The sequence below is a fragment of the Musa acuminata genome, chromosome BXJ1-5 (assembly GCF_036884655.1).
Source record: "Musa acuminata AAA Group cultivar baxijiao chromosome BXJ1-5, Cavendish_Baxijiao_AAA, whole genome shotgun sequence".
Taxonomy (NCBI): Eukaryota; Viridiplantae; Streptophyta; class Magnoliopsida; order Zingiberales; family Musaceae; genus Musa; species Musa acuminata.
Genome location: NC_088331.1, coordinates 2331533 through 2399500, shown reverse-complemented (window position 1 = coordinate 2399500; position 67968 = coordinate 2331533). Strand labels below are relative to the sequence as shown.

Below are 67968 nucleotides of genomic sequence, written 5' to 3'. Positions count from 1 at the left end.
AACCTTCTTTTTAAAATATCTTTCCTAGTCTACTTTTTAGATATTTTAGCATAATCATCATGATTGTATGAATTACTAATTTTTATTTTTTGAAGCTGCTGAATCTATAAACAGGTATGGTATGAAGCTACAAGGAACTATATTCATGTCCTTGTTTCATGAGACTGTTGACAATAGTGTTGGGAAGGTTCAAGTAAGGCTATATCTGTGACTCGAATCCTGATTGTCCAAGTCTTAGAGGATCGATATCCTGTCTTTTTACCTTCCATAAGTTATACTAATTATTTTAAACTCAATGATAGTTATGGAGATACAAGAGCCCACTTTACGAGGGACACCAATTATAGAACCCTTGGGGAGAACTAGAGGGATGAGAATTACCTGGAAGTGTTCCAAATGTTTCATACAGGGATAAAACTGATTGATGGGGTCAAGCCACAAGGGAAACTTATATATTTTTTAAGGCATGTTTAATCATTCTAGTAATATAAATTAAATTCATAGTACTAGAGCTTAATATACAAGAGGCACCAAAAATCCAGGCCCCCAAGGCGAGATTTAAAGTATGTAGAACCCTTCCAAATGGTTTGAAGAAAAAATCAAGTCTATGGGTGATGTAATCCGGCTATCTTTGGACCTTTCCATGAATATTCTAAATGATCATCACTGTTAGATATATGTTCTATGAATATCATACTTTGTCTACAAATTACTAATGATACAAATGGCTGCAATCTACACTCATCACAATGTCGTTGACTACATAAATCACTACAAATTTTGATAGAAATGACAATAATAATAACAACAACAATAATAATAACTTTAACTTTCAAGCATTATGTAAATTCTTGTTCTTCAAAGCATTACGAATAAAATAGATAAGATAGTCTATAAATTACCTAAACCTAAGATAGATGGCTTTTGGACGATGAATCGACCAACTTTTGATCTCTTCACATTTTTCAAAGCTTGCATGTCATGTTGATATCCCTTGAACCTAAGGAACTCACCAAGAATATTTCTGTTGCTTTTAAGTTCTAAGCTGCAAAAGAATTTGCATAAGAAACAATTAGATTTCTTTTAACGTTTCAAGCATCAATGTTATACATGTAAACAAATGCATTAGAGTTCAAATAGGAGGCAACGTTACAACAAAGGATAAGTGCTTGGCAGAAACAGAGCTGGCTATGACAAATACACTGGACTTCAAATAAGCTGTAGCATGTTGAGCAGATATATTAAATGTGGTAGATAAATACGAAAGAACCATCTGATGACCATCTAATGATTTGGGTTATATTTTAACTAAAAAATTAAAAAATCAGTAAAGTGAACCGAGAATGCAAAATGCAGTCCAAAAATATAAACTTATTGTACAAATATGCTCGTGATAAAGCAAAGGATCAAACATATGAAACTTGATCAAGTTGTTAAACAGATGTGCTTCAATTCAATTATACCTCTTGATACCGTGGGCCAAGTTTAGTAGGCATATGTGACATGAACAATCAAAATCAGGCAAGCCATCAAATTTTCTATACCAACATGCTGTAAGGTTGCAACTATACTTTTTATTAAAAACATTCTTCTTTTTCTCAGAGATTATGAACTGTTTGGTTTTGAGTCAAGCATGGAGTCTCAGTTTCAGCAGTCTCTACAGTTTTGGATCTGTCACTCCTAGTTTAGTGCTTTACTTTGTCTTTGAAATACTAAAACCTCCACCACATTGAATTGTCCAATTTCTGTCGTCTGTACCAGTGCCCTGTACGTCATATATTCTATCAACTAGGTAGTAGAAAGAGCATCCTGACAATGATGATGACAGTTGGGCATAGATGTTGGCACTTGGTGATTAGCAGTAGAAGAGAGGCAAGGGACAGGGTGTAGATGCTGACAGTTGGAGGCCTCAATTTGGTGCATGGAGGCAAATACAACAACAGTTATACGAGGTGCAAGATAAAGGAGATGTATCGAGGCATATTTGAGGCATGTATGTCTTTCCTTGATTTAAAGACAGAACTCTAACAACTTTGCATTATTTTGAATAATCATTTCTTTCTTTCTAAGGATTCCTTTTCCTTTGAAGAACAGATGCTCAACAGTCACTCCACAAATCGCTTATGCAGCAACAAACCTTTTGACTCACACAAAGTGGAGCAGGTTAGAAAGTCCAGTGGTCCAAAACGTATACATAACAGATTAAGCAGCTATTTTACTAATTAAATTGATCAAATGGTCTAGATCTGAGAAAATTGTTGACAAAAGGATGATTATGGGTGGTTTCTTTTCTCAAAATGTTAATTTATACAATCATTCTCATGGGTTTCACATATATTCTCCTTATCTTCTGAATCTTTCTCTTATGCTAATTTCATCTTCTCCGAAATAAAATATCATGATTTCAATGTACTCTCTTTTCTACTTTCTCTTTACCTACTTGAATACAAGCTTCCATGAAAAAAAGTATCACTAAAGTTTTTCTTTCTTAAAAAAAAAAAAAAAGATAATACAGAATGATCTGAGAATGTACCGGTCCCACATTGGTGATGTACTCAGGATAAAGTGAAGCTTCTGATAGAAACCATCTTGCATATCATTCTTGCCAACTGCTCTTTTAATCCAGTTAGAAAATCCACCTCTTGATTCTGGCTTGAGCTCTTTCCATTCATGAGAAGAAATCACTTCTGGGTGGGAATAAATAGAGGAGGCAGGCCTAAAAGTTATACAAGCTATGCATAAGATGAGATAATGCAAACAATGTGACATATAGAAACTCAGTATATCTGTTTCCCATTCTTTTACTTTTAAGCAAGGATTGAAATTTTGTTCTGTACTAAAGTTTCGAGTTTTGCTCGGTATGGTACAGTACGGTGTATTGAGCAGTACGTCAGGACATACCGAGCGATATGTCTAATTTAGGCATAAAATCTTCTAAAAACATCTGAAAAATAGAAAAAAAAAGTTAGGATAGGATTTTTAAGTTAGAAATAAATATACTAATAGTATATTTTTCTTTTTTCTATCAATTACAAACCGACCTTGACATTCGCTCCATTGTCGGTTACTATTTGGACAATATACTGTGGTTCAATTTCCTCTACTGCGGTGTCTATCAAGATCTTAATATAGTCTATATCTTGGATCTTTCAGAAGCATTAACTGATTTATGAAATACCACCCTTCTGTTGCAATAAACAAGAAAGTTGATAATACTCATTCTTGTTGTTCCTATCCAACTGTCACATATCAGTGTCACCCTATATTCGTCTCATTGCCTCTTGAAGGATTTGATCCAATCCTTCAGTTCTGTCACCTCCTCATTTAAGTACACGCCATGAATCTCCCTTGATGTTCGAGGTTGGATTCTCATGCCAAAATTTTGAATAGACGAGACCAAGGATTGAAATATCATACTGTACCAAGTTTCGACATTCTCTTGGTATGGTATTGTATACCGAGCGATATACCGTTCGGTATATATATATATATATATATATAATACCGCCCGGTAACGAGCGATCCGCTTACCGATACATATTGCCCGTACCGAGCGGTATCATTCAAAACCGTATACCTTGGATGAGACTATGCTATGATAATATGGACCTTGGGCCATGTTAGCTCAAATCATGTGGAAGTTGAACTATTTTGAAATTGCCTTCCCAATATCTCGCTTTTTTTTATATATGCATCGTCAATCCATGTTTGTTTCGTTATTTGTGGGGGATGGGCTTACGAATCAATATTAATAATATTTGGTGTAGACCTCCTGCCAAGACTTATCATAAAACCACGAAGTCCACCATGTCTTATACTACTAGTTCAGCATAACTAAAAAGGAGTAGTTGACTGCCTCATGCCAGCCGACCTCTGGATTCCACTACCATTGCCATACTCCAATTGTGAGTTAAGACATCGATGCCTGATTGCTTTATTGATCATATACTGATGCTCCAATGATGCACGACAGCTATGAGATCCGGGTAGACTTCATCGTCGCGACCGTCATACTAATCAAAAACTGGTTTCTGCGTAGCCCTATAGAATTCTTCCTCAACTCTTATCTTCTTTTTTAATGTATCTTCATTTGCTTGTTATAGCCTACTTTGAAATAATTTATGGATCTCCGTCGGAACCTTCTTACATTTTGCAACATCGGGATACCTGCTAACCAAATACATCTTCACTTAAGTTATTCTTTCCATCTTTTCAGTATAGTCACAATAAATATATTACTAATAATAACGGTTCCCATCTATCTTTTGGGCATGAACCCATGCACCATCATATGGTTGTTCCTTTGGTGTCATGATCCTACCAAATTTAAATCAAATAAAACTATAAACATATTGAATTAACCTAATATTGATAAAAAATCATAAATTATAATATTAAATCATCATTAAATACATTAATCACACGATTAACATAGTTAATTACCTATTAATTACTTCTCTTTCAATACTATAAACATGTCAAACACTCTAATAGGTATTAAAAACATTGAATTGACCTAAAATCGATCAAATTTTAATTAAATCATCATTAAAATGACTAATAACAATATTAAATAACTTTAATAAAACCTAATTAAACCTATTTTACCATTATAAATATGTGAAACATATAAAACAAACATTAAATACGTAATTTTGATCCAATATACATCAAATTATGATGAAATCATCATTAAATACACTAATCACATGATTAACATAGTTAATTACCCATTAAGTACTTCTCTTTCAACACTATAAACATGTCAAACACTTTAATGGGTATTAAAAACATTGAATTGATCCAAAATCGATCAAATTTTGATTAAATCATCATTAAAATAACTAATTATAATATTAAATAACTTTAATAAAATCAAATTAAACATATTTTACCATCATAAATATCTTTCAATATTTAATATGCATGAAATATAAACATTTGACTTATCATGTGTCTAATTTCAAATTAATTGATATTAAACACACTAATCATAATATTAAAGATCTTAATTACTCTCTAATTAAAGAAAAAGAATGCATACCTCTTGATCAAAAAGTATTTTCTCTTAATACTTCTAAATTAGTCTCGATTCAATTCACAAATCGTTGCTTTGTAAAGTTTAGTAGAGTGCAAATGTGAGAATAAGAGAATATGAGAAAAAATAAGTTTTAGTTTAAGAGTGTGTGAGAGTGAAATGAAATGAAATAGGGGGGAGGATATGTTTAAAAACCCATGAGAAAAGACTCCAACGATCAATTTGACTATTGGAACACTATTACAGATCGGTAACGATAAAAATTTCGATCGTTACCATCTGATATAGCCCCATATCGTCCGATACGAGGCTATATCAAGCGCTCCGCCCGATAGCAAACTGTCCGCGTATTGGTCTGCTGGCGGACTGGTACGTATTGCCCGATATAGGCGGTATCATTTAAAATTTCAATCCGTGCTTTTAAGATATAAAAGCACATTGAATTTGTTATCCACCTAAACTTGAATAGCCAATTTAATGGCACATGCATTTCAAATTTTAAGAAAGTAAATGCTTACTTGATCAGTGAATAGCCTATTACCATACGATTCCTTCTTATATCTAACGTCCTTGTGTGTACCAATTTAGCATAATATTAACCATATCAGCAATAATCAAATCATCTCCTATTTCCCAAGACCAAGTGCTAGAGTAAGCCTTATATCAATATCTATGCCAAAGTAAACAGATATTGGATATAAGATATAGAAAAGAAATAAACAATCTCAAGAAAAGTAGGGATCAATCCATAGATGATGGAGAATGTGACAAGATAATAGAGTCCAACAATCTCTAATAGGCCTTAACTAATTCAAAAATGAAATTGAGGAAGAGCGGTGATTGCTTTCACCAGCATTTAGCTGCAAATTGCTTTGCCTCAAATATTTGGACATCAGCCAGTCTAGCATTTTTGTGATATAAGATGATCATAAAAAGACAAATCCACAATATAAGGTATATACTCTAACTGCAGAATTAGCACATATCATACTGTAAGTCTCGAAAAATTCATTTTATCAACACCTGCAATTTGAATCTGGAAGTATGACTCGACCAATTACATGTCCTTTGGGCAATAGCAACCCTCTTTGTTCCAAGTATGATTCAAGAACTGCTACTTGTCTGCTAACTTCAATCACCTGAATGACATGGTTGCTAAAATATTAAATAGTAGCAAAAGCATGGAACCATTAAGATGCCAAGTAACCATCACTAATCAGAACATTCTAATATTTGTCCAATGATGTTCACAAGTTTGTTTAATGTGCTATTAAAAGTGCACAATGTTTAGGAAGAAAACAAAACCAGAAGGCAGAGTTATATGCTTACACTGCAGCTGATTGGGGATGATCAGAGATGCACATATAGATACAGTTGATGACAGAAATATCAAAACTTAAAATACACAGAAAAATATGTACATAAATTTCGTTGAATCATTTTATTCTCAGCACAAAACTAAAGAACCCAAAAAATTAATTTAGATGGCAAAAAAGGCATACGAAGCATTGATATTGAACAAGAGAAATTTGAAGGCATCAGAAAGGATGTCTTACAGGATTTAGATGAGTCTGAGACTTGTGCTTCTTGTCAACCCAGTTCCCACCCCCATCAATCGCCACCAAACCAGAAAAGTTCCGGACTGCCACCACCATTGCTTCCCTGACATCATAGATTACTGTTATTGCTCCACTCCTTACTGTAAGTATACAAAACTAGCAACAAAAGAGTACGTCAAAAATAACATAAATGCATCATGAAGTACGAAATTCCTTCATGGCAAGGAACCGATTTAAATCAAGAAACAGCAAAGAAACCGATCGAGGACGGACCTCTTCGTAACAAGAACGACATCGATGTGCTGCCGAGTGCCGGTATCAGCGTCGGGAATCCGAAGCCCGACGAACGCCTTACCACCATAGAGCTTCTCCAATCTGCAACACCCTCAAAACCCCGCGTGATGAAAGATCAAACTCCAGCGGCCTAGATAGACACTAGTGTTAGAGTAACGAAGTTATGGAAGGGATCCGGCATACCTGGCGGCGACGGCGAAACTGGCGTCGGAATCGGAGGTATCAATGTCCGGGAAGTCGTCCTCGCCGTTGATGATTTGCCGAAAGAAATTGTAGAAGACCAGGCCGCAGAGGATCTCCAACCACATGGCGATGCGATCGTCGACGATCCGAATTCCAAGGCCTTAGAGATTCCGGCGAATAGGGGTTTCGATCGTTTCGCGGAGCGCAAGTGTGCTGCCTGCTACCTTTCGACGCGGTGCCAACATTGCCTATATAGCCCCTCACGCCGATGGCGTAGCAACTAAGCAAAGCACAAAAGCAACCATAATTTTCCGCTACGGAGCGCCCACCTCGGGAATCGGGCGGCTCCGAAGAAGGTTGGTTATGTGGCAAGTCTTGAATGGCTACATGAGTGGGGGCACGCACTTGTTTGGCAGCCCCCACCATAATTTTAGCACCGATTTTAACGCGCCCATCAAGATTATATGTGAATCTCCAGGCTCTCATCAAAATTCCTGTGTTGATCAACCACCACTATACATCTTCCAAATGCTTACAGAGAGCAATCAACAAACTGGTTACTGCAGCATCTAAGCATACTACTACACTGTTTTCTCCCATTGAACAATATCCAAAGCATGACAAGCACCACAATCCATAAAGAAGTCCCCAAAACAAATTATTCTCATTATCATAATCATGAACAGAACATGGTACTAATCCTGAAGAACAAACTGCCCCAGTGGCAAATGCATCAAAAGCTCTAATGCTTTCAGAAATGTGGAACCATGAAGAAGATGAAAAGCTGAGTATTGTAGTTAACAGTTAGTACAGCAACTGTGAGTTTCAAACACCACATATACAACATGATCACATCTCAAGTCATCATACACACCCTACTAAAACAGCACCAACAAGCTGTAAGCTCCCAACCATGTACAAGGATCTTTCTTTCTGGTTGATACAAAAGAAAGCATCCCTCAAATATAAATGCTAAGGATGGGAACTGTTTACAGCACAAACAGAAAACAAGTGTTACCATCATCCTGGTCTGGAGTCCAAATTTCTCGTTCAGATACTCAGCTTAATCTGCTCTGATTAAGAGATAACTGTTGAGCTCAACACAGTTTTAATTGAATGTGAGCATATAAATATATAGAAAAAAAAGGTAAACATAAAAAAATTTCAGGAATATTTATGCTAAACAAAGAAAAAAATATGGAACCATGAGAAACTTATAGTTGATTTAATTTTAAAGAAAAAATTGCATTATATGCTGAAATTTGCTAGGAGGACCTAATGCAGTGAATGAGCTGTAATCTGAGATATATGCAGATGATTGCTGATGCAAAATGTCACACTGGTAACTTACTTTTGTAACATTTTAGGGAATTTATTCATAGGCTTATGTTACAGCTTTATTTTGTGTTATACAATGGTGTCCAAAATTTGTGACCCACCTCATAATAATCCATTGATTCTGTTGCCAATCAGATGAAGACTTGACTTGTTTTTGCAGTCCAAACTCTATGATGAATGATTCTCAACAAGAACTTCAAATATAGATAGCTCCAAGTAAATGATACTGAATCTGCTAGCATATAATAGATTGAAATATTTTGTTGCTTCAGTATGTAACCCTCTCCCCTTTCGAGATTTATGACTAAAGAAGATTTGAGCATAACTTACAGTATTAGTTTCTAAAGGTGATCGAACGGCTATTTGTCTATTGTATTTTAATCAAATGGAGGATGGGGAAGGCTCATTAGAGAAATAATTGTTCAGTTCGACCTTGAATTATTAAAAGTTGAATGAAGATGTGGGCAAAGTAAAACAAATGGATCGTTTTCATGGTAACGGGCATATTGAAAGAAGTGAAGATTGTCTTCAAAACAATATATCTCACACCAAAGATACTTAATGTCATGAGCTATCACGATAGACCTCCAGGCACACTCACATGAAGAAAACATGATTCCAGTTGTCTAGCTCAAAATGAACCTAAATTCTACTTAAGCCCATCAAAACTTACACACCAATGCAACTTAAAGATGATTCTCAATACGCAAATTAGCCAATGTGAAAGGCCTGCATAGTTTCTCTGGTACCCGATAAATCTATCGACACAATAACTCAAACGGAACAGAATGTCAACCAGGTGTCATGATAAAAACTCAAAATTTGTTTCATGGCAGATGCAACAGAAGCTAATGTAAGATTCCACCTCCAGTTCAAAACAATTATTTTTGCATCAGAAAAAGCACTCAAATGAAAAGAAGCGAGTAGTCTGTATTGCATCAAGATATTGCAATAGTTTTTTGGTATCATTAGAAGAAACATAAAGCCCACCATAAGCAAGTGCTTATTATTTTCTTCTGTCATTACCTCAAATACAAGCATTTTTACCAGCTTATAGTAAATCAATAGATTCAGGATCAGAATTAAATACAAAAATTGAGCAAAGAGAATTTGTTAATTAGAAAGAAAATAAAATAAACTGTTCTTCACCTGCATAATTCCAGCTACATTTCCATCATCTTGTATTCCAATGCCCATACTGCCGACATGTCCATGGTAATCTCCTAAACCAATACTTGTTGTCATCTATGTTGAACACTTACATTAGACCTTTGGTCAGACCAATAAATGGATATTGAGATCGATAGGCTTGGCTATCTGTCAACAAAAGCTGGCAAGGGAACAGCAGTTCCACCTTGGAGCTACAACATATCCCTCCATCCAGGGCTCAGAATGGGCAAGAAGCCAGAGGGTGACGGAGGGAACCAGAGCCCGGGAGAGGGTGGTGGCCGCGGACCGGGCCCTGGTCCTGCCACCCACATCTCCGATTGGCCCAATGGCGACAGAGCAAAGTTGGGAGTCAGCGGCGGAGGGTATTGGAACCCCGGCGACAGCAGTGGATAAGGAGATTTCGGCGAGCGCATGTTCAAGAACGTGCTCGGAGAAGGCAACGCCGACGCTGACGGGGTAGTAGGAGGAGGAGGCAGCCTAGCGGTTGTTCTTGGAGATGGCAGGGGGAGTGGCGGCAGCAGCCCCGGGGATGGAAGGGGCGGTTGGTGCGGCTGGCGGGAGGTGTCGGAGCTGACGAGAGAGCTCTCAAGATAGCGCATGTAGGTGGAGACGGGCGACTCGGCCCAGGCAGGGCCGGCAGCACCGGCGGAGATGAAGGGGCGGGGGAAGGACGAAGGGTCCCAATTGGGATGAGGAACCGGAGCTGGGGGCAGATTGAAACTAGGGCTTTGGTAGGGGATGGGGGGATAATAGGGGGGTGGAAGGCGAGCGGCGGCGGCGGTCAGAGAAGGGGGAGGAGGCCGGGGAATTGCGGCGAGCGGCGGGGGCCGGATCTTCTGGAGGCGGGTGCTGGAGGGCCTCGGCCGGGGATGGGGATGGGGATTGGGGACGGGGCTGCTGTCGCGGGAGGGGGTGCCGGTGAGCTGCTGGACGATGCTGCGGAAGTCCTTCTTGCTGATATTGTACACCTGCGGCTGCGGCTTCTGTTGCTGCTGCGGTGGCTTTTGGTCGGAGTAGTAGCAGGTTGGGTGGTGGGGAAGGGTCTTGCGGATGTTCTTGCTCAGCTTGTTGACCCTCAGATGTTGTTGCCGTTGCTGTTCATGGTGATGGTTGTTCCCCCAGCGATCCATTCGTGTCCCTCCTCTCCCTTCTTCTTCTCGATCTACCTATGTGGACAGCAAAAGAGGAGGAGGGGACATAGCGAGAGAGGGATCGACTCATGAGACGTAGACGACCGTGGAGAAGTGCACCAGGGTTGATGGTGGAAGGGTTCGTATTTTATGAGCATGTTCACCACGACATGGCAATAAATATGTCACGCGTGATCCTTGCTTCGAGATGACACCTTCGAAGGGGAAACATGGACTGGGGAGGAATGTTACAGCCAGTAGTAGGCCTCTGTTAGCTCAAGGAAAGGTGCTGACCTAATATATGTACGTAGTGCAAGAACGACATCATTTATATTAATACGAAAAGTTCCTGCACAATATTACAGGGTAAATTGTTTGACGAAGCCGCTGCTGCTAGGCAATGGACGAATCCAGGGGAGAAGACCACAGCTGAGGATCCACCATGATCGCATGCATGACCGCTCCCGCTCCACTCAATTCGTAACATTCAGCAATCACAAAGTCACAGAGCAAACCAAATTGCTTCATAGAATGAAACAGGGGATGTTGAACTCTCTCGTGATTGCCCATCACAAGATCGCACATCCTTCAATAGAGTGATGCGCTTGACACAAGATACTCCGAACTAAAACTAGAGCAATACAAGTTCCATCTCATGGGAGGCCGAGGGAAGCGAGAGAGAGAGAGAGAGAGAGAGAGAGAGAGAGAAGAGAAAGGGAGTAGATGATCTTACGTCTGGGGCGAGGCGATGAAGATGCGGATCTGGTCAAGGAAAGTGATGTCGTGGGGCCGATCCTTGCGTCTCACATACCCCTTAGCCTCCTTCTCCGAGTACACCTTGTAACCCATCTCCCCGCACCGCCTCCACATCACCCCCGCGTAGCTCCGGTGCGCATAGTACGCCTCCACCTCCGCCTCCGCCTCCTTCTGGCCCTCGCCGTCGACGACGACGGAGATGGGGAGACGCTCGTAGTGGCCATTGCGGGTGCCCTCTAGGTCGTCCATGCGGGCGAGGGCCCGGGGGGAGACGGCGTAGAGCTCGCCGAAGACGTGCTCGCCGGCGCCGGGGAGGTCGAGGAGGAAAGGGACGCGGTAGGGTCCGCACACGAGGGGGAGGCGGCCGGCGGTGTGGGCAGTGCCCACGAATGCGGCGTCCCCGGTGCGGATCAGGTCCTGCATGAGGCCGTGGTTGGCGAAGCCTCGCTTGAGCGTACCGTAGGTGAACACCATCCGCCGCCGCCGCCGCCCTTCCTTACTCCCGTTCGCCCCCATCGATCAAGATCAATCACCTCCTCCACCACGTACGGATCCAACTCTCTTGGCTGGGCCTATTTAAGAAAGGAGACCGCTTGCCGTGAGTCGATTTCTCCAAATCTACCCGCGCGGTTATTGGACCCGTCTTGTGGGTCCAACACAGGGCCCCGCACAACAAACTTGACTCGCTCACGGCGTCGACAGTGGGAAGCATCAAATCGGAAAAAACAGATCTGGATTTGGATTCTAGTGGATTCGTTCTTCGAAAAATCTGCATCACAGATCTGGCAAATGCTGCGATGATTACTCAGTGTCAATTTCGACCCGTCCATCCATCGGATTGGTCCATCTTAACACACAGCTTTCTAAACACACCGGTCGGCCTGTGGCTGGCAAACTGAAAAGCCAACTATCATGCCAAACATTAGAGTTCTTGTCATCCCAAAGTGGTTCTCTCATGATATTACACCATTGTGTGTTCTGCTTGTTGAGGTCAGCTAAGTTCACACTCGGAGTTTAGATTCTTAGGAAGAATGAATGATATAAGATGCATGCCTTTTATCATCATGATTCTTTTTGCCAAAGGAAGCATTTTATTAACGGCTGAGAATGATTCTTTTATCATCAACTTTCAAGATGCTTCTTTTAGCACTGGAAGAACTGTGGCGGTATAAATGACGCTCATCATCATCCATGCCTCGAAGCGAGATTGATGCACGTGTTTAGCTACTGCTCGCCTCACAACTAAGGGTCCCATCCGGGTCGCCCACCCATCCATCCAATCACGAGGCAGCGAGCGGTGCCACATTTCGTCACTCTCGAGCTAAAATAGAAAACGAAGATGATGCAACAAATTACCTCCTCGTGCTCCTCCTCCGTCTTCCGAGTGCTCGGTTTTCTTTTGCCGTTTGCTTGGCTAGGGTTTCCACGGGCCTCGCCCTTGCTCCTTCTTGCTCGCCGTCAACGTTACCCCGATCAATCCGTAGGGCTTCTTCTGTTCTTGGCTGTTTCTTTAGTGGGTTTCCTCGATTAGGGCGTAGCTCTCCCTCGAAATGGCGTCTCCTCGGCACTTCCTCTGACCAGTCTTTGGTGGATTTCTTTGGCTGCTTCTTCGTGGTTCGGTTCCTTCTTTTCGGAACCTAGCTCTTGGCAACGATTCCATCCTGGTTCTTAGCTTGCGGGCTCGTTCTTCCGCTCCGTTGGTGGAAATTTGGGATCTTGGTCTCTCTGGTCCGGATTTCGCGAACATTTTCTATGGATTACGGTGGTGGAACTTCGTATCCCGTAAGCAATGCCATCGCGATCATTCCGGACGCGTCTGGGCCTCCCGGCCGCGATTCCTGGCTCCCAGGAGGGAGCGACCAGCTCCTGTGGGCGACCGATGAGGATTACCGTGCTTGGAGCGGAGACGCGTCCGCCGATGCTGGCTTCAACTCTGCCTACGACGGCCGCCAATCCCAGTCCCGGGCGGGCAGCGAGCAGCCTCCCGGCAAGAGATCTCGGAACTCCCAAGGGGACTCTCAGGGTAATAATAGGTCCACCAGCTCCAAAGCCATTGGGAAAATGTTCTTCAAGACCAAGCTGTGCTGCAAATTCCGTGCAGGGACTTGCCCATACATCACGAACTGTAATTTTGCTCATGGGATTGAGGAGCTCCGCAAGCCGCCTCCAAACTGGCAGGAGATTGTGGCAGCTCACGAGGAGGGCTCCGAGGCCAGAGAGGAGCGTCAGATACCAACGATGAGCTCGTCGATCGTGATTGGGGATTCCGAAAGATCCTATAAAGGAAGGCGGTGTAAGAAGTTCTACACGGAAGAGGGGTGCCCATATGGGGATACCTGCACTTTCATCCATGATGAGCAATCTAAGGCTCGGGAGAGCGTGGCGATCAGTCTGTCACCCACAGTTGGAGGTAGTGGATATGGGGGTGGAGCGAATGGGTCGACTCAGAAGCCTTCGAACTGGAAGACGAGGATATGTAACAAGTGGGAGATGACGGGGTATTGCCCATTTGGCAGCAAGTGCCACTTTGCTCATGGTGCAGCAGGTATGACAGACTACCTTGTTAACACTGAAATCCATCTGTAGGTGCAACAGCCGTAAGGTGTTTCATGCGTGCTTCAGATTATGATGAGCTATTATGAAAACTTAAGAGAAGATCTGCGATGTATTAGTTTTATTCTTGAATTGTACAAACGTATTGATTTACCTTCTGGCACTAGTTTCGTTGGCCATATACCATGATTAGTTGATTTCCTTGATGGCTTTACACGCTTCATTTACCAAAAAAACATGCTGAGTGGAGCTTCATGGTCTGGTATGTAGAGTATGTGTATTATTATTATTATTCTTTTTTGATGTCATTTATCTTGAATTGGGCTTCTGTCTACTGAATGAGTTTAAGGTTCGGTACTGCTTGAATTGATTTTTATCATTTGCATAGGAGCTCCTTGACCAGCCAGTTATGATCTTTACTCTCGGCATCATATTCATATTTGTATGAATATTTTTGCTGTGTTTAGTGTATACTAGGATGTGCTTGCAGTATATTATTCTCATTAATGATTAAATATTGTGGCTTCAGAACTTCACAGATACGGTGGGGGTCTTATGGAGACAGAAGGTAGAGATGTCTCCTCGGCCACTCCAGATTCAAAGCAAGCAGGGACATTGACAAAGGCTCCATCAGATGCTTCTGTTGCTTCAAGCATCTCGGTTCCTCATGCAGATATGTATCATATTGGTGTTCCTTCGCAGAGGTCTGCTGGTTCCATACAGAGGCAGGGACAGAGGTCAGTTGAGAAGTGGAAGGGCCCGGACAAAATTAGTAAGATTTATGGTGACTGGATTGATGACATTGAGTAGAACCTTGAATGCAGAAGCACCAGGTTACCTACTAATAGAATAATTAGTCGGTTATCTCCATTTTATGCTGTGCCACCTGAGATAAAGGTTCTGTTCCGAGGTTGTGGAGTACTGAAGGCAGCTAGTGATGTGCTGCCATATGCAGGAAGTGGGGTATCTATCGGCATGGTAATTATAAAACCTTGGAAATCTGAAGACTGTATTTTGAGGAAGTGTGATCACTATATGCTTCTTTTGCTGGTTTTCAAGAGTATATCTACGATTGTTCACCTTGGAGACTGTGATTTCAGTATGCTGCTTCTCAAGAAAGTTTGCAAAAATTGCGCGACTCTTTCAGCTTCAAGAATCAGCATTTCACTAACAAAGGCTTGATAGTCCTTGAACCTAAATTTTGGAGGCAAGTTGCTAACTCTCATCAGCATCAGTTGGTTCTTGGCTTGCCGCTGTGATTGATCCATATCAAGTAAACCAGTGTCAGCCAGACATGACAAAGGTTTCTGGCTGGCTGCAAGAATGCTTCTGAAGTTTATTATAGAACGGAAATATTGTACTCAATATCTCTGTGCACATTGGGAGTCTTTCCTCCTACTGTTAACGTACTAAGATGGCTAATGATGTTTGTGCCGGTCAGTTCATGAACTGAACATTAGTTTAATTTAGCATCCGTTGTTATTCTATTAGTCTTTTTTTAGTCTGTCTTTGTTATCATGTCACAAGATTTCCATTTTGACTTCCATCACAATAGACTCAAATTACTGCGGATCTTCTGTGCTATATCTCATTTTCATGCTTTGATGCCTGTTCTTGATAGCACCAGAGAAAGACGGGCGATAACTCAGAGAAGTCAAATATGTCAAGAACTCTTCTGCTTCCCGTGAGAGTACAAAGAAGTCAACATGTCAAGAACAAAGCAAATGCCCAACACCCAACAAATGGCTTTAGCCGCATTTCTCAAATAATCTTATCGATGTGGTTGGGGAGGTCACCCAAGACTGGATCTGATCATCTCATATGCCAAGAAGCAGGCGGCATTGGCTGGCACACTGCGAGCCATGGCTGGTCCAAAGCCTCTGTACAGGCCTTTGATACCTTCGGCCGCCGCAATCTTCCTCAAGGCACCGACCGAACCAGAGTACTTGGGGTTCTTGTAATCGTCCACCTGGATCACGCTCTTCACCACATCCGTGGGATAGACGGACAGCCAGAAGGAGGCGCCGCCCAGCCCTCCGGCAACCATCAGAGGCCACCTCCCTAGTTCCGAAGTGTCCTTACCCCCTGCAAAGTACTGCTTAAGGGCTTCGTAGACGCCGAACAAGACGGCGTTCCCGGGGACTTCACGCGCCAAGGTCGGCACCATGCCTTTGAAGAGGCCTCTCACACCAGCTTCTCGGACGACATGCTTTGCCACGTCCATTGGTCCTCCATTCTTCGCTGCCGCATATGAGGCTGCTGAGCCTGCCAAGGCACTCTGCGCTTGCAGCCTGTTTACAAGGCTCTGCATCAACTGTAGCTACTTGACGGCAACAGATAAAAGAGCAAAGAGGAAGAAGAAGAACCTGCACTTGATCAATTCTGTAGGACATGCGAGGATGGAAACTGCAACTCCAGCAACAGCACCACATACCATTTGCTGATTCACTGTGAGGGGAGCCCCCGGTTCTGACCTCAGCAACCCCTCCATTTGTCCCCTCACCGTGAACAACACAGCATTGAATGCTGCGACGGTTGCAAGTGGAACACCCATCCCTTTGTATAAGCCCCTCGGTCCTTCAGCAACCATTGTTTGCTTGACTGCATCCATGGCGCCAGAGTACTTCGGGGGTTGGCCAGGGAGTGGTGCTGGCTGGCTCTGGAGCTTGACCTTGATGGTGTCGAAAGGATGCCCCACGATCAGCTGTGCTGCCCCTCCAACAGTTCCAGCAGTCAGATCCTTGGCTGCATCCCCCATCTGTTACAGTCAAAAGATCAATGGCTGAACAGGATTCAAGTTCTTTGTAATGGGGAAGTCTACTGTCAAATTTCCATAACAATGCATGATACCCCAGGTTAGTATTGCATTGTTCTACAAAGAAACATACTCTTCCACTTGGCTTGAGCTACAACTTAGACAATAGTTGCAATAAAAGTAAGCATTAGTATGTCATTGTGCTAAAAGAAGCATTCTGTATTCTGGAAATACATGATTGGTTAATTTTGATAGGCATTTTCATCATTTTGTATCCAGTAGGATGTTCTATAACACCTAACCACTAATCTTTCTTTGGTTATGAAATCAAACTCAAACCATGGATATACAAGCTTGTGAAAAATCAAAAGCTAGAGAATCTGACACCTCATGCTAGTGATCAACTGGGAGACACATTAGGTAAAGCCATGTAGATTTCTTTTGAAAACAAGTTGTATCAGGTGATAAATGGTTGGACCACTAATTAGATTATATAAAGATTACCTGATCCTTGATCTGAAGGTCACACAAAGCCAGTGAAAGATGTGTTTGTTCAGTAACTATCCATCTATGTCCTTGTATCCAAAAGATCCAAAGATGACAGCAATAGAAAGAAACATCTATTTCTGCTCCGGTAAAGAGTACATGACAGACTTAATGTTTAACCAGTTACAACTTCTATTTGTCAATCCTAGGAACATTTGTTATGGTTATTAGCAAGGAACAATAAAAGAAATCTAGTTCCGTACACTAAATGTAGTTGCAGAAATAAAATAAAAAATTACTATTAGAAAGAATTTTAGTAAACTGACTTGATAACGGAGGACAAGAGAAATCAACTCCTTATCATAGAGAAAATCTTTACAATACTTAGAGATATTATTTTTTGATGATTTCATAGGCTTACTTCTGCTTGTTTTGCATTAATTTGCTCGACTTCAAAAAAAAAAAAAAAGTGATCCTTGAGTTTATATCCGAACACAATGAATTATTATTTAAAAATTAGTCGTATAAGTTTACAACATTGAATGTTTTAAGATTTCCTAATCATTCGGTAAATCAATCGTATAGGTATTGTTATTGATTTTCTTTAAATCCTTGTAGGGATCATACTTCTTTGGCTTCAATTTAAAATTTTTCTTTCTCAAGTACATGATAACCATATCTCCTTCCTTGAACATCTTCTCTCTCAGTATCTCATTTGGTGATGAATACCTCTCATGTGTGGAAGTTCATCTGGTAACTCTTTAGGGGTGATTTTTTTCAATATCGATCTTAGTTTATTTGAAATCTTTGCTTCATATGGCTCTTCGTCGTTTACAACAAGAGCATAGCATACTGTTATTTCTTTATAATTGACAATGAATTCCTTTAGAAGTGTTGGATTCATCTTTCTTTTTTGTTAGTCGGTAGAATGACAATCTTCTTCCTGTTACATCAGAATACAAAGACATTCTTTCTTCTAAGGTAGGTTGCATTCATATCGTACTGCTATAGCCTTCCAAGTAGTATATGGCACCCATCCATGTCAACTACCTCACATATAACTTCCACCTTGTAGCTTTTTCCAATTGAGAGATGAACTCTACATATCTTAGTTACAGTAATAGTTGGGTCTTCTTTAATCCACCCTAACTTATATGGTATTGGATGAGCTTTTGTCTGCAAATTTAAGTGTCTCACCAGTGATTTAGATACAATGTTGTCACAGCTTCCATTGTCTATGATCAATGCGTAGACTTTGTTATTAACACTACACTAAAAATGAAAGATTTTCTTATGTTGAGAAGGATATTCTTGCCTTGGGTGAATAGTAATCTTTTTACAACATATGTGACATATTCCCCTTCTTCCTCCACTATTTCAACATTGTCAATATCGTCAATTGCATCTCTTGGGCATGTCCTTCTTCTTTAAAATCATCTTTATGATTTGTAAGGTTGACAGTCTTACAAGCACGACACTCATTGGAGCAATGATCCAGCTTCCTACATTTGAAACACTTATCAACTAGGGGTCGAGCATATGAATTTTTTATGGTAGTCAGGATATGCTTAGCTTGCCTCCTCTAGTATTTATGCCTTAATTTGTGGGTTGTATTGACTCACAATTTACTTCTCTTTGTTAAGGGCAGATCGTGTTACCGAAGTAGAGAATTGTCGAGTAACAATTGAAGGTCGAGTCAATAATATTACAACCTTTAATACCATATTGTGAGCTTCATCTATAATCCATAATGGAGTTAAAGATATTCTATCTTTAATTATAAATTTCAGTCAATTGTGTATATTGTTATTTGTTGGTCTTCTAACTCTGATAAATTATATCTAGTTGAAAGGTATAAGAATTCATCAGTATACTTAGTTACAAATCGAGTACCTTAGATATAGTTTTGGTATTGTTAAAACAATAGTTATTTATAGTCTAAGGGCAAGAATTTTCTTTTGAGAAATTACTTCATCTTTCGCCATGTTTGTACTGGTGCTTTTCCTGTCTTCTTCTGTTATTTTATCATGTATCCTACCAACCTATTACACCTCTTTATTGTAGGGAAATCTAGGAGCGACATCACATACGCAACGAAAGAACAGAAAACAAAAATCCCAGATTTTCCAAAAAGGTGTTCGTCGTCGTGTGAAAAGATTGACGTGTGAAAACTTGCGAAACCAAAAAACACGTGTGAGATAGTTGTGTTACCTAGAGAGATCGTATACCCTTGAAATCCTACAGATCTGTGAGAGAGGATGAAGGAGGTCAAGTGTTCTCCTCTCTAGCGATGATTCACATGACAAGGGCTACAAAGACGCTCCTCAAATCGCTCAAATCTCCACACCTACTAATTAAGGAAGAGAAGGGGAGAGGAGAATAGGAGGTGACAACTAAGAAGGTTGCTACCAAGAAGGCACAACCTATGGCCATTTGGTTCTCTTCTATTTATAAATGACTCATATCAACTTAACCCTAATGGATCATGTCCTATTGGGTATTAGATCTCCATCCAACTATCTAAGCTTCTTAAATTAGTAAATCTCTATGCAATAATCTGTCATTGACTTTTATTAGATCTCATCCATAAAATTTAATAATTTGGGGGCTTATTAGATATCCAATAAGATAGGGGCTTCAACGGATATCTCACATCCGAACATCTATTCGTTGCAACACCTATAATATGTGTGACCCTCTAGGCTCAATATCGAGCTGGTCGTGAGTCATACCTATCAGAACTTTTTCTAGCTCAGTGAATTATTATCTCCATAATAATTAATTCGACTCATCGACTACGAACGTACTATGCTACTACGTCGTAGTCCTTAAACGATATAGGGTAATCCAATCTATTGGACATATTTGTCCTCGATTATCGTATATCTATAATCCATCATTCATCTAATACCCTAGAGATTGTATACCGGGCATGGTGCTATCGGGCCTATATAGTTTATACTCGAGTCTCGCTCTAATCGGATTCCCCGGGAGAACTCTTTCTCTTTCAATCCGAATGACCTTGGCTAGGGATTTGTTATAGGAAAATCTAGGGCCGACATCACATGCGTAGCGGAAGAATATAAAACAAAAATATCAAATTTCCCAAAATGTGTTCATCATCGTGTGAAGATTGGTGTGCAAAAACCCACAAAACTGAAAAATCACGTTGGAGATAGTTGTGTTACCTAGCGATGACACAACTGTCTAGTGGTGACACAACTAGTTGTGTCCACGTCTACAAATCTATGGGAGAGGATGAATGAGGTCAAGCGTCCTCCTTTATAGCGGTGACCCACACGATAAGGGCTACGAACATGTTCCTCAAATCACTACCTAAATCTCCATACATACTATCTGAGAAGAAGGGGAGAGGAGAATAGGAGGTGACAACCAAGAAATCTAGCCTATGACCATTTGGTTCTCTCCTATTTATAGAGGCCTCATATCAACTTAACCATAATGGATCTTGCCATATTGCATATTCGATCTCTATCCAATTACTCAAACCTCTTAGATTAGTGAGTCTCTACCAATTAATCTCTTATTAGCTCTTATTGAATCTGATCCAATAATTTTGGGGCTTAATGAATATCCAATGAGATAGAGGCTCTGACGAATATCTCATATCTGAACCTCTACTTATCGCAACACCTACCATATGTGTTGTGATCCTCTAGGCCCATTATTGAGCTGGTTGTGAGTCATACATATCAGAACTCTTTCTAGTTCAGTGAATTATTATTTTCATAATAATTCACTCGACTCATCGACTACGGACATACTATGCCACTACGCCGCAGTCCCTAGACGATGTAGGGGAATCTAATCCTTTGGACTTATTTGTCCTCAGTTACCATATACCTATAGTCTTTCATCCATCTAATATCCTATAGATCATATATCGGGCATGGTGTTATCAGACCCATACGGTTTCTCCTTGAGGCTCGCTCTAATCAAATTCTCCTAGAGAACTCTTTCTCTCTCAATTCGAATGATCTTGGCCAAGGATTTATCTAAGCAAGAATACATTAGATATTCCTCTCATGATATCGAGAGCGGATGATCCTCTATCAACACTCAATAGCCCTCGTAAGGTTCGCTATCACTCTCGATAATCGACTGTACTAGATCTGAAACTACCAAATATATAAGTCTGGTATCAAAGAGTAGAGTACTCATACAAGACATCCTTTGTGTCTTAAGTCTAAGGACCAGGTACACCACTAGGACGATGAAATCACTATCTGACAATGAGGTATCATCAACCATCCACCATTCCGTGAGTGGATCAATCAGTGAACTCATTCTCTAATGAGCACCTGCACTGTAGCCCTAGTGTCCCCACACGAGCAACTCTGAGACCAGCCACCTCCATTATATATATAGGTATACAATACACCAATCTGTCTGGTTATCTTGATGTTCCTCTCTAGTAACCTATCACGTGATAGGATTATTTATGGTATGCATTTAAAGGTAAATCAGTCTCATTATCGTGATATCATTACGATCTGATTCCCATTGCACAGATCCATGAACATCACAATATATTTATGCATCAAGAAATATAAAGTGAGAAAATTTCATGATAATAATAAGCAAAAAGACTACATGTCATATCACATATGTCATCACTCACGTGATTGGCTTATATGGCACCTATAACTAGCATTTGTCTAAGCAAAAACACATTGGATATTCCTCTCATGATACCAAGAGTAGATGATCCTCTATTGACACTCAATAGCTCTTGTAAGGTTTTTAGGGAAATCTAAGGGCGACATCACACGCGCACCCCAAATTTCCCATAAATTGTGTTTGTCATCGTGCGAAGATTGGTACGCAAAATCCGTAAAATAGAAAACTGTGTATATAAAAGATTTTGTTTTACCTAAGGAGATCGTATATCCTTGAATCCTTGTAGATCTGTATGAGAGGATGAAGGAGGTCAAGCATTCTCCTCTTTAGTGGTGATTCACACAACAGGGCTACAACGATGCTCCTCAAATCTTCAAGCATGTTATTTGAGAAGGAGAAGGGGAGAGGAGAATATGAGGTGGCAACCAAGAGATCTCTAGCCCCTGAGTCTTTGGTTCCCTCCTATTTGTAGAGGTTCCATATCAACTTAACTCTAATGGATCATGTCCTATTGGGTACTGGTTCTCCATCCAACTACCCAAGCCTCTTAGATTATTAGATCTCTATCCAATAATTTCTCATTGGCTCTTATTGGATCTCATCCATAGGATCTAATAATTCATGGGCTTATTGGATATCCAATAAGATAGAGGCTCCGACAGATATCTCATATCTGAACGTCTACTCGTCACAATGCCTATCATATGTGTGTGACTCTCTAGGCCCAATATCGAGCTAGCCGTGAGTTATACCTATCAGAACTCTTTCTGGCTCGGTGAATTATTTTCTTCATAATAATTCACTCGACTCATCGATTGCGGAAGTACTATGACACTACATTGTAGTCCCTCGACGATACAGGAGAATCCAATCTATTGAACATATTTGTCTTCAGTTACTATGTATATATAGTCCCTTATCTATCTAATATCCCAGATACCGTATACCGGACATGGTACTTACTATCAAGCCTATACAATTTCTACTTGGGTCTCGTTTTAATCAAATTCTCTTGCAGAACTATTTCTCTCTCAATCTGAATGACCTTGGACAGGAATTTGTCTGAGCAAGAACACATGGGATATTCCTCTCATGACACCGAGAGTGGATGATCCTCTATCGACACTCAAGAGTCCTCGTAAGGTTGACTACTACTCCCGATGATCGGTTGTACTAAATCTGAAACTTCTAAACTTATAAGTCTGGTATCAAAGAGTGGAGTACTTATACAATACATTCTTGGTGTTTCAAGTTTAAGGACTAGATATACCACTAGAACTACGAAATTGTTATCTAACAATAAGGTATCATCAATCATCCAACATTCCGTGAGCGGATCAATCAATGAATTCATTCTCTAATGAGCATTTGCACTATATCCCTAGTGTCCCTACACGAGCAGCTATGAGACCAGCCGCCTCCATCATATGTACGGTATACAGTACACCAATATGTCCGCTTATCTCGATGTCCCTCTTGAGTAATCTATGATCAGGATTATTTAGGATCTGTGTTTAAAGGCGAATTAGTCTCATTATCGTGATCCCATCACGATCCGATTCTCATTGCACAGATCCATGTACATCACAATATATATATATATATATATATATATATATATATATATATATATATATATATATATATATATATATATATAACAAGTAATATAAAGTGATAAAATATTAAATAATATAATGAGCAAAATGAATATGTATCATATCACACGTGTCATCACTCATGTGATTGGCTTGTAAGACTCATATGACTAGCAAGATTGACTGCCACTCCCAATAACCGATTGTACTAGATTTGGAACTTCTAGACCTATAAGTCCTTGTATCAAAAAGTGAAGTACTCATACAGAACATCCTTGGTGTCTCAAGTCTAAGGACCAGATACACCATTGGGACAATAGAATCATTATCTGACAATAAGGTATTATCAATCATCCAACATTTCGTAAGTGGATCAATCAATGAACTTATTCTTCAATAAGCACTTGCATTGTATCCCTAGTGTCCCCACACGAGCAATTATGAGACCAACTGCCTCCATCATATGGACGAATATATAGTACATCAATCTGTCTGGTTATCTTGATGTCCCTCTTAAGTAACCTATGTCTTGAATTATTTAGGGTCAGTATTTAAAGACGAATCAGTCTCATTATTGTGATCTCATCACAATCCGATTCATATTACACAGATCCATGGAGATCACAATTATATATATATATATATATATATATATATATATATATATATATATATATATATATATATATATATATATATATATATATATATGCAACAAGTAATATAAAGTGATAAAATATAATTATAATAATAATAAAAATAAATAAAAAGATTACATGTCATGTTACATGTGTCATCACTCACGTGTTTGGCTTGCAGGGCACCTATGACTAACACTTTTAACTTATATGCAATAAGCTTGACTTGTTTGTAATCAGAAACATCCATCACCTCCAAGAAGTTCTTTACTTCATAACTCTAGTGAAGAAAAGCTTCAATGTTGAGGTGGTTATTAAAACTAGGGAGGTCTACTTCGAGGAGATAATCTTCAAATAGTATATTTCACATGAGTGATGTTTGATATCTTATATATTATTCATTGTGATCTTTTGAATCATCATATACTATTGGATGTTGTGGACCTCTAGGTTGAGCCCCTGCACCTCTTCCTTGGTTGGTTTTATGATAATCCATAATTCCTTCTTCTTCGTCTGATACATCTTCATAGGCTGGTTGCCTGTGTTGGATTACAGGCCTGTGTTGATGATTAGGTTGGCCATAAGTATCAACTTTGGCACGATTGATCCTGCCATCATCAAGAACTCTTTTGGCGCTATAACCCAAGTTGCAAATCTTTCAAAGTTACTGGGTCATCCTCGCTTCTTGTGCTTCTAACGTGCTCATAGGGCTAGCACTCTCTAATCATTATTGTTGGGGTTATTGCGATTGCTTCCATCACAAAGGTTGTCAGTCAAAATTGCCACTACCATCGTCACTGTCATTGTTGCCACTATACCTTATCTCGATGGGTTATAGGGTTGTACTTAGTAAATTATGTTAATGATACACAAAATCTATTATTACAAGTGATGAGTGTAAAGTATACTTCTTAATTTCCTAATCACAAATCTATTATGTTAACACTAAGAGCAAGGCTCTAGTTACCAAATGCATAATGGAAACAAAATAAGAAATTACTACTTGATAAGATTATAATAAATTGATATGATAAAGAAGAACAAGAGAAATCAATTCCTCACGGAGAAAAAAACTCTTATAATACTTGAAGATATTATTTTTTGATGATTTCATAAACTTAGTGAAGATATTATTTTTTGATGATTTCATAGACTCATAGGAGGTCTTTATTTATACTAGTCTTATATCTTGAAAACTAGTTAACTTAACAATGTGAAACTATTGAAAGAAACATAAAACATAAAAATTAACAGTATGAAATAAATAAAAGTGATAAGTGAATGACCTACTCTTTAAAAATGATCTTCTTATGTTTGTTTCGCATTAAATAGACACCAAATTACATGTAAGCTGCTGCTTCAGATTCAGCAACAGCAACTTCTAATATACCATGCTATAAAATGTACCCTAAAACTATATGATGTGGCCAAATTTTCGGAAGCTTTTTAGAAATAACTTGCATAAGAATATCTTCTTTTGATAGGTGGAACAAACGTGATAGTTAAAACGACTAAGCAGTGGTGGACATTAACAAAATTAGAACTAAAGCTTCTACCTAAACCAATTTTGGCACATAATACATGGAAGATCTACACAGTATGTTTATTTTAGCTGTGAGATTGCATAGACATGCCTTTGATTAGCTGTAAGCAATACCAGCCAAAATTCCCACCCACCAACCCACAGGAGCACCACCACCACAACCACAACCACAACAATAGCAATCACAAAAACCTTCCTTCTTGAAGAAGGCCAAAAAAGAATGAATCAAAAGGATCACATGCCATTGTGTAGAATGTGAAACACAGAGAAAGACGAACAATTGAATCATCTCTATGTTTTGACAGATTTTTAGGAAGAAATTTTTGTTTCTTTGAAGAGCCAAATAAATGCACAATGAAGATTTCAATCCAGATCAAATTGAAGCAATACATCAAACACCTAGATGGACGATTCCTTTAAGCTGAGACCCATCTAACCTTCTTCCTTCTTTCCCGAAGTAACTCTTGTCTACTCTAGAAATCCCTACCTCAGAAGTTGGACAGCATTCTCTCTATCATACTTGCTCATAGTCCAGCTAGATCATACAAGGAAAAGTCACAACAATCCGGATCTGTGCCAGATTCACTAGGCTGTCCAAGCATCTGACAGCCCCTTACCCACACCTTGACTGTTTCATGTTGGAGCACCATATGGTATGGGTCACCCGCAAAAGATTTTACTTGAACAATTAGTATATGATCATTTTAACAAACAAGATGCGTTCAAGAACCTTAACACAACCCAAACAACGTTCGCGCCAACTACTCGACAATCCAAGAACAAGCAGTCTCGAATCCAAGAGGCAATCGACAAGTACCATCAATATCTTCGCAAAAGCAGGGCAACGGAAGGCGAAAGCAGAGAACTTTACCTCGTCGGACCCTCCTTTGATCTATTTCGCGTCCCAAGCTCAGCGCAGGAAAGAAGGACCGAAACGGAGGCGGCTTCTTGTAGTTCGTGAGTTGGCCTCCCCATCACAGGAGGGAAGAAGGAAATATTTTATTAGCATCCGCAAGGACGCGCCTCGCAAAGCTTAGAGGAAGGAAGATGCTGACAAAAGGCGGCAGCATGGTGCTGACTTCTGGTGGATGCTTTGAGCAGCCCCACTCGCGAACGGCGGAGATGGAAACGCGGAGAGGAGAGCCATTAGCTACACGTGGTGGTGTAGTGGAATCCCTCGTGTTGTGGGACCGGCGGTGTCCAACATGGGTGCGGCGGTTATTTGGGTTGGTCGGATTCCGTTGGCAATGACATAGACGTTCACGAAAAGAGTACATGTCTAAATTGGGCCATATTTGGGCCATAAAGCCCAATAGAACTTCTCACGACCCTGACCGAATCCGACATGGAACCCGGCCGCGGGCCCCTTAGAATCGATGGCCGCCCATGCCTTGCTCCCACGTGGAACTCCATGCTGCGATTGCGTGAGCACTCCGAATGTTTCGGTTCCCGCGTCGCGGTTGCGCTCCACGTGAAGCAGCCATGCAAACCCTCGTAATCACGTGGACATTGATCCCAGATCCTTCGATCACAGCCGTCCGTTGTGGGCTCCATTTGTCACCTGCTATGAGCCACCACTTCTTCTCCCTCCGTCTCCAATACCAGAGTCAGAGAGATGAACGATTACATTCTACAGCCATATATAACTGTTTTATTATTCCACGCAACACTGCTTTTCGATCCGTGATATGATGTTCGAGGGTCTAACAACTCCTCAAACTTAGTTTAAGGCGTTAATGGAGCCAAATGAATCACCATCAAGCACTATGTCACAACACATATCATATCATATCCCTCTCTCTCTCTCTCTTTCCACCTATTCTCGTTAGTCTACCATCTCTTCAACTCTTAAGCTAACCCTCCCAAGTCTCTCCGTCTCCTCCCTTCACAAACCCTCTGTTTCTCTGCGTTTGGTTTCTGTACTTCATCCACTTCTCCTCTCCTGTGCTCCCTTCACCTGAAAGAACTCGCTTTAAATATATTACTTTCCCCACCTTTTCTCCAATTTTTGAACTAGAAAACAGCGGGTCTGTTACTTTTCTTCGAAGGTGTGCTCCCCATAGGAAGCATCTTCCGTTGTTGCAATCCACCTCTGTCTCTTCCACTGTTAGAGAAGATAGCCCTTCTTCCTCTTCTGCTATCGGAACGGTCACCCCCTCTTCCTCATCTGTTGTTGTAGGCGGCCACCCCTCTTCCTCTTCCATTGCTGTAGACAGTAGCAACATGCTCGCCATAGGAAGCCTCTTCCCTATTATAGGCGACAGTCCCTTCTTGCTCTTTTACTGTTGTAGGTGGCAAGCATTGTATAAGATTACATCGAGAGAATATGGCTTATGGAATCATAGTTGCCTAAGGATTTAACCCTATTTGGCTCTTAAAAATGGACGTGCGTGTAGATAAGGATGCACAAGAAAGAAATGGTGCATATTCACAAATTTTTGAAGATCTTATAGAGATGTAAGTAAGATTTCCTTCATCGTGCGTCTTTTTCATATAAAACGTTTTCATAGATGAAATAACAATGCATTCAATGCATCACTTGAAATGTTGAATTTTGGATTACCATCTGGAGTTGGATTGCCGAAGTTAGCTAATGAAACTAAAAGGCTACTTCGAGAATTAGGTCTTGGGTGTAAAAAATTCATGCAAACCGTAATGATCACATATTGTATTGAAAAGATAAGATCAATAATGAAGCATGCTACAAATGTGGTACATCCAGATGAAAATTTAATGATAGACATTTAAGCAACAATTCAAATAATAAGCAGGAGGTGAAACCTGCAAAAGTCCTACATTATTTTTCATTAATTCCAAGTTTCCAAAGGTTGTTCATGAAAAATACAAAGAATGACTTCCTTGACATGAATGAAAAACTAGAACATTACTTAGAAGAGTCTATTAATAGTAATTATGTAATAGAATCAATTATATATATATATATATATATATATATATATATATATATATATATATTACTATGATGAATATTAAAAAAATTTAAAATTAGAAACAAGTAACTTGATATAATTCTTGCTAGGTAAGGTTGTGCATCAAGAAACAAATGCAATGGCTTCACGAGTATTAGCACTCATTTAAACTAACTAAGTTTATAAAATGATCTATATTGAACACTTTTACATTTTATAAAGTTAAATACAATTTTTGTATATAGTTTGGTCACTATGCCTAAATATGTTTTTTTTTTAAATATAGTCATCTTAAATTAATTTAGGTTCCTAAAGGAACCATAAGCGATTTAAAGTCAAAAGATAAGAATAATAGATCTAACCATAAGGATCCAAAATTAAATGAATACTTAAATAACCAAAAAGATGATATCTTGATGATGGATACTCAAAGACATTCAAAGCTCACTAATCGAGATAGAATATATATTATCTTTGAAGATAACAATAAAAAAATATATTATTATTGAAAATATTAGTAATAAATCAAATCTCTTAGTTGAATACTGCTTTTTGATAGATGGCTTAAAACATAACTTAATAAGTATCAACCAACTTTGTAATAAGAGATAATATTAAATTTGAATCTCATACTTACATCATACAAATACCAAGTAAGAATAAATCTATGATAACTTTAAGAAGTGATAATATTTATACTATTGATTTTGATGATTTTTTTAATATAATTTATTTTTTTTATTTTTGAATGATGATGCATTGTCTTGATATAGGAGACTAGGACATGTAGTATAAAATTAATTTCATAACTTAGAACTAAAGATCTTGTAATAGGAATAGTTAAAATTAAATTTATTAAAGATAAAATTTATAATATATGCTAATTAGAAAAACATATAAGGAGTAGTTTTAAACCTAAAAACCAAGTACCTCTACACTATTACAACTAATTTACATGAATTTATTTGGACATATTGATAAAAACAAATGTAGTAAATATGCTTTGTAATTGTTAATGACTATAATAGATATATTTGGACATATTTTTTAACTTATGAAAATGATTCTTTCAAATATTTTACTATACTTTATAAATAAGTTTATATATATATATATATATATATATATATATATATTATGATTTCTTCTATTTATGATGGTCATGAAAGTGAATTTAAAAATCATGATTTTCAAGAATTTTATGATTCAAATGGGTATGATCAAAATTTTTTCACTCCAAATAATTCGTAATAAAATAGTATTGTTGAGAGAAATAATAGAGGCTTATAAGAGATGATAAGGATTATATTTAAGAAACATAGCCTACCTAAATATTTTTGGACCGAAGTCATTAACACATCATGCTATATTTTAAATAGAGTTTTTATAAGATCTCATATATCATTAACAAAACTTGATTTTCATTTTTTCTTCCTCAACAAAATTTATAATAACATTCTTAGAAATAATGTTCATATCTTTTGCAAACATAGCATTATATGTTAGACCTTTTAGAGTTTCTACCACGTCGATGGCCTTGGCCACGTTCTCGATCATAACCTCGACCTCTTTGGTTAGAATCTTCTCTATCACCTTCCTTGTTTTGATATTTTTAATTTGTTTAATTTCTACCTCTTCTTTCTCTTTGTCCACGTTCTCTTCCTCTTTGAGAATTTGATATATCTTTATTTTCAAAAGTAAGCTTCGTTTGTAGTGCTTGCTTCATAGTTTTGTCTTCTCCTCTTTTTGTAATCCTTTGTTTATAAACTTGAAGGGAACCTATAAGTTCTTTTAAAGATATTTTTTTTTCAAATATTTATATTCTTTAATTGCAACAACAATAAAATCAAATTTTGGATCTAGAGATCTCAGTATTTTTTTTCTATTATTCTTTGATCACTTATTTGTTCACCATTTCGTCTCATTTGATAAACAATAGAAATGATTTTTAAGAAATAATGAGAAATAGTTTCAAAAGTATCTTGTTATAATTTTTCAAACTTGGCTCGTAAAACTTAGGAAGTTTCTTTACAATATCAATACCACCAAATACTTTTTGAAGCATTTTCTAAGCCTTCTTCGAAGTATTTGCTAGAGCGATGATCTCGAACATTATATCATTAAGTCCTTAGTAGATCGTGAACTCTCGTATACCTTAGGAGTCTGGAAGAACCTTCATTTGGATACACCATATATCATAATTTTTTTTTATCAATCTGAAAATTTGAATTTGAATGGTCCTTGAGGAAGAGGTCATAGCTTAACTTATATTCTAATATCAAATGTTGAACTTGATAGAGTTATCATAGAATTATATTTCTATGATATAATATGAGATTTATATTCAAAAATTCTCAATATGGGATTTATATAATCCCGAAAGATACATTACATTAATTATATTAAAAAATAAATCATTCTATTTTAAAAACCATTTGAGAATTAATAATAATAAATCTTTAATAATTTTTTTCTTTTAATAAAACACTTAGAACACGTTTAATTCCGCCTCCTCCACGATCCCAACGCATCTCATCCTCATCCGTCCGAACATTTCAACCTCTGCCTTCCTACCAGAGCGAGTGATAACATTGTGCCAATATGCTGTCTGTAAAGAAACTGTGACTCTCAGTGGGCAAAGAATTTTTTGCGGAGAAGAAAAAAGTAAAAGAATAATGTTGATGCAGCCAAGCTGGGATCGGATTCCACTACTGCAGGAGAAGTGAGCCACCCACCCAACATGTACCGCTCAATATGCATCTCATAAAATAATAGCAAGTATGAGGAACTCCTGTTGCACTTTGAGCTCCTTCCATCACGGTTTGTGGTCAGTGCCAGAAATGGACAGCAACAATTGCATCTCCATGTTAGTCACATGAAGCAGACGACTTAAGAGGGTGCAGAAAACTCCTAAAACTATGTAAATGTCGAAGAATGATTGGGACAATTATGAAGCTAAACTTACTTTAACCAAAAACATAAACAAAAAAAAAGGATGAATGGTGATAAGATCATGTGCTTAGATTATGTATGCATGATGCTTGCTCCATCACATTGCCTTGTAATTTACCACATAAGATAATTCTCTCTTCGTGGTGTATTCTTTGCACCTCAAAAAAATTGTAATATTGTCTCCAACTATTCTTTTACATAACACAATTGAAAATTATGAAATTAAAGGATGTAATCATAATTAATGATAGATATATTTAGGTTATGCAGTTTACTAACATTTTTAGATTCTATTGTGTATAATAAATGTCTGTCATTAAAGTGAAATTTTTAGATAACGCTGTCGATAATCTAAAGAACAAAAATGACCCCTCTTTGACTAAAGAACAAAAATGCTGCTCTAGCATTCTTGTCAGATTAAGGGGAAGAAAGTCCACATTTAGGGGGCATTTAATTGTGACACACGTATATATATATATACATACTATTGAATCATCTATTATTGTCTACTTGATGAAAAATATTTGCACCTAATTGGGCATGAAATCACACTCCACAAACCCTATTGCTACAAGTCTCAACAACATGAAGTTCCCAACAATAAACATGCATAAATAGGTCTAATGGTTGAGGATGCCATGAGCATTATAGTGGCATTACTGTAATTGATTGGATAAAAAAAGCATAGGTAAATAGTGGAGGAAAAAGACATCCATGAGGGTGGTGGGCAGGAGGATGAGAGAGCAAGAAAAGGAGCCTTCCTTGCAATTAAAGCACCTTAAACCCCCCACTCTCTCTCTCCCTTGCTTACAGAGACCCCTTCTCTACCCCTGCATCTGTTCTGCTTTCTTTCTCCCCTGAATTCATTCTTGTCCCTTTTGCTATTGGCTCTGTGACTCCAAGATCAAGATAAGCGGAGGAAAAGGTGTGATTTTTTTTTTCCGATGATCAATGTGGCGATCGATCAAGAATCTCCGTTTAGAGAGCTTAACATCAAGAACAGACGAGTGATGGTGAGCATCTCTTTCTTGTGCTCGACTTTTGTAGCTTTCGTTGTGTCTCTCTTCTCCGGGTTTTTGCGTTGGTGTGGGTTCTGACACCAAGGAACGGGGCGCAGGGAGGAGGAGGGGGGCTGGAGGAGGAGGAGGAGAAGTGGCCGCCGTGGCTGCGGCCGCTGCTGTCGACGCGCTTTTTCGTGCAATGCAAGCTGCACGCGGACTCCCACAAGAGCGAGTGTAACATGTACTGCCTCGACTGCACCAGCGGCGCCCTCTGTTCCCGGTGCCTCTCTCACCACGGCGGCCACCGAGCAATCCAGGTCCGTTGCTGCTTCTTCTTGCCTTCAATTCCCCGTTCAATTAGCTTTAGGTGCGTGTCAACGTCTTTGATTGTAGTGGAATCTACTCCGCCTTTTTGCCGCCATAAAAATGGCTTCTTGGATGACCTCCCTGTTCCTCATCAAAGCAACCATCTCGATCCAAATCCATTATTTCTTCTTGCCAAATCCTATTTTTGTCCATTCTTTGGACCGCTTCTCGTTAATGCCATGCTTTCGCAAGGGATTGAATCCTTCTGATGACGAGAAATGTTCTTTTCTGGTGTTGTTGTTACAGATAAGGCGGTCTTCCTACCACGACGTGATCAGAGTCTCCGAGATCCAGAAAGTGTTGGACATCACTGGCGTGCAGACGTACATCATCAACAGCGCCCGCGTCGTCTTCCTTAACGAGCGCCCCCAGCCGAAGCCCGGCAAGGGCGTCACGAACACCTGCGAAGTCTGCAATCGGAACCTCCTCGACTCCTTCCGCTTCTGCTCCCTCGGCTGCAAGGTCTCCGCCAGCCCCTTCCTCGTTACTACCAACATTTAACCTTTCCACCAAACAGACATCGTTTCTTCTCGTCCTTAACCAATTGCTTGATGAAATGTCCATGTCAGATTGCCGGCACCGCCTCTGACTACAGCAGGAACAGAAAGAACAGCAAGAAGAAGAAGAAGTCAACTGCTGGATCAGACTCAGAGGAGTCTTGCACGAGTGCCAGTAGCGGCAGCGACAAGAGCCACGACGGCACACAGAGCTTCACTCCATCCACGCCCTCGCCGACCGCCGCCCGCCTCCGCAGCTCCAAGAGGAGGAAGGGAATTCCCCACAGAGCTCCGTTTGGTAGCCTAATGCTGGAGTTCTAAGCCTGCCTTCACAACATCAATACCAGGGACTTGTAAAACTACGTATTTACCACAATAGTAGCTACTCGGTGAAAGCTGCTGTCAAGCCATTGCTCATGGCGAACACAGGAAGACCATTCACAGCACAAAGTGCTTCTTGGCGTGGAGGCCGGTGCTGGGAAACACTGTAGATAAGGACGGCGGAGCTTGTTGGTGAAAGCTTCTGCAAGCCTTGATGGGAACGTAGTAATAGAGTTCTCGTGTACTGCTCTTTCTAGGTGTAATACTACTTTCATCTCCCGTTACAACGTGGTGTTAAGAGAACGGAAGAGATGAAGGGAACACACTTCCCATGGGGGGACGCGAGGGTGCATTATACCGCCTTCCTTCTTGGGTGGGTTTGGGGAGGTAGATCACATGGTTAAGTGGCGGGGCCCGATCATTCCGAGCCGTATGATCCCCTTTTCGCGGTCGACGATTGATGTTGCAGATAAAGATGGGAACGAAGCCATGATTTCCGTGTTGGGCTTCTGAGTGTGACGTCTTTTCATAAAGGACGGCTTTCTGGGAGACTTAGCCATTAAGAGTCGGTATCGACGATGCCGTGCTTTGTCTACAGTAGCCATAAAGGACGGCTTTCTTCGCCTTTCAATTCTCGACACGCTTACACCGCGACGCGGTCCTTTCACGTGGACGTAATTAAATGGACGACAAGATGTATGCTGTTTGACGGGTGCCGCCGCCGCCTTTTGGTCCGACTCGGACGGCGACGAACCTTCGATCATCTAGAAAACTTTCTCGCCGAGAATCTACCTGTCGTATGACTGGTGGAGCAGATGGCCAACAGGTGGGTCCCAGTAGCCGCTTCGAATCGATGATACCACGAGACGAAGTCATTTATTAAACAATATCCTGAAGATAAAATAAAATTCATGCGAAAGGCAAAAGCAAGGCAAGTGCGGCATTTGCTTTCAGAGCCATTGGTCTCTCCGGTGGTGGCAATGAACACATGGTGCAGTGAAATAACAGTGGGGAAGAGGAGGGCAAGCAAGTGGAGGTGAGTGGCATTCACTGTGCCATCTCCTCCACAAAGCCGGCCGGCCGGCCGGTTGCAGTCCTTTCTCGGATATCTCAACGTACTCTGAATCCTACCACCACGCATCGCTGCATCTCCCCTCTGTGATGTGGCCACTGGTAGTTCGTTCAAAAGCAGCCACTGAGAGGAAGCTAAAGCTGGGTTTCCGGGGAGTGTTGGAGTGAGGCCCCCCCACATTATGGTGCACTCACTCCATGCCATCTTGTCAACCACAATCAGTCGGTGGCGATCGCTCTCAACCCCGTTGATGGCCAGCCCCTTTTGTCGTTAACAGGTGATACAAATCACGGGTTTGATTCATGATTAAGGTCACAAATCTCGGATTTTGTCACGCTTTGGTTGACAAGAGGTGGAGTGGAACGTATGGGAGCTCCTGGTGCTCGACCTTTCCTTTATGTAAATGGTGGTGGTAGGACAAAGTTTGGCGAGCTACCTTTTCTTCTTTGCTTTGACAAAAGAGGGTGGGTGAGGAGGGGTTTGGGTTGATGACGACGTACGTTGACGTTGTTTGCACCGGTGATCACTGTGGACGTTGCCTTGAGCCATTGTCTCACTCCTGTTGTCCGCAATAAATTGTTATCTTCTCTTCTCTTCCCTTCCTTATAGGAGCATTCTGAAAGTCGTGGGAGAAGGGTAATGGAGTATCCATTGTTGGACAATGCCTTGAACCATCACCGTTGCCTCCTTTGTATCGAAGTCAAAGGACTGGCTATGTTCTCTTCCTTTCAGAACCATGGCAAAGGCTATCTCAGAGGTATGTCCATGTCGCCACGGTTCATCAGCAATGAAGTTGGTAGCTGTGCACATCAGAGAACCTACAGATGTCTGCTATCTTGAAAACCCAGCCGTCGTGTTGTCCCTCTACAGAAGAGATAGGGAAATAATTAATCATCTACGATTATTTATCTTCCTGTCTCACGTTTAATTATGGACTGTAACGGTCATCTTAAAGCTGCTGATTAGGTCACTGCTGATACAAGCTGTGATGAAGATGGCATCGACAGTGTACTATTGTTTTTTTCTGTGCATAAACTAATGAGTTATATGTAGAGTTATAGGCTGCCTTTGAAAATATATCTATATTTTTAATGTATAGCTAAAGAAAGATATTTAAGTGAGTGAATGGGTAGTTATGGAATGCTTTAAGTGCTTGAAATATAATAAATGAAATTATATTTTAAATATGCCTTAACATAAGTGATGTTTGATAAAATTAAAAGTTTATTAAATATATTTATGATAAATTTATCTTTTTAATATTTTTAATATTTATTCAAAAGTAAAACATATATTTTTATTTAAATTAATAAGTAAATAAATTAAATAAATAAATGAATGTATGTATGTAATCTTATAAAAAAATTTGTATGGCCCAAATATATAATAAAATTTTAAAAATCATATAATTTAATAAACAATAATGTTTAAAATATTTTTTTATGATAAATATAAATTTTATAAAAACACTATGGTCATAGTGCTTTCAACAATATCAAAAAAATTGTAATATAATAAAAAAAATACTATAATATAATATAGTATTTTTAATAGTATAAAAATATTAATAATATAAAACACTATATATAGTGTAATATAAATATACTATAACCATGTGATCAATCTATAAGGAAAAGAAAGAAAAATGAGTATGTGGCTAAGGGTATTCTAGGTACTATGTAAAAAAATATGGGAATTCTAAAAATGAGAGATACTTTATGATAAAATAAAAAAGATGTAAGAATTTACCTAAAATATTTATATTTCTTTTTTGGTTGCAAAAATTGGATGTTGATTATTGGGTTTGGATGCGATACAAGAAATATAAATCATCCAAGTTCCAATGAGTGCAGCCTAATACTCGGATTTAGGTTTAATATTATTATTATTATTATTATTATTATTAACTTGAACATAAGTTTCAGATCCGATAAAATTAATGTAAATGAATTTAAATTTAAACACCGAATGGATGTTAATTTTTGTCACCATATTTCCTTAAAATGATATCAATTGCAATTCCCAAAGAAGATATTAATCGATGACATAATCCACCCAAATTGTGCTTAAGAAACCAATTCAATATCACCATTGTTTTGTTTTGATATTAATTAGTATCCGAAAGTGTGATATACGAGTTCGCTAAATGCGGATTCCATATCCGTTATGGTGTGTGATGCATTTACAAGCCAACGGGAACTCCGATAAGGGATGAGACATCAAAAGGAATAGCACGGTAGATCGAGACCACGGCGACGCCGTCCGCGTTGCCCGTGCATCATCGCCCCTGTCGTTTCCGGCCAACGGTGGTGCTCGCCGATTCGGATATTACCACCCCCTCAAGACGCACAACGCGCGAGGCATCTCCACTGCGACGCTTCGTCTCCCTCGCAGGAAACCCTAGGCAAACCCGACTGTCCTCCTCCCTGTTGCGTGTAAGTCGGCCGGCGACACGAACGACCGACGACCAGGATTCTCCCAGCGTTAGCGGCGGCGGTGCAGCGCGGCGCCTTCCCCCGGTACCTCCTCTCTCTCAGCTCTCTCTATCCCCGACCCCTCTCTCCCCCCTCTCTCCGGCGGTTCAACGTCCCCCCTCCTCCCTCTTCTCGCTTGCAATGCCTCTTCCCTCCCCCTTTCTTTTCTGTGGCAACACTCCGCCACCCCTTTCCTTTCCGATGGCATCTTCTCTGCATCTCTCTCGCATGGCGTCCTGAGGCAGCCTCTCCCTTTTTTTCGACGGCTCTCTCCGCCTCCTGTCGCTGTCAGCCCTCGCCCTTGCCTCCCCCTGTTCTCAGCCCGCCTCCTTGCGCGCCCCTGCCTTCAGCCTTCCCCTACTCTCAGCCGACCTGCTCCTATTCTCAGACCACCCCCCACCCTGCAAAATTCTGTTAATTTTTTGTGAATAATAATTTATGAATCGTGTTAATTACTGTATTTGTGACTGCTAGAATTTTGAATTGTTAATTTTTTTCTATAATTTTGAATTATGTTAATTTTGATGTTAATCTTCTTTTGTTTTGTTATTTTTTTCGTTATATTCAAACAATTTAGTACTTTAATGTTTTGTAGATGGTAGAATGAATATAATTCGATGATTTAGTGGTGATAATTTGAATATGACAATGATATGGAATTCATATTTTGTCTAATCTATATTTTTTATAATTGAATTTCTTCTTGATTGTATCTTTTTTATGATTTTTTTATTGGCAAGCGCCTTGCTTCGCTCTGGTGAGTGCCTAGGGCCTCACCTTTTGAAACCTTGGTGCATTTTAGTGCCTAGTGCCTTTGACAACACGGTCATCACAAGATATTTATTTTTCTTTGGCTTGATGTTAAAGGTATGGATTTTGCAGCAAATTTGGTCTTTTTTCTGTTTTGTCTTCAATTCGTTTACTTCTAATTTTAGCGTTTTATTCATTAGATTGGGTTCCTTCTGAGGTAAGGGGAGAACCGGTGCCTGTTTGGTAGAGCAGCAGCAGTTGAAGTCGTTGCTGAAATGTTCACCAACGACAAGCGGCAGGCGGAGCGCACTGGGAGGCGTGGCACCCCTCGAGCCCAATACCTTCAGGTACTCTCTTTCTCTCTCTTGCTTCGATTTGTTGATCCCAGCAACAAAATTTTTTGAAATAAGAAAAGTTATCATCCAGTCTATCTATTTCCTCTCACATGCTTTAGAAAAAAAAATATTTTTATGATTGTGCATTTGATTTCTTTGGATATTTGATGTGAATATGATTCCTCATTGAACCTTTATGTCTTTAGTTATCCTTTTTGTTTAATATGAATTAGGAAATTTCGTAGATTACTTTTTGCATAAATTGTAAGGTTGATAATGCTCCAAAGCGACACAGTTACTATAACCTTCTGCCAATTGCAACATATGCAATCTATATAATAGTTGAATGGTGATTCTGACAAGGTATACTTGGGCCTGGATCAGAGATCTTGTTGTCGCATGCTGTAAAATGATGTAGGATATTTCTTGAATATATATCTTATGTTTTTCTAGTGGTTTTACAATGATTTCAGTCCAAGTATGCTCTCTTGCTTATTTCCAATGCATCTGTTTTGCAGGAACTTGTGACAGAGTTCCAGAATGCAACAAATGAAGGTCATTACTGGTTCTTTGTCATCGTAGTCCTTTTGTTTTCATATCATTCCAGATTTTCTGCTTGATTCAAGAGAAATCATAATTATCTAAGGTTATTGTTGGTTTGGAACTCTATTAATCTGGCCTTTATTTGCATTTTGTAACATTCCATTATCTTTCCTGTTTTTGAATGACCATACTTCTCAATTTTACTGGATATAGGCACCACAGACGTTATCAGTATTGTAACTCGTAAATACCATATGCATTTGAATGCACTAAGCCTAGGAGCTTAAATGTGTGTATGTTCTGTTTTAATCATAAAATGAGGGTGGTTATCAATTATGACTTTGAAGTTGGGGAAGGAATGCCAATATAGAAATCTATTGTCAGAATTTGCTTAGTTAGGTGCTTTAAGAATAAATCATTATTTAAAGTTAACCTAAAATCAATTTAACTCGCTATGCTGCTAAAATGTAAGGTAACCCTACATTGAAGCCTAATATTTCAGGAACATACTCCACACCTCACAGGCTCCACATTGTAGATTCTTGGATGAATTTTTTGTTTTATGGAAAGATAGTACACCGAATTAGTAGGATAGAGAGACAAAGAAGGTGAAGGTCATGACAAAATCAAGAAACAACAGACATTTTATTTCATGAAAGATTTTGCTGGTTTGCTTGAAACTTGAGTATATTGCTCCTTAAGATCCATACTGCCATTTTTCAAAATAAATTATAAAGGAAAACTGCAAGGCTTTTTCTTTCAGATCAGTCTCATTCTCAATGTGTTGTAAAAGTATTTATTGTAGCATACAATTCATTCCATTTGAAAGGTTGTAAGCCTTGCTGAGAAATCTTGAACTTTAACATGATTTTTACCCAATTGATATGTATCACAGTTTCACATTATAGAATAATATATAGTTGAAGACTTGAAGTTGAAAAGCTTTTGATATTCATCAACTCTATTTTGGTCAATTCCGATCAATGTATTGGATCCTATCTTTTCTGTTAATGCAATATATTTCAGTACTTTTTGTCATTTTGACAATTATCTTTGATAACCTGAACAAAATTAACGTGTCCCTCGGTTTAAAAGTTGTTTAATCATTCATAGAAAAGATACGATCAATAAGTTGTTAACTGCTAAAAACTAATAAGTTTGTGTGTAGTCATATTTAACGTGAAAAAATCATAAATTTGCTAAATATTTTTGCTGAAATTGTTTGTCTCACAAATGTTGTTTTATTGATTATATGTAACACTAAATGTACATGTCAATTGGCTTTTGGATTCTGATCATGTTCATGATGTTTCCTTGTTTAATTGCTACATTTTGTGTCAGAATCTGTTTTGATCTTTATTTGCTTAGTTCTGGTTGGAATAGTACAGTGAATAGTTGGTTTCAGAGACAAGTGCCTTTCTGTTGTTTGACATCTTGCAGAATCAAAAGAGAGAATTGTTGCGAATCTGGCCAACTTTGCATATGATCCTTACAATTATGCATTTCTGCGCCAGGTACAGAAATCAAATTCATACGTTACTGTTTACAGTATTATGGTCCTAATTATTTATGTTTTTAATGCATATATTTGTTTAAGCAGCTTAATGTATTGGAGCTGTTTCTGGACTGCATAACAGAGCCTACTGAAAAACTTATTGAGTTTGGCATCGGTGGGATTTGCAACTCTTGTGTTGGTAAGTAATTTGAAATATAAATTCCTAGGGTTCTTGCGTAGAATTTTAACAATTGTAAGCATTATAATGAATATCATAGAGAAACATATGATATCTTTCCCCAAAATATGTAAGCAAAATAACTGTTGCATTGCAGATCCGGAAAATGCTGCAATGATCATTCAATGTGGTGGAATTCCATTGGTCATACAATGTTTATCCAGCTCAGATGGAAGTACTGTAAGTATATCCATTTGTGAACATTCACAAAGTTGCCCGTTTCCTTTTATCCAGTGAGACAAATAGGTTTCACATGGTCAAAATAACTTTCATGAAGTAATCTATTGACTGACTAATGTCATTTTATATGCTAATGCAAAATAGTTTTGAGAACAGACATCTTTTTATTATGAACAACAAACTAAGATTTCAAAAGCAGTTCTTACATTGTCATTTTAGAATGTGAACACAGGTGACTTATGCTCTTGGGGCTTTATATTATCTATGTAATTCTTCTTCTAAGAAAGAGATTTTGAAACCGGAAGTTATTGAAGTCATAAGACGATATGCTGCATCTGGATCTCCGAATGTGATATTTAGCAATTTGGCAAATGCCTTTTTGGACAAGCACGTAAACAATTGACAGTGGCTGTGCCTTCAAAATAGGGTTCGTATTTCCATCTTGTGTGAGTTAAAGTTTTTCAAGTTGTGAGACTCAGCTCTAATATTTTGTTGATAATCTTTACATCATGTATTTCTACAGGTATTTGTCATCAGTCAAAACTGGGAATCCGTTTTCTCGAGCTGAAAGTTGCCTTTGGGCTTCAGCCTTCATCTTTCGCTAAAAACTTGAGGTGGAAGGAGGGTTTTCACAGAAGATATGTATCATGATCATATTGGTGTTCCTCATGCGGATATGTATCATATTGGTGTTCCTCGCAGAGGTCTGCTGGTTCCACACACAGGCAGCGACAGAGATCGGTCGAGAAATGGAAGGGCCCGGGCAAAATTAGTAAGATTTATGGTGACTGGATTGATGACATTGAGTATAACTTTGAACACACAGCACCAGTTTATGAGTCAGTTGATCTCAATTTATGGAATTGGCACATGATAAATAAAGGTTCTGTTTCTGGCTTGCGTTGTGACATAGGCAGCTAGTGATGTGTTTTGTGCATGAAGCGGGGTATATATTGGCATGGTAATTATAAAACCTGACAAATCTTAAAGACTGTTCTTGGAGGAAGTGGTCACTTTATGCTTTCAAGAGCACATCTGCAACTGCTTGCCAGAGAGATTGTGATTTCAGTGTTCTGTTTCCCAAGAAAATTTGCTGAGATTTCATGACTTGTTTCAACCAGACTCTTTAAGCTTCATGCAAGAATTAGCATTTTAATAGATCAAATGTTCAATAATTCTTGAGCCAAATTTTGGGGGAAAGTTGCTTACCCTCACCAGATGGTTCTTGGCTTGCTGTTGTGATCCATGTCAACCAAACGATTGACAGCCAGACATGTAAAAGGTTTCTGGGTGGCTGCAGGGATGCTTCTGGAGGATATCATGGAATCGAAATCTTGTGCTCAGCAGTACTACTATTGCGCTATGCTCTTCCCAAAGAAGTCAACCATGTCAAGAACAAAGCAATTCCCAAGACCTATCAAAATATGGCTTTATTCTTCATCGCATATTCCTGGCAGCATTGGCTGGCAAACTGCGAGCCAGTTTGAGCTGGTCCAAACCTCTGTACAGGCCTATGGGTGCGGCGCATGCTTGGTTAGAAGATTTCTTGTCGAAATTGGGCCATATTTAGGCCGTAAAGCCCAATAGACCTTGGGCACGCACCCGACCGAATCTAACGTAGATCGCGGCCGTGGAAGCCAATGCGTTGCTCGGTCGTGGAACTCCGTGCTGCGCTTGCATGTGAAACATGCGTCGCGCGTGCGGCGAGCACCGGGAATATTTCGGTTCGCGCGTCGTGGTTGGGTTCCACGTGAAGATGCCATGCAAACCCTCGTCATCACGTGGACGTTGATCCCGGATCCTCGTATCACAGCCACACGTTGTTGGCATTCTTCCTCACCTGCGATGAACCACGGCCTCTCCTCTAATTAATACCACACGGTCATAGAGATGAATTATAACGCTTTACATACGCATACAACTCTTTTATTATTCCACAGTACAGTACTGTTCAATCCGTGGTATGATGTTTGTGGCGTGTGATCATCAATCGTAGGGGCCCGTGTCGCGGAAACAAGTGGTTTTATGTGAATAATTAATGTCATGCTTATCTTTCAGCGCATACATTATGCAGGATCCAATGTGGCACATGATTACTTTTATGTGTGTCGATTAAGTTATTATAAGCTCGTCGGAAGCAGCAGAATGATTAGGTGCAGTTGCTGCCTGACAAGAGTGGACCTCAGTGGGGAGCATCTTTAGGGACTTCCATGACCCTTCAATCACCACCTCTTATGCTTTTAGTGATACAAATTCTCGCGTCTGTGTTGTTGTATATTTGAAGGTCCGGAAGCGCTTCCACTACGGTGAATTCATGACACTGAAATGAGCTTTGTGCAGTTCATAATCGTGTGTTGATTAGAACTACTGCAAAGCACTTTCAGTTCGCATTGAAGTCATGGTCTTATTAGCTACAAAAACATAGCTACCAGTTGTTGTTGGATTATTTCATTTCTCTGTTGCTCGACCAATGCGCTTTGACTCCCCTATAACAATGGATTTAATTACTCCGATCAATCATAAAACAAAGATCAGATTGACAGCGATGGTTGCACACAATACTTGATCTTTCTCTTGCATCGAATTTGATATTAGTCTCGATGGTACTGGCTATGTTCACACCTACTTCGTATGGTTAGGCTTAAAATTCTCTTAACAGTTTATTCGTAGAATAAAGCAACTCGTAAGACTTCAAACTATATTCACAACTACCATTTATTTCTATCACTATTTTGTTGACCTCTTCTTTAACTGATAGCTCAAGAGCACTTGTAGGATGTTCTTTTGCTGATAGAGAAGCTAAAAAGGGTCACTAAAAACGCAAATTGAACTTGATAGGTTGACAGAATCATTTTAATGGAGATGTGGCTCAGGGCATCGTTCTAAAGTGGACAGGCTTTGGTCAACTGTGTTAAATGTTCTTCAACATCTCTAGAGTGGCAGTGTCATGGAAATTCGAGAGAAGTAACTCATGCAATATGTGTCCATCATCAGGCCCTTGACCGCTCAGCTTCAGAGGTATGGACATTTCTAATAAAGTAGTCTCTACAGTACATTGAGTGCAGGCCTCTCTAACTACACATCATCTTAAAACGCAAAGAGATAGAGAGGGAACAGATATTACCATCCCTTCATCCAAACACCCGAGTTATAAATGACCATGGAGAAGTCAACTTGCAAGTGCTATCCATATTTCCATGACTAAGGACATGCAACTTTGGAGCAACTGGGGGACACCTTTTATAGATTAAGATTCGGCTAATCTCTTTTTCAATGTCCAAACACAAACCGGCATTTCTGATCACGACATGAATTGTTTAGAATACATCCTTAATCACTTCTCTAAAGCTAAAGGAGAGACACAGTGGAAGTCACTCTCCATGGAACCTCCACCATAGGAAGCCAATAAGGCCTACGGCATCTCCGAAGCTGGTCAAAAGTGGCAGCGAGCGATCGTATGCTTTAGATCTCGAGCCACCACCTGCAGCTTTACCTAATCGATTGATAACTTTCTGCTCTTCTCTTCCTCGATCGGCCATCCCTTTCCTCAACCCTTCGCTGTATACCTACTGAGATTAAATGTATATACAGTATCTCGTCATCAAGACCTGAGTATAGATATACGTATATATAATATGACCGATGGTTTGGGGAGGGATGAGCTGGTGGCAGTGGTGGTCTCGAGGAGGGCGCCGCGGCCGACAGCCACGCGGAGGGTTCGGTGGGTTTGACTTTTCTGCATGACTCGGTCCGGACGACGCACGTGAACCCCACCCTCCCCGGTTGAACCAGGCCGGTTGGTTTACATGACCGGTTCGGGCATTTAGCCGCACTCATTTTGATGCATGCACCGGAATGCATGGCCATGGATGGTTTCTCCGGACGCAGATTATGATGTCGACTCAATATTCAACATGAGCTTTGGTGCTCGAAGCTATAAATGCCTCACTGTAGGGATGACATCACGTGGTTGATTGCTGGCTCATTCGATCGATGCGAGGGGTCGAACAAGAAGATCTTTACGGTGAAGCGACATGAGGAGATGGAGAGAGAGAGAATAGGCAACGAAGTCATGAAACATAGTCACAAGGAGAGGGACCTGTTGCAGATTTATTTACTCTTTAAGAATGCCAAATCAAACTGAATCATTAAAAATACATAAGAAAAGGAAAAAAAAAAGATGGTTAATTATTAGAAGAAATGTCAGATGTGTCTCGGAAAGGCAAAACGAAGAGACAATGTTCGATCGAGGAGGGAGAGGGAGAGAGAGAGAGAGAGAGAGAGAGAGAGGATGTCTGCTTTCGGCTCCTTTGGAGGAAGACCATCAACCACTTGCACAACTGTTTGACACCAAACCTGGGTTAACTTGGTAAACCCAGGGTTTAACAACTCCTAAACCTCAGTTTAAGGCATTTTAATGGAGCCTAAGGCATCACCATCAAACACTATGTCACAACGCATATCATATTATAACCCTCGCCTTCTCTCTCTCTCCACCTATTCCCATTATTATATCCATTTCTTCAACTCTTAGGCCAACCCTCCCATCTCTCTCTGTCTCCTCCCTTCACAAACCCTCTCTCTCTCTCTCTCTGCGTTTGGTTTCGGCACTTCCTCCACTGCTCCTCCCCTGTGCTCTCTTCGCTTTAAAGAACTCGCTTTTATATACGTTTTCCCCACCTTTTCTCCGCTTTTGGAACTAGAAAACAGCGCTTCTATTATTTTTTTTGCTCCCTTCTCTCACACAGTGGGTTTTCTTGAATGAGGTTATGGCTGGCTTGGATCTGAGCACCGCTACAAGGTACGTCCACCACCACCATCTTCACCTCGCCCACCACCTTAACCCGAGCTCAGAGGATGACAACAATAACAGCAGCAGTGCTAAGATCGAGCATGGCCAATTCAGCGGCGCCGCGGAAAGCGACGACTCGCCGTTCACCCCCGATCAGGGGGCTGCTCAAGGCGGCGCGGCGGGCCGGCGCCCCCGGGGCCGCCCCCCGGGCTCCAAGAACAAGCCTAAGCCCCCGGTGATCATCACCCAGGAGAGCGCCAACACTCTCCGTGCTCACATCCTCGAGGTCGGCGCCGGATGTGACGTCTTCGACTGCATCGCCACCTACGCCCGGCGCAGGCAGCGCGGCGTCTGCGTCCTCAGCGGGAGCGGCATCGTCACCAACGTCACCCTCCACCAGCCCTCCGCGTCCGGTGGCGTGGTCACCCTCCAAGGCCGCTTCGAGATCTTATCGCTCTCGGGGTCCTTCCTTCCGCCACCCGCTCCTCCCGGGGCTACTAGCCTCACCATCTTCCTCGCCGGTGGACAAGGCCAAGTGGTCGGCGGCAACGTCGCCGGAACGCTGCTTGCGGCCGGCCCGGTTCTTGTCATCACTGCTTCCTTCACCAACGTCGCATATGAGCGGCTCCCGCTAGAGGAGGAAGAATCCCCGCCGCTGCAGATGCAGCCACCAGCGCCACAAGGATCAGGAGGAGACGGAGGGAGCGGCGGAGCGGGAGGCAGTCCCTTCCCTGACCCGTCATCGATCTTACCATTGTTCAACTTGCCGCTCAACATGACAAATAGCCAATTGCCGGCGGACGCGCACGGTTGGGCGGGGGAAGCAACCGCAACCAGGCGGCTACCTTTCTGATATGGATGGACATGATGTGCCTGCTGCAGCAAAGGTTAGCATGCGCACTCGAGGATTTCCGTGCAACAACTACTCAGCTTGTTTCATTTCTTCTCGACTGGTTCCGATCTTTTGCTCTCTTTCTTGGGATTTCTGATGTCTTGTCTTCTCTGTCGCCTCGTCTACTTCATCTTCCACTGTTGTGTGTTGTTTTTGCTGTTGTTGTTCGTGGAAGTACTCTCTCTGTTATAAATACACTTGTTTAGTACTGTTATCATCATCCACTGCATGCACCGACTGCTTCATCTCGACCTTTTTCTTACTCTACTATCAGTCCAACATTCGGATTAACAGCTGAGTATTCCCAGTGTAATTGTCAGTAGCACTGTGTTTGTACCCTTCTTCTACTTGTTAGCAGATAATGAAATGGATGATTAGGGCATATTAGTTTTCAGTGAGTATTCATCGAGGATCATGGAAATAAGGATAAAAGGAGAAGAAATCATGAAGTAGGGTTTCGTCTGTGGGATACGAAACATTGTTCTTTGATCCCATGTCTGCATGTCTTCTACCGAAAGACCACTAGCTTTTGCTTTCTGGCAGCGTTCTCTCAGGAAATCTTCATCTTCCTCCTCGCCATCTGTGCATCTGAAGCGTGAAATGTTGGGGTCTATCGAACATTCAAACATTCATCGAAGGCGATTATGACCTCAAAAGATGGAAAATGTCCCAAAGTTGATGCATTGTCCTCATGTTTGCCTGATTAATCATTGTTGTATTGGCATAATACCAAATTATACCACCTGATCAAAATATCTTTTATGCTCATTCCAATACATCGCATAGCAGTCTCATGTTTAGTTGCTTTGTAATTGCTTGTCACATCTATGTGTCATGCTTTTTCTAAGGATAAAACATCATTAGCTCATAAACTTTGTATAATATTCTCCCAATCATATCTCCAAATTAGGCAAGTTCTATTGGTCTTAGCACATCCAGCTAGCCAATTTGCAATGACAATTTCCTTATCTATAGATGTGTGACATTTTACAATCTTCAAAATTCTTAGGTCTTCCAAACTGCTTCTAATAGCAAATCAAGGTAGCTTTTCTTGTCTGATTAAAATTTTAACCAACAATTCTGCATCGATCTCGATCTCGATTCTTTGAACAACTTCCTCTCTTCCATGTCTATTTTTTTTCACATTTCTGTGTCATCCTTGCATATTGATTATATATTTGGTTTACATGAATAGATATGTATGTATTCTGTCTTTATTTATTTACTTTCTATTACAAATATATTAAACTTTAATTCTTGATCGTTAACAATTTACTACTTTATAAAATTTCAGATCTAGATTGTTTCAAAGATGATTGAATGTGATCATCTAAGCATAAAAAAAATATTTGTTGATATACACAAACTCTTGAATTGTTAGCTATTTATTGAATATTCATTGGAATTTTCTTTGTCTTTGATCAGTTGTGTTACATAGCCAATGCTTTATGTATTATTCGACGGGAGAAACTTGAACTATGATGATCATCATTGAATCCATATATACTCCATCTTTTGTGCCTTAAAACCTTTACACGATAATTATTAAATAGGATCACATGAAACGAGGATTAATACAAGATTTAGTGTCATATATAGAAGATTTGTCAGAAAATACAAAGTTACCTGATGTTGTGATGATAGATTTCAGTCAAAAAAAGAAGCTACCAAACCATCCAACATTGCAGTTATATATTACAACAATTTTCAGATATCTTTACATTCCTGACTGGTAATTGCAAACATTGCAACTCTAATATCCTCAAATTCTTCACTTCTTCTCGTTGTCATGGAGATCTATGGAACATGTCAACTTCTGCTATAATGAGATGAATAATGCTGCTTAAGGGAGTTTCCTTGATCATTGATGTCGATTCATCTTTGCTTATAAATGTTCTCTTGTTTGATGCTGAACTTGATGCCAGAATCACTGTCATCGATAGCTTTGGTTGCATCACTAGATTTTCCAGCTACAATAAACATATTATCACTTCTGAATTGTTTTTTTTCCTTTGTTATTATTGTCATTACGAAGAAGTCATACATACAACCAATTAACACTTTCTTTCCGAGTTGTAATAACTTGTGTCTTAGTTGCTCAGTGAGCAAGTAAGAAAGGTAACTGCAGGGATATTATTATTATCTTCTTGGTTCTTGCTATGTAGCAATGTTCACTTATGTGGCTCTTTAATCTGTGGAAGATTCATGATCTTTCTCTGATACTACCAAAACACATTTTACCTTGATAGCTTTGATTCATATGCTTTCTTTTCGATGGACTACGTGAAAGTTCAAACAAATATGTAGTTAGTGGATCATTAGGAATGGAAGACTAAAGTCGTTCGCTGAAGGATCTTTTTCCCCTTGCAAGATCACAACTTAGTAGTGCTAATTTGAGAAGAGACTTTCCAAGAAGAAGAAGAAGAAGAAGAAGAAGAAGAAGAGACCTGATGAGACTTTCGAGTAAGAGATACAAACTTTGGTTCTTAAGGTCCTTAGTTAGGATTTAGAGTTTGTAGGGGGGCTTGTTTACAAAGCAAAGCTGACTTAAGAAGACAAGATTATGGAAGGTTGAATTAGATGTCATTGGAAGAAACAAAGATGTTGATCGCACAGTAGTAACCCTGTCGAGCGAAGAAGACAAATGTGAAGGGCAACGCAAGAAGGCATGTTTATATACTCATGTTGTGTTCATAAATGAGAGTTTCATTCATCCTTCAATCAACAAGGATAGAATTATTGGATAATTTTCATATATTATTATTATTATTTTTAAATCGCATAAAATGACAAACATGCTTTCAACTTTTTCTTGAAAAAGTCGAGGAAAATATTTTCCCTCCTTTCATTTGGTCCGATTAAAAAGAAATATTATATTATAATAGGAAAAAATAACATCAAAGTCATTAACCACGGTTAAAAAAATTATATATCAAATGAAGATCGAAACAAAAGTAAATAATAACTATATGATACTAAGTATTGAAAAGAATACGATGATATATACGAGGTATAATTCAACTTGCTAATGTATGTTAACACTGATCAATTTCATTCGATTTATAATTTTTGATCAACACGTTTAATGTCACGATACTAATAACAATGGAAAGCAAATTATCGTAAAAAAATAACTGGAAAAATATTTTCCTTTTAAGAAAAACCCACAAGTATTTGCATTAAAAAAAACAAAGATTACATGAAAACACAACCTGTCCCCCTTCATAATCACGCGTGCAAGCAAAAGGTCAAGATTGCAGTCTTCAAGGCCACTCGATTTAGGAAGATGGCATATATTAAATTCCAATAACATCCCAAAGTGACCGCATCAACATTTAATATTTCCAATTTGATCGAGCGGGCGATTCCAATTTGAAGGGAAAAAAAGGGGACCCACACCATGTTTCTCTCTCTTTATTTATTTTCTCTCATTTTAAATGATGAAAAAAAGAGATAAATTCTTTTGAGAAAATTCCTAAATTTGAAAATTCTTGTAAAGTTTCTTGGTTAGATGAAAATTTTGTTTTATCTTTATCTTCGTCACCTACCATTGCCTCCTCTTTGCATCGTAAAGAGAGGCGCTCGACGAGATTAACTCATGTGCAAACACATAAGTGATAGGGAAGAAAAAGGGTTCTATGTGATCGATGGAGCTAGCTCGGGCATAGGTAATCATGAGAGGGGAGAAGACGATCAGTGGGACCAACCCGTCTAGAAAGATAAATATAGGTGCCTAAGGATTGACGAGGTGGAGAGGAAGGTTGGTAGGGTAGAGAGATGTGGTCGACGGAGGATATGATGATTATTTTTTAAAAAATATTATTTAAATTTTTTTGAAGTTAAAATGTTATTTGAGAAATTCTTAAACTTAAAAGATTTTTATTTGAATTCATCCTTTAAAAAAATATCCTATTTCAATTTAGAAAAATTATAATGTAGTGTGTTTGAACAAATAATTAGCCCTTGCATTTATGTGTATTTGATCACATAAATAAAAATAAAAAATAAAATATAAAAATAAATTAATTTTCATAAAGTAAGTTACATAATTTCAAAAATATGCTATTGTTATACACAGCCATACGTATTATTTCACCAAAATACGTTTCCATATTAAGAAAAGATGTGACATATTGTGTATGCAAAGGAAGGAATTTGAAGTCTGAAAATTTAGATTTAGCTTTTTTTTTTTTAATTTGAGAAAAAAGAAGAAGATATATATACAATAAAAAAAAAGTCCTGAAAAGAATGCATTAAAGAAGTTTTAATTAATCGCTTCGATTTCCGAGCTCCAGTTCGAACCCTTTTTAGAATTTTTGTTTCCTCCTCTGGTTAAAGGTGTTGATTCCGATTCCTCCTCATCTTGTTAGGTTGGTGGTGGTGCGGTGTGGGTTATGGATGGCGAACGTTTTTGGTCTTGAAGCAATTCGTCCTTCCCATTTTGGTTTGGTGCGGCCGATCGATCTGATCTGAGGTGTGTTTTCTTTTCTTGGTTCTTTGTTTACCCCATTTTTTTTCCCACGAATTTGGTGTAAAAAATGACTCTTTTTCTTTGACTTTCCGTGCAAAAACGTAGCATCGTGAAATGGGCTGACTGACGGGATAATTTGTATTTGCATTTCACTCGATCGATCCTTTTTTTTCTCCGAAAGTTGTGATTTTTGGGGAGACCTCGCAAAATTTCTTTACATGCACTCGCATTTTCTTGTTGAAGATCTTTGTTTGGTTTTAATTTCTTGAAGAACTGCGGAAGTGGTTTGAAGATCTAGCTGAACTGCAGCAGAGAACGCTCGGGAATTTGGTTGTAGGGTTTGGCAAAATGGACGCTAGAGAGCCTCCGAGATTGAGCTCGTCGCAGCCTCCCGGTGTAGTGGAGGGTCCCGGCTCCTACGGAGCTGGACTGCCGAACAATCCGATGGTGGCGCATAATTCAGCTGGAGTGATGGAGGGCATGCGGCTTTCTTTTAACCCCATGACTTCACCTGCGTCGAAGCCGGTGGACTTGACCGGTTCTTTGTACCAAGGAGATGGTTTCTCTGGAATCAGGCAAGGTGGTCTATTTAACATGGGTGAGTCGGTGAAGAAGAAGAGAGGAAGGCCAAGAAAGTATGGACCAGATGCTGGCATGGGTTTGGCCTTAACTCCACCATCTTCAGCTTCGGGATACTCTAATAGTTCAGCCTCTGATCCAGCAGCTAAGCGTCGAGGCCGCCCTCCCGGTTCAGGGAAGAAGCAGCAACTGGAAGCGTTGGGTAATTCTTGCGCCACTTAGTTTAATTATGAACAATTAGTCTAGATGTGACTTGCTGTGTGTGTACAGCTGCTAAGGCAAAGTGTCTTAAGCTCTCCATAAGTGATTGTGAGTTAGACTTCCATGGGTTCATGTATGATCTATCTTGTTCCTTCTAGTCTTCTCTTACATGACTACATTATTGTACAAATTCTGAGCTATTTACGTACAATTAGGTCATTTTGGTTTCCTAATGTTCAAATATTCCTCTAACATCAGTTGCTTCTATTCTGCATCTACAATATGTTCTGGTTTATAACTTAAAGTTTAAATTTAGTCATGATCGTTATTTTCTTTTTTATGATATTTCCTTGTACTTTTTTGCTTTCAGGCTGTCCTAGTTGGTGATAATTAGTTGTTAGCTGCCCATTCATATAATTTGCATAATTTATTTCTTCCTGAAGTCAATGCCTATACAGATTAATTTCCATTAAATCTTCTCACTATAAAGAAGTCATTTGAAGGCCCTAAGTCCAGCACACTCAAATTGCATCTCTTGAATGTCAAACTTCTTTCTTCTTTTTCTGTAGTTCTTTTGTCTACATATTCAATTTTCAAAGTTTTAGCATTCGTTTCTTTGTCGGGTTTGCATTTTAATACTTGTTCCAAAATTCTTAACATTAGTTTTCATGGTTACCCAGGTGCCCCAGGGATTGGCTTTACTCCTCATATTATCACTGTTAAAATTGGAGAGGCAAGTAGTTGAGCTTGAAAAATATCATGCATTATTCTTTCTTTGCTGCTCAAGCATACCTAACTCTGAGAATAGGTCACCTTAATCTTATTTTTTTTTCTTATTTTAATTAAATTGTTATGTACCATTTTCATGATTTTCCTAAGCTTTATAACCAAAGGAAAAAATGATTAGATAGCATTGTCACATATTTTAATGATTAAATTTCCCATTTTATGCTAAAATGAGGGGGATGAAATGATTGAGGAAGATTCTTATTGTGATCCAAGGCATATCTTCTGTTGTCTGATTCTGGTTGTCTTTTCCATATATCATGCAAGTTTGACCTGGGCTTATATCTTTACCTTTGACAAATTCAAAATACTGTATCTGATATAAAATATTCTTAGATTCATTTTTAGTTTACACTATACTTATGGTTAATCTAGAAGCTCCAGTGAAACAAGCCACACGAGTAAGTAGTTAAGATGGGGATTGAGAAAGAAATTTACATAAGGCCTGAAAGCTAACCTTTAAATACGAAAGAAACTGTATTCCTATAACACCCATGTGCTCAAGAATGTGTTTTAATTAATATCTTAAAATTTGAGCCCCTCTACTGTTTGCTACAGTTACATGCTTAATTTGACCACTTGGGGTGACTGGTCTCAGTGAAATAGATCGAGTCATCTCTGTTGCTTGCATGCAGTTATAAGCAGTCAATTTGAAAGCGTTACTTTAACTAAAAATGCTTCTAAGGATGCTTCCTTGATAGCTAATGATCTTAAAAGTCAACATCATTCTTTTGATATTTTAATTATTGAAATGTATGTGTGATTCAACTCTATGTCTGTATATGCCAACTGATTCATTATGTGGAGATATTTCCATTCTCATCTGTCAATTTACTGGAATACTTGATATTATCATCTATAACTTTTGACCTAATCTAGTTTACGTCCTTGATGTGTGGTACCTGATGGTAGCTCGACAATGGGTAAATCTTCTTTTACCAGTATATTTCATGGCATTATCTTATAACTTCCGGTCCATAGAATTAAAACTTGTTGAATTGTGTCATAACTCCATGCTTTATGCTTATGATGTACCGTTCTTGAAATTCATTTGTTGTAAGACATTTGGATAAGATATATAATATTATAAGCTAATCCATGCAATGTGTGACTTTGTGTTCTTGATCACTGAAATCAATGCATATTCTATTTAAACTTTTTGAAGAGAATAAAGAATGCAATTTGGACATCAAGACAGTACATTTTCTCTTAAGTGGATTAATTATTAGCCTTTTTTTGCACTAACATGAAGATCGACATGGATATCTCCTGGATTGCAGCATGAGAATCAACACTGACATTCTTTTAAGCAATTAGTTGGGTGCAATTTTTGTTATGAAGCTCAATGCTGAAAGGTTAAAGAAAGAACTAAACTATCATACGCTAGGCTCATGAAGGTGGTTGACTATCATATGTTGTACTGTGCATGTGTGTTATCATATGTCAAGACATGTTCTTGACTGGCGTAGGTCATATTCAACATATATCAGTTATATTGTATGTAGTGAATGCCCCCCATAGAATACCAAGCACAGTGTCATAAATTGAATACTGATTGATGTTTTGTATGATGCCTCGTTTGAGTCATAACTTTTACTATGTTGTATATAGAGCAATGCTTGGTGCTTTAAAATTTTCATTACTCTTCGAACCAATTTATACAAAAGAGTTGATGGGGGCTATCATAAATTTATGGAGAGACAGCTCAATACAAAATACTTAAATAAGGACCATTTTCATATTGGCAGGATATTGCTTCAAAAATCATGGCCTTTTCGCAACAAGGACGTCGGACAGTCTGTATTCTGTCAGCAAATGGTGCTGTCTCTGATGTAACACTTCGGCAGCCAGCAATATCTGGTGGAACAGTAACTTATGAGGTTCGAATATTCTGATCTTGTCTCTTGAATTGCTTGACATATAGAGTTCAAAAATACATCACTGGACAAAGATTTTGTGTCCATAGATGTACGTGGATATGTGTTACATGCAGACAAAGGGAATGTCATGATGGAAATGCAATCTTCAATGACAAAATAATATATCTAGATAAAATGTTCCTTTCTGTTGTTTCATTTCTTAAGTCATGAAAATTTCTTGATTTTGTGGAACTTCTGTGGTAGTCTTTATTTCGAAGATAATCATGGAATTCAAAGTTAGGAATTTCATAATTTCCACACATCATAGGGTTATAACCTTCTGTGCATTCTTGCATTATGAATATGAACTTAGAACAATAGAACAATCGTTAGTGAATTGGATTATCTTTCATTTAACAAGTTTTTTGATTTTACGTCTATGGGGTCAGGAAGAGAGTTTTTATTTTTTCGACTTATATGAACATGCTTGTAATTTAAGAACTTATGGAGTTTAGGTTTTTGGAGAAGTTGATGACAAATGGTCATTGTAGAATCAGTCTTAATAATTTTACTGGTATCAAATACAGGTTCTTTTGGTTTTAAGACTTTTCAGCTGTTATATTTAAAGCCTGGATTCTCCAGTTATCTGGGCTCTTGTGAAGGATCTGGAGTCTAATTATGCAATGTTATCTGGATTCAGGCAAAAAGGGTCATAATTTGTTTAATTTATCATAGATTTGCTCTTGGTTTAAGTTTGTTATAGGTGGACTTCCCTAGATAGTCAATCTCCAGGGTCCTTGGTGGACCAGTGGGACAATCTGATAGATATTGTAAAACTGGCAAATCATAAGGTCTAATAAATCAACCAGGGTATCTTTAGCAACATAAATTTGTACACCATTGTGATCCCTTTGCTCAAGGTAAAACAAACAGTTGAACTCTTTCCTGAGTACATAAAGGTGGAAAGTACTTTGGGCATCCGTCTCTGATATGGCCTTTGACAAGATCGTTGTACTGGGATCAACTTTGGAACTGGTTATGGAATTTAGACTCTGAATAATGTTTTTACTGAAACAACTACTAAGTTTAGATTTATAAGTTGGTCAGATCAGCTAGAATTGGTCTGGTTTGATTGGTATTGATTGGGTTATTGTTTTAGGTTTGATTGGTTGATGATCAGTCTATTTTGGTCAATTCCAACAATCTTTCCAATAAATTGATGGTTTTTGAATAGGATCAGGATCAACCTATACAAGAAACCATGGTATTCAAGGATCAAGGATTTTGCGAAAAACATTGTGTTGCAACTCTATGAATTGGCCAACATAATCCTCCTCGGTTAGAAAATACTTCAATGTGGGTTTTCTTCTATTTAGAAAAGGAAACTCCTTCACATGGAGAGATGAAAAGCAGGAAATGTTGCAATTTTTGTATCAGAAAGTTAAAATATAGGGGTTTAATGACTCTATATGGCTGTGGCCATATCAATTATCACCTTATAGTGGCACACGCTGTAACCTAGGACAATTTGCCCTTTTGATAAAGGGCATCTCTGTTTAATGTTAACATGCTATATTCTGCATAGCCACTATTGCTATATCCTAAGATGTTGATGAATATTAGCACTACAAGGTAAGGACTTGGACCCATTAAAAACTTAAGATATGCCAGCACCTTTATCATCTTACTCGTGTCAGTGATGAAGTGGTTGATCATCTTGCAGTTAGTTTATGTTTGAAGTTAGTACTATGCCTTGCCTTTTAGTTATGCAACATTTGTCATAATAGCTAAGAGCACTACTCTGTCACAGGGTTAATGCACAAAGTCCCAGTATCTTATCCGCAGAGCTGTCCTTTACCAATTATTGTTGTGACTCTGTGGCAGTAATGGGATCTTTCTTGCAGGGACGGTTTGAGATCATCTCTTTATCAGGTTCTTTCCTGCTCACAGAAGATGGTAGCACTCGTAGTAGAAGTGGTGGCTTGAGCATCGCACTAGCAGGATCTGATGGCCGCATTCTTGGTGGCGGGGTTGCTGGAATGCTTGTGGCAGCGACACCTGTGCAGGTCAAAATCAAATCTCTCCTGTGCATGTTACAAATGTCACACTTATAAGTGTAGGTTCACTTCTATTGCAGGTTGTGGTAGGAAGCTTCATTGCGGAAGGGAAAAAGCCGAAGCCAGAGCCATTGAGGTGGGAACCTTCATCAGTTCCACCTCAGATGACTGGGTTTGGAGCAGTGGTAACAGCCAGCCCGCCATCCGAAGGGACATCAAGTGAATCTTGTGAGGACCCTGGCAGCCCCACAAATCAGAGCGGTGGCACCTGCAACAACTCCAGTCAGCACGTTCAATCTGCGTATCCACCTGTCAGCTGGCCTCACCCAGCAAGTCTAAACAGGCACGAACCCGACATGAAACTGATGCCTAACTAACAGAGCTACCGTTTGAAATAAGAAGAAAGCACCAGGATTTGGATCACTGTAATTTTAGTTGCCTCTAATTATTACCGCACCTTTTAGAGTGGGCCTCCGACAGACATTCCGAGGCATCTAACAGACAGCCCTGTTGAAAACCTAGGCTCATGTTCTTAGGTCACTCATGTTGTTCCAAATTATTTGCTTGTTGACTTGTTTAGAATCTCTATTTCTGCCAGTAACGAAATGTTTATCTTCTTTTCTTGGACTTGTAACGTCGCAATGTCCGAGCAGACCAATATCTGGCTGTTCTTGCCTCCTAGTATTTACAAGCTCACTGTTTTCCTTTGTGTGAGCACATGCAGTGAACAGCATAAACTGACGGTGCTTGGTAGTAGCAAGTGTTGAGGATGTCATTTGCAGACTCTCGTGTTTTCATATGTTTAACATCATGATTGAGTTGTTTAATTTGTGGGGTGGGAATTATACAGCGTGTTGCATTAGTAGGATGGCATAAACCAGAAAGAAATGGTCCACTTTTTATTATTGCTTCGGAGATACATCTTTAGAGACATCTGCAATGGTCACACTAATTCCTCCACACAGGCATCAAAAGGGCTGTTGTGGAGATCTTACTCCCAATATTACTATCCACACCATCAGAAATCTTGCAGCCTTCATCTGGATAAATCCATCACATCACAGTCACTATGTTGTCTTCCTGCAACCATAAGTTGGCTTCTTCTCCTTCACTTGCCTGCCGACAAATGTGAGCAGATGCTGCTGCACCGAAATCTTCTGTACCTGTAATCAAAGACTAAGTAAGATGGAAGAAGCCAAGCCATGAACACTGTGAGACATAGGAGTCGGCATTCTACGACAAGTAGTACCACCATATGATTCGTCGATGTATGTTGTTGCATCCCACCGGAGGCTGTGGAACGTGATGTCTTCCCAGCTGCTGCTGCACATGCCCATGCACATGCCCATGCCCATGCAACGTGCAGGACTTGGGAAAGACGAGAAGAGTGCATTCCCAGGTTCATCGACGGTGAAGGCTTCTCTCGTTGGGTTGGGAACCCCATTTGAGGGCATTGAAGCTCCTCCATCCGCCTGCAGACCAAAAAAGACGATTATAGTGTTCTTATTAACATACCACGAAATAGAGTTCTTTAATGCTGCAGATCGTACCTTCGATGCATCTGAAATCACATGCGGTTCTCTGAAGGCTATCACAGTTTCTGGTGAGGGGAGGTCAGATGCGTTGCAGCTGCTGTCAATGAGATCAAGAGATGAACTTTCCTCTGTGCCGTGCAAGGCCTCATCGAAGTTTCTCTTGGGACACCTTTTAGCTTTGGGTTCTCCATGTCGATCGCTACTTGTCACCCCATTGCCACTTCTCTTGACTACTCGGCACAAGGCAAAAGCTCCCTAGGAAGAAGAAACCAGTCATTAGAACGACTACGTAGATCTAATAAAGGGTTCTTAGTTGCTCACCAGAAAGTTCGAAGCTCCTTGGAAAAGATCTTCGCAAAGACGGTACTCGTGCATGATCCAATCGGTTCTTTCTCCCCCGGGAGCCCGTCCGCGGTAGAAGACGAGTGTTTTCCTCAACCCGAACACGGAAGACTCACATGAAATCTTTCTATCTTTGCCGGTGGATTTCCAGTATCCAGAAACGGTAGCTCTGTTCGTGCGTGAACCGTTTGGGTATTTGCGATCCCGTGGGCAGAAGAAGAACCACTCCATGTCTCTTCTTGGAAGTAACGATTTGTCTAAGAACATAGAACGCCGAGCATCAGAGAAAAACATTTCTTCATAAATGTTGTGCTCAAAAGAGTTTTACAGCTTAATCTGCGGTAACTCTTGTCAGGAAGTAAATGATGAGACCAATTCACATATTTAGTTTCACTTCAAATCTATCAAGATTGGAACTGTTTGTGTCAGTCAAGTTCACAATACACACTCAGTTTGCCATCACTGTTCTTCACGAAAAGAAATAAAGCAAAGAAAAGATGTTACCTGGTAGCTCCCAAGGATCAAACTTGCACAAATCGATCACTGGAATGACCTCGAGCTCAATCTTAAGCCCATCTACTTTTCTCTTCAGGTAGTATCCGACTAACTCCTCGTCCGTAGGATGAAACCGAAAGCCGGGTGGCAACAACATAGCATTCATTTTTCTTCTTGCAATTCTACGCTCGGTCGATCTCTCATGGAACAATGAAGCAAGAAAAAGAAGAAGGAAAAATTAAGATCACACTATTTAAAACTCGAGCATACGAGAAATGATGAGATTAGCTTCCCCTCAAAAAGATGAAAAGTCATGGAAGCTGACTCTCTACCTCGTAGTGTACCTATTCAGAGTATGGAATATCCAAACATAGAAACTCTTCTCCGAGCACAACTTCCAGATGATGCAACCCTTATAGCTCAATATCATTCTTCTCATAAAACTCTGGTTTTTGGATCGATTCAACTTTCAGATCAGATGGAAAATTTTAGTTCAAGCTGCAAGTTCTCTAGGAAACCGAAGCGAAACCTCAAACTTCAGAGAGAAAAGAACAGAATAGAACAAAAGAAACTAAAGGTTTCACTTATTGCTACAATTGGAGATCTACGATACGGAAGAAGAAGAAATGGAGATTCCCTTTGTTCTTAGGATTGTGAACCTCGAAACCACGAACTGGAGACTGGTTTTGTGGAACTTGTTGGTGGGCTAATGTGTAAGTTCGAAGCAAGAGATGAGGAATTTATAGAGGAAAGGATGACTCGAAAAGGCTGTTCGCAACTAAACCCACATTCCTGTCAATATCTAACTGATGCAAGTGGCCTTCTTAGTTTACTACCACTTTGCCGGTTAATGTTATCTTCATATCACTATGTCGGAAAGGCCAAAATTTTCTCCTACTCCCTTTTTGTAAAGTGACTAAGATGCATGACTTTGATTTCAAGCATTGAGTTGCATTCACATCAAGTTCTTTCGTTTTGTTCTTTGTAGTAGTTTGAACCTTTTGAACTAATAATTTAAGACTACTATATGCTTGTAGAGTAGATTCCATTTCCATAAGGGTGGTCGATATAGGAAGAAACTAGTTCCTGTATTCATAGTTAGGACAAACTTAGCTATCCTTTTTTTCCTTTTTAACTTCTTAGGCATTAGAAATAGTCTCTATTATATTATATAACTTTATTTAATTATATAAAATATATTATAAATCTGATTAGATTTTGATTATTATATTATATAGTGATGAACTATCAATATCTCTTAGTCTTTATTACATCGCTCGAACATGAATCTAATTCTTCTTACAATTTAGTATTGCTGTATCTTTCGAATCTAATGATAATACATTTATAAATCATATAAAGGTTTTTTTGAATGATGTCGAAAGATGCGTAATCTTGATATTGATTTATCGTTATTTGATTCTGATTTTGACATTAAAGTTTTTCACATAATAGTAGCGTAATTATAGTTTATGATTATAATTAATATCAGAGCTTGTTATTTTGAAATTAAATACATTATATACAGTTTTATGCTATTGTGGGCAATGGTGATGGGTGCGACAATTAGCGATGTCACATGCAGTAATGGTTGCCTATGTGCAGCAGCTCAAGTGTCATTGCGGTAGGCTACCTTGGCCGTATGCAGCTGCAGCAAAGTCTCTGCTTTAGACCAACATTGCATCGATACCTTTGATCGACGGTTACAATACTGCAGTTACAACGACATTTGTTGGTTGTGGCTGACGTCAATTGGATGCTAAAGGCTATAGTCTCATCAATTGTACGGTGGAACAACTAAGTAATAATAGGCGTCCTTGGTTGACCATGAATCGTGATAGTTGTAGATGACACATAGTGTTAGGATCGAGAACACTAAGGGAGGGGGGGGGGGGGTGAATTCGTACAGCGGAAATCTTTCAGCGATTAAAAACGAAAGTTGCATTCGTTCGATAAAAACGATTTCGATGTAAAAGCCGATTCTAAGATTACTTAAGATTAAGCACAGTTTACGTTTAAACGTAATTTTACGTCTAAACGCGGTTTGCGTCTAAACGCAGTTTTACGTCTAAACGTAGTTTACGTCTAAACGTAGTTTTACGTCTAAACGTAGTTTACGTCTAGATACTGATTCTGAAGATACTGAACTTTGAGATGCGTTTTATAAATGTGCAGAAGACAGTTTGCAGTTATAAATGGAGTCAAAACGTAAACGTAAACTGCAATGTAATGATCGTACGAAAACGCCAATTTACGTCTAAACGCAGATTCGGAAAGATCTGAACTTAGAAACTCGTTCGTAAAAGCGCAGAAGGTAGTTTGCAGTTATAAATGGAATCAAAACGTAAACGTAAACTACAATGTAATGATAGTACGAAAACATCGATTTACGTCTAAATGCAGATTCGGAAAGATCTGAACTTAGAAACTCGTTCGTAAAAGCGCAGAGGGTTGTAGCTATTTAGGAGGTTTGCAGTAATGATAAAGTGCTCAAAGTAAATACAAACCAGAGATTTAGAGTGGTTCGGTCAGTCTTGACCTACTCCACTTTTGGCTTCCTCCACCGATGAGGTCACCGACGTCAACTAGAGGCCTTCCTTCAATAAGCGAAGGCCAACTGCCCTTTTACAGTTTCACTCCTTTTGACGGGCTCAGGAGACAACCCTTACATAACCTTTCTCTCCTCTCTTTACAACTCAAAACTTGAAGAACAGAGGGAGGAGAACTTTTGGGCTTTTACAACAATTTTGAGCTCTTAGAATCACAGAAAAGATCAAGATTTCGGTGTAGGTCTGTATCTTTTCAGTGCTGAATGGGTGGGATATTTATAGGCCCCAACCCAGTTCAAATTTGGAGCTCAAAACGATCAAATCCCGAAATTCCGGGATCAGGCGGTTGCACCTCCTAACTAGAGAGGTTGCACCGCCTAGCAGAGCTCGGAGACTGAGCCCAGGCGGTTGCACCGCCTGAGTCTAGCTTGGAGACTGAGCCCCAGGCGGTGCCACCTCCTGACTGAGGCGGTTGCACCTCTTTGCCAGAGCTCGAAGACCGAGCTCAAGCGGTGCTACCTCTCTGTTAGGGGAGGTTGCACTGCCCAGTCTCGCTCGGAGACTGAGCCCAGGCGGTGCCACCTCCTGGCTGGGGCAGTTGCACCGCCCAGTCTCCCTGGGAGACTTAGCCCAGGCGGTGCTACCTTCTGGCTTGGGCGGTTGCACCTCCTGGTGCAATTAGGGTCCGAATGGGTAGCTCCATTCGGCCCAATTTTGGTTTTTCAGGGGCCCAATTGCCCCAAGATTAAGCTAATGGGATCACCTCCCATTTCCAACTTAATCAACGTGCTAACTACGATTAATTCTAAGACAATTTCTGCAGCTTTTCTTCGGTGCGTCAATCGCTTCTTCCGGCGAGTTTCCGGCGAACTTCCGTCGATCATCCGATGAACCCTCGGTGATGCTCATGCGGACTTCCGGCAAACTCCTGGACTTGCGACGATCCACTTGGCGAGTTCCGACGAGCTTCGCTTGGCAAACTTCTGGACTTCTCGGATATGTTCCCGCAGAACCTCCGACGACTGTTTGAACTTCCGTCGAACTCTCGAACTCCCAACGTGATCATTGACTTGACTCCGGCGCAACTCTTGCTGCTTGTCTAACTTTCATTGTAGTTAATCCTGCACACTTATCTCAATACATAGATTAGACAACAAATGACAATTGACTTCATCATCAAAATCCGAGATTCAACACATAGCTGGCGAGCGACCATGTACCACAACAACCGTAGGCCTCATGTAGGCACTATGACAACTGAAAAGAAAAAAAAGAAATTAGGGTTTCACCTATTAAAATTATTATTTTATCCCTATAAATCCTTTCCTCTTCATAGTTCTACACTTTAGAAATCAAATATTTTCACTATATATATTGATAAAATTATAATTTTACTATTAAAAATAAATATTTTTGACTTATGTCCTTAACTATAAAATTAACTAATTTGACCTACTTTAATCAAAATATTTTGATCGAACTTGATTCCGGTTATATGTTGATTTCTTGACTGGATTTAGATTCGATTAATCTCATTTTGATCAAATTTGAAAAAAAGTTAATTTTGATCAATTTTTAACTTTGATCAATTTTAATTTGCACTAACATAGTTAGACTGATGTTTAGTCCAATTCTGAAACACTTAATTAAATTAGATTGACAACTCTAATTTAGGGTTTCATACGAAATTAAAAAAAATATAAATTATGTTTTTTTTATAGTTTTCTCATATGATATATTCGTAAAATTTTGCTTGTGGTAATTACATTTTAATTATTATTTTGGATATTTATTTAGTTATTTATATACATATATTTAAAATTATAAAATAATAATTTTTTATATAAAGATATAGTTTATGTTTTATTAGGATTATGGTTATCATATGAGTTTTTTTAATACTGATTAATGTCCAATAATTATTATAATTATAATTTTATTATTAATTATTATTGCATGAACTAGATTAAATAACATTTGGTGAATATTGTTTCTTACTTATATCTATAAGTTTTCTCAAACTAGTAGTTGCCAAAGTGATATGCGATGGTAAATTTATGAGATATAAATTATAATAAATATTTATTAATTATAAAATATTTTAAACTATATTTTATATTATTATATTGGTCTTATAACCATCATAGTGATCTAGACTAATGACTTATAAAATTATATTAAAGAATTAGTCTTAAATAATATTAAGAACAATAATATTCATAACGACAATAAGATTTAGATAATCTTAAAAAAGAATATACTTCAAATAATATTAGTCCACTATAAATAATATTAAGTGATTATTAAATATATCAATATTTCACTAGAAAATGAAATATGGATGATATCAATAGTTCATTGTATTTTAGAAACTCAAAGTATCAATATTATTTTATATTTCAGTGTATTTGTATTCTCTAGTTTAAATTATTCATAATGATTAAAGCAAATATAGTTCATATTGAATATATTAGATCTTGACTTAGCATTAATTGTTGAAAGGTCCATAGACTTGATTGATGAAAGCACTATACAATAAATTAATGAAATGAATATTTAGAAAAAATCTAATAGACTCAATCTAATATTTATAAGAATGACAATTGCAAGTAATATCAAGATTTTTTTATCATCTGTAAGTAGTGCATAAGAATATTTGAGAGCTATAGAAGATAGTCTTAAATATATTAATGAATCAATCAATTAACACATTAACGAAAGAACTGATTACGACTTCATATGATAACACTCAAGGGATTCATAATCATATCCTTAATATAGTTGACAAAGTTATGAAACTTAATGCATTAGGCATGAATATGGATGAGACTTTTCTCGTGTAGTTTATTTTTAATTCTCTTTCATCTCGGTTTGATCCATTCAAGATTCACTATAACATAAATAAAAAAATAAGACTTGAATGAGCTAATTACTATATATGTTTGGAAAGAATTAAGGTCAAGATATGAAATATCTCATAATATTTTGATTACTACTCAAGGAGCTAGTAATAAAGAAAAAGTTAAAATATTATCCATATTCATAATAAGCAGATAAATGAAAAAAAAAGCCTTCATAAGAAAGTGCTTATTTTATTATTAGAAAAGATATATGAAAAAGAACCGTGTTAAACACAAAGTTTGGTTTAAAAAGAAAGATATAAACTTGATCTTTGTATATTTTGAATCAAACATTATGGAGCTTCCTTTCAACACAACACTTGATGATTGATTCTAATATTTCAACTCATGTTATAAATAATATGCATTTACAACTTGGAAGCCAAAAGAACATGAAAGATTTGTCATTATGGAAAATCGTCTCAAGTGTGATAACAATGGGAACTTATCGCCTACACCTAGAGATGAGTCATATAGATACATCTTATAGATACATGTTATATTCTTACTATTTTTAGAAATTTAGTATCTCTATCTAGAATTGATAAGTTATGATATTTTATTTCTTTTAGTAATGATAAACTAATTATATTTTTTTATTTAATAAAAATTGATTATGAAATTATATGTGATGGTTTATACAGAATCAATTTAAATCGTGAGTTTGTAAAGATATTAATGACCCTACAATCAAATTTTGAATTAAAACATAGTTTCAATAATAAGATGTCTTCTATATTGTGATACAAACGATTGTGAAGGATAGTATTTTGAAAATTTTAGACTTCATTGATTTTGATGGTTGCATAAATCGTATTAAGGGAAAACAAATTAAACATATAAAGAAAAATACTATAAGAATTAAAGAACTTTTTGAGATTATTTATACTAATATCTATGGAGCATTTCATATTTCTTATTTGAATGAAGAGAGATATTTCATCTTATTTATAGATAAACTATTAAAATATAACTATGTGTATTTAATACATGAAAAGTCTAAAGCCGTTGATAACTTTTAAGATGTATATAAATAAAGACAAGAGATAATTAGATAAAAAAAATTAAAATAATTATATCTAATAGGTGTTAGGGTCTTAATAACACTAAGAAGAGGGACGGAGATTAAATTTAGTGCAATAGCATTTTGAATCAATTTTATAATTTGATTGATAAATTAACATATTTTAAAATTTTGATTTATTAAATTTAAATCATAAGTAAAGAGAATAAAACTAAGTCACAAGTAAAGGACAAGTAAAAAGTGACAAATCAATTTATAGTGGTTCGGTCTTCTCAATCTATGTTCACTCTAAATTCCTCTTTTTACGAGACTACTAGAATCGATCTTTTTAACAGACAAAGATAAACTACTCTTGTTATAACTCTTTCCTTTTTCAAGGACATAACCTTTATACTCTTTTTATAAGAGATCTTTCACCTTTTACAACTTATAATTCTAACTAAACTCAAGAGGAGAAAGAAACTTAAACTATACTCAAAATGAGATATTATAATATTTTACTGTCTTAAGAATAGATGCTACATTAATCAAATATGAGTAGAGTATTTATAGGCCCTAAAAGACTTTAAGAATAGAGTTAAAATTTTAAATATTTAAAATTTTAGGGTATAGGTAGTACTACCGTCGACACTGGATGGTATTATCATTGTAACTTTTGATACAAGCCATAATTCTAGACTCTAACGATACCAACATCATAATTTTTAAATTTTGGCTAATACTACTATTGCTCTAGGTGATACTACCATAATTATAGGTGGTACTACTATTGAAAAATCTAATAAAGTATAAAAAGTGCTTATCAACTAACTCACTAGCTTTGGAATGGGTGACCTATTAACCAAACCTGAGTGGGGTATTCATAATTTTCAAAAAATTTCAAGAATAAAGCTAAAAATTTAAATCTCTAAAATACAATATTATCATCATAAATTTTAAATTTTAGATAGTACTACTATCACCCTAGGCGGTATTACTATCGCCATAAGGTCAAAAGAGTTGACAAAGCACAAACGGGCCCACTTTGGCTCGAATTTAAGTCCAATGATTTTCTTGACAAGTGGGTTTTGTTTCGATCTAACTTAAATTGACCCAAAATGATCTTGATTATGATTTTGATAAATCAACCACACAAACATATTTACGAAGCTTTTCGTATATTGTATACTCTTCCAACATATCATCTGATTTTTTAGCATTTTATTTGAACTTTCGGTACATCACCATTTTCTTCGATATATCACTCATTCCACTATCATGTTGACTTTTTCATGACATCTAATCTTCTGACATAATATCTGATTCTTCCGACACAATGTATGAACCTTTAGCATAAAGTAGGATCTCCGACGTGTCGACCTATCTTTCGGCTCGACATCTAATTTTCAACACGATCACAAGCCTCATTCTAAAAATATATTGTTTAAACACTTTATGCTATAAAGCTTTAATAAATATATTAAGAATCATCAAGGTGATACTTAGGTTCTCAATTGATACTTATAATCTCTATACTCCTTCTCTAACAATCAAGTGCTTTGCCTTAAAATGCTTGGAATTATTATAACACTTATCATTCTTAAAGAAAAAAAATTATCGTAGTATTATAATAAAATATCTTCAATGGTCTAGTAATTGAGCCGATATTTCAAATTGTAAGACAAAATTTTATAACTATAAAGTTTGATTTGTAGCCTTAAAGTATACCATAAATTCATATTCTATTGTTGATGATGCAATAAGTGATTACTTTATACTTTTCAAAAAAATACCTCTCCAACTAACATAAATATAAATCATGAAATAAACTTCATAGTATCATAATTTACAAAATCAATATCTATCATTGAATATCTTAATACCAATAATATAAGTTGTCTTATTCAAATCAATTATATTATAATTCTTGGTGAGAAAAATCTTGGTTTCATGCAATAAATCATGATCATTACTAGTAAATAAAATATCATTCACATATAAGACTAATATAATAAACTTACTATTATTAACTTTCAAATATATGCACTGATCAATAGTATGATAAAACTTTATATATCGTTATCTAGAAGCTTGTTAAGGTCATAAATGAATTTTCTAAATTTATAAGCCTAATTTTTTTCTTCTATAAATTCTTCAAGTTATTCTATATAGATTTTTTTTATTTGGATTCTCATATAGAAATATTATTTTCACATCCATCTAATATAACTTAAGATTATAATAAAAGATTAATTCTACAACAATCCTTAATGAATCCTTTTTAGAAACTAAAAAAAAAGTCTCATTATCGATGATATCTTTTTTTAAAGAAAAATCCTTAGCCACAAGTCTAACCTTATATTATTCAATATTATCATTTGAGTTATATTTTGTCTTAAAGATCTATTTGTAATTGACTTTTTTTATTATCATTAGGTAATTCAAAGAGTTCCTATATATCATTCTGGTTCATTGGTTTTAAATTTTTTTTTATTGTATCGTATCATTTTTTAGAGTCGCTACTTTTCGTGGCTTGTGAAAATGATAAATGATCATTTTTTATTTCTATGTCATAATTTGATTCTTATAGATATACCATATAATCATAAAAAATGGTTGGTCTCCGATTATTGTTATTATTAACAGTCACATCTATATCATATGGAGGTTC

The 67968-nt window shown here is 38.4% G+C and overlaps 10 protein-coding genes across 22 annotated transcripts in view; 5 read left to right on the top strand and 5 right to left on the bottom strand.

Moving 5' to 3' along the window:
- LOC135672962 (uncharacterized) overlaps positions 1 to 7317 on the bottom strand; it is an 8218-nt gene extending 901 nt beyond the window's left edge. The window contains exons 1-6 of one of the 2 annotated variants that reach the window (XM_065181540.1): positions 7075 to 7312; positions 6871 to 6972; positions 6595 to 6700; positions 6062 to 6177; positions 2534 to 2716; positions 903 to 1045 (exon numbers count right to left, since the gene is read on the bottom strand). In XM_065181540.1, the coding sequence (XP_065037612.1) occupies positions 903 to 1045; positions 2534 to 2716; positions 6062 to 6177; positions 6595 to 6700; positions 6871 to 6972; positions 7075 to 7199 (775 nt within the window). In that variant the 5' untranslated portion in view covers positions 7200 to 7312. Of the gene's footprint in view, positions 1 to 902; positions 1046 to 2533; positions 2717 to 6061; positions 6178 to 6594; positions 6701 to 6870; positions 6973 to 7074 lie in introns of both variants that reach the window. The other variant, XM_065181541.1, reaches the window with a different exon arrangement.
- A 530-nt stretch (positions 7318 to 7847) lies between these two features.
- Positions 7848 to 10971, bottom strand: LOC103983829 (protein HAIKU1). Its single transcript, XM_065181542.1, has 2 exons — positions 9562 to 10971; positions 7848 to 8142 (listed from the first exon to the last, which is right to left on the bottom strand). The coding sequence occupies exon 1, from the start codon at positions 10710 to 10712 to the stop codon at positions 9774 to 9776; it is 939 nt and encodes a 312-aa protein (XP_065037614.1). The 5' UTR covers positions 10713 to 10971; the 3' UTR covers positions 7848 to 8142; positions 9562 to 9773.
- A 136-nt stretch (positions 10972 to 11107) lies between these two features.
- LOC135586216 (putative gamma-glutamylcyclotransferase At3g02910) lies at positions 11108 to 12057 on the bottom strand. Its single transcript, XM_065181544.1, has one exon. It carries the CDS (start codon positions 11982 to 11984, stop codon positions 11442 to 11444), a length of 543 nt encoding a protein of 180 aa, XP_065037616.1. The 5' UTR covers positions 11985 to 12057; the 3' UTR covers positions 11108 to 11441.
- A 765-nt stretch (positions 12058 to 12822) lies between these two features.
- Positions 12823 to 17043, top strand: LOC135672961 (zinc finger CCCH domain-containing protein 56-like). Of its 3 annotated transcripts, none has more exons than XR_010513193.1 (3): positions 12823 to 14013; positions 14551 to 15457; positions 15649 to 17043. XR_010513193.1 is itself a non-coding variant. In XM_065181539.1 (2 exons), exons 1-2 carry the CDS (start codon positions 13221 to 13223, stop codon positions 14829 to 14831), a joined length of 1074 nt encoding a protein of 357 aa, XP_065037611.1. In that variant the 5' UTR covers positions 12823 to 13220; the 3' UTR covers positions 14832 to 15593. The 3 variants fall into 3 exon arrangements, 1 of the variants encoding a protein (XP_065037611.1); XR_010513192.1 differs by having other exon boundaries at positions 15643 to 17043; XM_065181539.1 differs by lacking the exon at positions 15649 to 17043 and having other exon boundaries at positions 14551 to 15593.
- Positions 15676 to 26772, bottom strand: LOC103983827 (mitochondrial carnitine/acylcarnitine carrier-like protein). The gene is made up of 3 exons (XM_009401130.3): positions 26554 to 26772; positions 16388 to 16779; positions 15676 to 16312 (listed from the first exon to the last, which is right to left on the bottom strand). The coding sequence occupies exons 2-3, from the start codon at positions 16777 to 16779 to the stop codon at positions 15814 to 15816; spliced, it is 891 nt and encodes a 296-aa protein (XP_009399405.2). The 5' UTR covers positions 26554 to 26772; the 3' UTR covers positions 15676 to 15813.
- Positions 26773 to 32313: 5541 nt separating this feature from the next.
- LOC135672960 (protein RGF1 INDUCIBLE TRANSCRIPTION FACTOR 1-like) lies at positions 32314 to 34036 on the top strand. The gene is made up of 4 exons (XM_065181538.1): positions 32314 to 32577; positions 32682 to 32882; positions 33178 to 33393; positions 33501 to 34036. Exons 1-4 carry the CDS (start codon positions 32509 to 32511, stop codon positions 33747 to 33749), a joined length of 735 nt encoding a protein of 244 aa, XP_065037610.1. The 5' UTR covers positions 32314 to 32508; the 3' UTR covers positions 33750 to 34036.
- A 2940-nt stretch (positions 34037 to 36976) lies between these two features.
- LOC135672959 (uncharacterized) lies at positions 36977 to 41746 on the top strand. 4 transcript variants are annotated; one of them, XM_065181536.1, is made up of 9 exons: positions 36977 to 37340; positions 38036 to 38162; positions 38268 to 38392; positions 38899 to 38935; positions 40364 to 40437; positions 40524 to 40617; positions 40754 to 40836; positions 41069 to 41263; positions 41360 to 41746. In XM_065181536.1, exons 3-8 carry the CDS (start codon positions 38321 to 38323, stop codon positions 41237 to 41239), a joined length of 531 nt encoding a protein of 176 aa, XP_065037608.1. In that variant the 5' UTR covers positions 36977 to 37340; positions 38036 to 38162; positions 38268 to 38320; the 3' UTR covers positions 41240 to 41263; positions 41360 to 41746. The 4 variants fall into 4 exon arrangements, with proteins under 4 accessions (XP_065037608.1, XP_065037607.1, XP_065037606.1 ...); XM_065181534.1 differs by having other exon boundaries at positions 36978 to 37340; positions 38246 to 38392; XM_065181535.1 differs by lacking the exon at positions 38036 to 38162.
- Positions 41747 to 45373: 3627 nt separating this feature from the next.
- Positions 45374 to 46734, top strand: LOC135672957 (AT-hook motif nuclear-localized protein 23-like). 2 transcript variants are annotated; one of them, XM_065181532.1, is made up of 2 exons: positions 45374 to 45637; positions 45710 to 46734. In XM_065181532.1, exons 1-2 carry the CDS (start codon positions 45606 to 45608, stop codon positions 46479 to 46481), a joined length of 804 nt encoding a protein of 267 aa, XP_065037604.1. In that variant the 5' UTR covers positions 45374 to 45605; the 3' UTR covers positions 46482 to 46734. The 2 variants fall into 2 exon arrangements, with proteins under 2 accessions (XP_065037604.1, XP_065037603.1); XM_065181531.1 differs by having other exon boundaries at positions 45377 to 46734.
- A 4066-nt stretch (positions 46735 to 50800) lies between these two features.
- LOC103983823 (AT-hook motif nuclear-localized protein 10) lies at positions 50801 to 57100 on the top strand. Of its 3 annotated transcripts, none has more exons than XM_009401121.3 (6): positions 50801 to 50994; positions 51329 to 51772; positions 52452 to 52504; positions 54306 to 54437; positions 56321 to 56482; positions 56554 to 57100. In XM_009401121.3, the coding sequence occupies exons 2-6, from the start codon at positions 51340 to 51342 to the stop codon at positions 56848 to 56850; spliced, it is 1077 nt and encodes a 358-aa protein (XP_009399396.2). In that variant the 5' UTR covers positions 50801 to 50994; positions 51329 to 51339; the 3' UTR covers positions 56851 to 57100. The 3 variants fall into 3 exon arrangements, with proteins under 3 accessions (XP_009399396.2, XP_009399395.2, XP_009399394.2); XM_009401120.3 differs by having other exon boundaries at positions 50802 to 50994; positions 51301 to 51772; XM_009401119.3 differs by having other exon boundaries at positions 50802 to 50994; positions 51263 to 51772.
- Positions 57101 to 57353: 253 nt separating this feature from the next.
- Positions 57354 to 59544, bottom strand: LOC135674899 (protein NTM1-like 9). 4 transcript variants are annotated; one of them, XM_065185157.1, is made up of 6 exons: positions 59178 to 59544; positions 58855 to 59042; positions 58330 to 58607; positions 58024 to 58263; positions 57723 to 57945; positions 57354 to 57636 (listed from the first exon to the last, which is right to left on the bottom strand). In XM_065185157.1, the coding sequence occupies exons 1-6, from the start codon at positions 59282 to 59284 to the stop codon at positions 57527 to 57529; spliced, it is 1146 nt and encodes a 381-aa protein (XP_065041229.1). In that variant the 5' UTR covers positions 59285 to 59544; the 3' UTR covers positions 57354 to 57526. The 4 variants fall into 4 exon arrangements, with proteins under 4 accessions (XP_065041229.1, XP_065041230.1, XP_065041231.1 ...); XM_065185158.1 differs by having other exon boundaries at positions 57726 to 57945; XM_065185159.1 differs by having other exon boundaries at positions 59190 to 59544.
- Positions 59545 to 67968: the final 8424 nt, after the last annotated feature.

What these genes read in the sequence shown, in the direction of transcription:
- LOC103983829 (XM_065181542.1), bottom strand. Translation starts at nt 10,712, where the DNA reads ATGGATCGCTGGGGGAACAACCATCACCATGAACAGCAACGGCAACAA.
- LOC135586216 (XM_065181544.1), bottom strand. Translation starts at nt 11,984, where the DNA reads ATGGGGGCGAACGGGAGTAAGGAAGGGCGGCGGCGGCGGCGGATGGTG.
- LOC135672961 (XM_065181539.1), top strand. Translation starts at nt 13,221, where the DNA reads ATGGATTACGGTGGTGGAACTTCGTATCCCGTAAGCAATGCCATCGCG. An exon ending in CTTTGCTCATGGTGCAGCAG is followed by an intron (nt 14,014 to 14,550) that starts GTATGACAGACT and finishes TTGTGGCTTCAG; the next exon opens with AACTTCACAGATACGGTGGG.
- LOC103983827 (XM_009401130.3), bottom strand. Translation starts at nt 16,779, where the DNA reads ATGGGGGATGCAGCCAAGGATCTGACTGCTGGAACTGTTGGAGGGGCA. An exon ending in ACAGAATTGATCAAGTGCAG is followed by an intron (nt 16,313 to 16,387) that starts GTTCTTCTTCTT and finishes CCTTGTAAACAG; the next exon opens with GCTGCAAGCGCAGAGTGCCT.
- LOC135672960 (XM_065181538.1), top strand. Translation starts at nt 32,509, where the DNA reads ATGATCAATGTGGCGATCGATCAAGAATCTCCGTTTAGAGAGCTTAAC. An exon ending in TCAAGAACAGACGAGTGATG is followed by an intron (nt 32,578 to 32,681) that starts GTGAGCATCTCT and finishes AACGGGGCGCAG; the next exon opens with GGAGGAGGAGGGGGGCTGGA. An exon ending in GCGGCCACCGAGCAATCCAG is followed by an intron (nt 32,883 to 33,177) that starts GTCCGTTGCTGC and finishes TTGTTGTTACAG; the next exon opens with ATAAGGCGGTCTTCCTACCA.
- LOC135672959 (XM_065181535.1), top strand. Translation starts at nt 38,321, where the DNA reads ATGTTCACCAACGACAAGCGGCAGGCGGAGCGCACTGGGAGGCGTGGC. An exon ending in CTCGAGCCCAATACCTTCAG is followed by an intron (nt 38,393 to 38,898) that starts GTACTCTCTTTC and finishes TCTGTTTTGCAG; the next exon opens with GAACTTGTGACAGAGTTCCA. An exon ending in CCAGAATGCAACAAATGAAG is followed by an intron (nt 38,936 to 40,363) that starts GTCATTACTGGT and finishes GACATCTTGCAG; the next exon opens with AATCAAAAGAGAGAATTGTT.
- LOC135672957 (XM_065181531.1), top strand. Translation starts at nt 45,606, where the DNA reads ATGGCTGGCTTGGATCTGAGCACCGCTACAAGGTACGTCCACCACCAC.
- LOC103983823 (XM_009401121.3), top strand. Translation starts at nt 51,340, where the DNA reads ATGGACGCTAGAGAGCCTCCGAGATTGAGCTCGTCGCAGCCTCCCGGT. An exon ending in GCAGCAACTGGAAGCGTTGG is followed by an intron (nt 51,773 to 52,451) that starts GTAATTCTTGCG and finishes ATGGTTACCCAG; the next exon opens with GTGCCCCAGGGATTGGCTTT. An exon ending in TGGCAGCGACACCTGTGCAG is followed by an intron (nt 56,483 to 56,553) that starts GTCAAAATCAAA and finishes CTTCTATTGCAG; the next exon opens with GTTGTGGTAGGAAGCTTCAT.
- LOC135674899 (XM_065185157.1), bottom strand. Translation starts at nt 59,284, where the DNA reads ATGAGAAGAATGATATTGAGCTATAAGGGTTGCATCATCTGGAAGTTG. An exon ending in CTGAATAGGTACACTACGAG is followed by an intron (nt 59,043 to 59,177) that starts GTAGAGAGTCAG and finishes GTTCCATGAGAG; the next exon opens with ATCGACCGAGCGTAGAATTG. An exon ending in AAGGAGCTTCGAACTTTCTG is followed by an intron (nt 58,264 to 58,329) that starts GTGAGCAACTAA and finishes TCTTCTTCCTAG; the next exon opens with GGAGCTTTTGCCTTGTGCCG.